Source organism: Pinus tabuliformis, chromosome 9 (genome assembly GCF_031772625.1).
Source record: "Pinus tabuliformis cultivar Carrire ecotype Pingquan chromosome 9, CPIR1, whole genome shotgun sequence".
NCBI lineage: Eukaryota > Viridiplantae > Streptophyta > Pinopsida > Pinales > Pinaceae > Pinus > Pinus tabuliformis.
The window spans coordinates 469,088,564-469,160,652 of NC_142307.1; the positions used below are offsets into that span (position 1 = coordinate 469,088,564).

The following is a 72,089-nucleotide window of genomic DNA, read 5'->3' on the forward strand; positions in this document are numbered from 1 at the left end:
GAAAGCCAAACTCTGACAGGATCTGACGAAGCCACAAGGCTTTCTAACTGGCTTCTACAGCACCACAATACTCTGCTTCTACTAAAGAAAGAGAAATGGCACCTTGTTTCTTGCAAGCCCATGTAATAGGTCCTAAACCAAGAGTGAACACATAACCTGCAGTAGACATCTGATCATCAGGGTCACCAGCCCAGTCGGAATCAGTGAAACCAACCAATAGAGGAGATGCTTCGGCACTGTAATGAATTCCAAACTGAACTGTACCTTGAACATAACGAAGTATTCTTTTAGCTGGTTTCCAATGACTTTCACCACGTGGGTTTTTCATAAACCGAGCAACAAGGCCAATAGCAAAGGAAAGGTCAGGACGAGTATGGGTTAGATACAAAAGTTTTCCTACAAGTTGACGGTATAAGGTAGCATCAACTTCAGGAGAAGTACAAGTGACTGAAATTTTGACTCCAGACTGAAAGGGAGAAGGGGCTGCCTTACAGTCTTCCATGTGAAAATGGCGTAGAATATCACAGGCATACTTGGATTGGGAAAGGGAAATACCTTCCTTTGATTGCAAGACTTGAAGACCAAGAAAATAATGTAAGTGTCCTAAGTCTGTCATTTCAAACTTCCTTTTAAGGCTAGACTTCACATGGTTTATATGGTTGGGATCACTACCAGTCAGGATAAGATCATCAACATAAAGAACAAGAATGATAAGAGACTTGCCCACTTTCTTGGTGTAGACAGTATTGTCAAAATAACACCTAGAAAAGCCATTTTCTAAAAGAAAGTTATCCATTTTGGCATACCAAGCTCGAGGAGCTTGCTTGAGACCATAAAGGGATTTCTTAAGCCGACATACAAGGCTGGAGTCTGTTTGTATAAAGCCAATAGGTTGTTCCATATAGATTTCTTCATGCAAGTCCCCATGCAAGAAGGCAGATTTAACATCCATCTGACGGACTTCCCATTTGAAAGAGGCAGCAAGGGAAAGAACAAGGCGGATAGAGTTCATTTTGGCAACAGGGGAGAAGGTTTCAGTGTAGTCAATGCCTTCAACTTGTGAAAAACCCTTAGCAACAAGATGAGCTTTATGTTTATCAACTTTCCCATCTAGTCCATACTTGGTTCTATAAACCCATTTGCATCTAACAAGTTATCGTCCCTTTGGTAGAGGAACAAGATCACATGTATCATTTGCCAATAATGAATGATATTCTTCATTCATAGCTGCTTCCCAATCTGGATGGCCTGAAGCTTCTGCAAAGGTGTCAGGATCATAATTCACTGAAGCTTGAGCTAGTAAAGAAGAGGCTCTATCAAACTGAGAACGTGTACGTCGCTGATCTGTAGCATCATCGGCAAGGTCACCTACTGCATCCTGAGTAGCACAGACCCATTTTGGAAGCTGAGGAGCTGAAGGAGGATCCTGAGAAGGTGGGGGAGGATTTTCATCGTCGCTTTCATCATTTGAAGAAGAAATATTTTCAAAAGTAGAAGAGATAGGGAGAGGTGGCACATCCGCCGAACTAGGCTCGTAGGCCGATATATTTTCAGCAAACTTTACATCTCTTCTAATGATAACATTTTTGGACTTAAGTGGAATAAGTCTATATCCTTTGACATCTTCAGAATATCCAACAAAAATACATTTTTCACTCTTAGGTTCTAAAGCTTTATGTTTCTCATCTGGAATATGGGCCCATGCTTCACTTCCAAAAACACGAAAGTGACTTACATCTGGTTTAATTGAGCTCCATGCTTCTTCTGGAGTGATATTCTTTAAAACCTTAGTAGGAGTCTTGCGATTTATTATGTAATTTGCATAGTTAATTGCTTCTGCCCAATAATTAAGACTAAGTCCTTTAGATTGAAGCATAAAATTAGCCATTTCCTTTAAGGTGCGATTCTTCCTTTCAGCTACAACATTTTGTTGTGGAGTATATGGAACAGTATGTTGCATTTGAATTCCATTCTCAGTGCAAAAGTTGATGAATTTGTTGTTAACATATTCTCTGCCATTATCAGATCTTAGCTTAAGAATTTGATGTCCAGATTGTTTTTCAACAAAGGCCTTAAAGGCCAAGAACATGTTAAATACTTCACTCTTGAGTTTTAAGAAGTATACCCAAGTGCGTCTGGAGAAATCATCAATGAAAGTTAAGAAATACTTGTAGATATAGAATGAAACAATTGGAAGTGGACCACATAAATCACTATGCACAAGATGTAAAGGGGCTGAGGCATGCCAAGAGGCACTTTTTTCAAAACTGTCCCGATGATGTTTTTCGAGTACACATCCGGAACAAACACCATCTCTGCAAGATACCATTGGAAGACCTGTCACCATATTTTCTTTACATAGATTCTGAAGAGAGCGATAGTTTAAGTGACCAAATCGCTCATGCCAAAGTTTGCTCACTTCAACATTATGAGCAACAAATACCAAGGGAATATTTGATGACCCAAATTTGTGAAACTTATACAACCTTGTAGAATCATCAGCAATGCCAGTAGCTAAAATTTGTCTAGGATCTCTTAGGTCCTTAATTACAACATCGTGAGGTGAAAATTCAACGATTTTACCTTCACCTGAATGAGTTATCTGATATACAGATAGAAGGTTGCAGGATAAGGTTGGAACACATAATACATCATTAAATTGACCATTGTCTATATGAACAGTTCCATTCCCTACAACACTAAGAGATCTATCATCACCAACATATATATTTTTGGTGTTACAATCATTTAAAGAAGAAAACATGGCTTTGTTTTTTGCCATGTGATAAGAAGCTCCAGAATCAATGAGCCACTCATGAGAATGAGAAGAAGAAGATACATTTAGTGCATAGCCAGACTGAGATGCTTGACAACCACATGCAGAAAGTGCTATCCCTGAAGATGAAGTTGAAGTTGAAGAGTGCTCCAAATGGATGTTATGCTTCTTCATTGTTGCTTCCAAGGCTTCCATCTTCTTAAAGCATTTGGATTCTAAGTGGCCATCTCGATTACAAAAGTTGCAATGTCTATCAGTATTCTTCCCTTTGTTTTTATTTGTCTTATCATTTTGTTGAAATGATTTTTTATTTTGAGGCTGAAATTGCTTAGGACCCTTGTTTGGTTTAGGACCATTCCTTTTAGGATACAACTTCTTAGGATTCTTTGAATTTGATTGCTGCTGGGCGGCTAACGCTTTCTTAGAAGAGTTTCCAAGATTAAGAAGACCAAGGTGTAAGAGTTTTTCTTGTTCTCTTATTAAAGAATCACAAAAAGAATCAAAGGAAGGGGACTTGTAGTCTTGTCCTTGAGAAATGAAGGCTTTTCTTGTAGAATGGAAGGTGGAACCAAACACAGAATAGGTTGGTCCCAACTTAGTAAGAATGGAATAGATAAGGATACTATCTTCTTTCTTAACCTTAACACCTTCCAAGAGAAGTCTAAGGGTCTTGAACTCGGACAAAATATCTTCAATGCAAGAAAAAATATTCGGGTCCAATGTAAGCAACTCATTTTCGAGTTGATGGGCTTTAAGTTCATTTTTAATTCCAAAAACTTTAGTGATCTGTTTCATTGCTTCCTCAGGTCAAGTTCTGCAATATGGAATCTAAGATCTGGAGAAATAGACATCCCTATCAACTCATGTGCTTGATCTTGCCTACTTTCCCATTTAGCTGCCTTATCTTCATATTTCGGTTTGGTTTCTTGGCCTGAGGCTATTCTGTAGAGACCTTTACTTCTAAGTAAATCCACAATGTAGGACCACCATTGGAAGTAGTTGGTGTTGTCAAGAATAACTTGGGATGGACTTTCCATTTTAACAGAAACTGAAGCTATAGATGCTGAAACTAACTGTTGCAATGGAAAGATATCGAAAAATTAGGCTGGTTCAAAAAACGGCTTACGAATGAAGAAGTTATGGCATTTTGAAGAAAAGTTGATGAAGATGCCGACGAAGTGCGGGAATGTGCGGAAATGAAAAATCCCCCCCCCACAAAAAGGAGACTTGAACTCAAGACCTCTACTCTCATAAATTAGCTTTGGACCAAGTGAGCTAAACTAAAAGTTTGAGAGAGAGAGAGGGGGGGGGGGGTGTTTTTTTTAGTCACTGAAGCTTTGGGTTGCGTGCTTGCTTGAGAAAGCTCTTTTTCCCTACAAAACAAAAAAAACACAAAACCCAAACACGGACATACAAACACAAACAAGCCTTATGGCTTGAGGTTAGCTTTACCCGGAAACTAAATATTTTCCTCAATGTTTCTGATTTTCCGAGATCACACTAAGGCGCAGCGGAAAAGAGCATACGCATGAGAAAAATCCTTCCTCTTTGTTTCTGATTTGCCCAGATCACACAGAGTCGCAGGGCAAAGAGCATACGCAGAAATGAAAGGTATAGATCCGGTAATTAAAAAAAAGCTAAATAAACCGAAATAATAAACAGAGAGAAAAAACTAGAAACTGCAAATAAACACTGTATACCTCCAGATCTTAAAAATGACGTAGCTAGGGCTACCAGAAACCTTTTCGCATGAAACGAAAGGGGTTCCTCACTGAAACAGATGCTCCTAACACAACAGAGCAGTCCTCTCGGCCCGAAAGCAGTCAGAAACAATAGATCTAGGAAACAATAGTCGGATGCAGTTCTACCGGCTTCAGATTTGGATCACCAATGGACGCGGCCCTCAAATAGCTCTGATACCATGTAGGAATTTACAGGGTAAGTTCCTCAGACAGAACGCCAAAGGACACCACTCACACACAGATCACAGATCAATACACCAGTATTTTGACGTGGTTAAAACCCTCAAAGAGGGAAACAGTCCACGGCCTGAGCCAACGCGGCCACTTCAGGCAATTTATTAATAAATGAATGAAATTTTACATAAGCTTCTCTCATGAACAATTAACCTACAAATGACGCTCCATGCTCTTTAAATACAGATCATGGACCAATCGGGTGTTAAGCCACGGATCAAGTGTCGGTAATACCGAGGAGAGAATGAACCGTCATATCACTACATATCGTGACCGTCGGATTGTAAGTTACAAAATGTACATAGTAAAGAAACACACTTTACCTAACTCTATACTAGACCAAGTTATACTTAACTATTTCCTATGTGTCAGAATATCCTAACATGATGGGGAACTGTTTGTCTCTTAAGGAAAGTAAGCAAATGAGACACTACAAATATTCTTCATGGGGAGTTGAAACCCATGGAGATACCTCTAGTGACCAACTGGTGGAAGGAGGACACCACTTCAAGTGAAAAAGTGGATGCTACTATTTATCAGCATTTAGTGGGTTCACTAATGTATCTTTTGAACACATGACTAGATATGTGCTATGCAGTCAACCAATTGAGCCAAGTTATAGTTAGGCCAACCAAATTATTTTGGAAGGAAGCTAAGTATGTTTTAAGGTACCTCAGAGGCACTACGCAGTTTGGAATATGGTACAAAAGGATAGAGGGAGTGAAGTTGTGTGGCTTCACAGATACATATTTGGCGAGGAGTCCATTAGACCGAAACAGTACATTAGATGGAATTTTCAGTGTTAGGTCCATAACTATTTCTTGGTACAACAAGAAGCAAAGATATGTGGCACTCATCTCGGTAGAAGCATAATACACAGTTTCAAGTAAAGCAACATGTGAGGTAATTTGGATGAGAAAGATACTTGTTGGACTATTTAGTCAGATGATGGATCCAACTGTGATCTATTGTGATAATTAGAGTTGCATCAAGCTCTATGAGAATCTTATATTTCATGATCGATCCAAGCATGTAGATATCAGGTATCACCATTTACGAGATTGTGCACAGAGGTGGATAATGTTGATATACTACATTCTGAAAAATGAACAAGATGATGACATTTTGACAAAGGCCTTGTTGAGAGGAAAGTTTGAGTTCCACAGGTGCAAGATAGGGATGGTTGATAATCCATTTCTTGCTAAGAGGAAGTGTTGAAAAATGCAGCAAGAAATTCTCAATTTGATTTTGCCTTGATTAAATTGTGAAAATCAAATTTCCACGTCAAAAGACAACTTGGATGTAGTTAACTTGTGTGGCATGGCTTGTGTCACCCAATTTACTTAGTAAATTCGAGTTGGAGGAGTTACAATTCTGTTGATCATGCATGATTGCTAATTTGTAGCAATCAAAGTCATTTATCTCATGTTTTTTTAGTTAAACTAGTTCCAACTGTTGGAAGAACTAGTGGAAGGTCAATTGTGTAGTGGGACTTCAGTTAAACTTTGTGATCATCCAGTTAACTGATCAATCAACCCAAAATAGCTAGTGCATGCAGAGAATTCAATTTCCCCAACTGTGGTGGAGATTCCAGGGTAGTGTAACATCAATTGTAGACTAGTCTTGAGTGCATAGGTGTTGCATGTAGTTAGATGATCAACCTTAGGTATTACACAATCCATTTTGGAGAAATTCCTAAATAATAGGGGCCTAATTTCTCAGGAATTACGCAAAGAAATAGGGGCTCAAGTAGAGGCATAAATTGACTAAGTTTGGGTCAGAGCTTCTCAGTGAGCAGAGAGAGAGAGTTTATTCATTTGCAGGTTGTGCTGAGTTGAGAAAAGCAATTCTAATACATCTCTATTCATCAGATTAATGAAAGAAGGCATTGGGGTTTTTAGCAAATTACTTTCCCCAAGAAAACTATTGTGTGCATGTGTGTTATTTCTTATTGCATATCTGAAATTGTTGTTCTAAATTGTGAATTAACTTCCGCAGAGTAGTAGAGTAGTTTTTGTCTTGTGATTTTTATTAAAACTTCATGAGGAGTTGCAAATATATACCATAATTTCTACATTTACCTTAAATTTTTACAATTTTATATAGATCTTACATATAAAATTATTAAAAATTTGAATTTTTTTTATAAAATCACCAAATATTTTATAGTTTACATATTAGGGACTAGTAAGATTGGCAAAGATTTCTAAAACTTAAGATAAATTTCCATCGATAAAATTTTCTATGGTTTGAAACTACCATTTCAATTTTTATTTTGACTTCACATTTTTCATAAATGCTTGTCTTTTAATATACTTGCATACTTTTATATGTGTGTTTGTGAAAGAGAGAGAGAGAGATTCATTAAGGGAATTTTGAGGTCTAAAATGGGCCTCCTAAGAAAAATGTACAACCAAAATAAATTTTATAAGAACCAATAGGATTCAAGATGATGATGTCAACCATAGGGGATGATTCACTATTTTTGAAGTAAAAAGTAATAAAATAATAAAACTATTTTTTCAACTTGTATTTACAACTTATCTCCCTAATGTTTTACTCAAATTTCAAGCGATAGTACTCGTTGGATGCAAAATTTAATTCCTCATCCAAAGAGTACCCATGTTGCATACTTTCAATGGACCCTATTACACGAAAAATGAGAAATACATGAAAAAACGAGAGTGCAATCATGTTTTTCATGTATTTCTCATTTTTCGTGTAGCGGGGTCCATTGAAAGTATACAACATGGGTACTCCTTAGATGATGAATCAAATTTTATATCCAATGCGTGTTCCTGCTCGAATTTTGAGTAAATCTATAGGGAGATAAATTAAAAATGCAGTTTTTTCTTTTTTTCCCTCTAAAATTTGATGATATAATCTAATCTTATTTTATTACTTTCACTATTATTTAATAATTTCCTTAAAAAACGTATTTTAAACCTTAAAATTCCCTAATAAATCCTTTAACATCAATAAAAAAAAATTATACAACTTCTTGAAAAATACAAACTTGATACAATACATGAAAAGTGCATGCAAATATATATCTCCTCATTCCTCATTTGACTATTTCAAAAGTCAAACCATGAAGTGACTCATACCATTCCATTAGCAATATCCTTAATTTCCATCTGTATATCGTGTTTTTAAAAAACCTCTATTTATTTTCCTAAACTTCACGTTGGAACTACTTTTTTAAATATCGCAAATGTATACCTCCTCATTTGACTATTTCAAAAGTCAAACCATGAAGTGACTCATACCATTCTATTAGCAATATCCTTAATTTCCATCTTTATATCGTATTTTTAAAAAACCTCTATTTATTTTCCTAAACTTCATGTTGGAACTACTTTTTTAAATATCTTTCTCATAATACCCATATACACATGCAATAATTTCTTCATGGTTTATTTCTTTAGCCAATATATCGACGAAACTAGTTTTTTCCAAAACCCACGTGGGTAGGCTAATTGGTCATCACCTTGATAAGGATTTTGGTCCCAATCATATATATATAAATGATATGAAAGTATTAATTAACTGTTATTGTTTCTTTCTTTTATATATATTCATGCAATGTTGCAGATTAGAAATGAATGCCGTGCTTCATTATTCCAAACATTACAAGGTCTTTCCTGAAAAAAGGTTATTTTTCAAAAACACTTATTTTTTTATTCAGTAATCTAATATGCCACATCACTGAATATTTATTCATTCATCCAATGTGCTTCATCATATAGATTAGAAGTGTAGTCTTTCCCAAAAAGTTATCTCATTTTTTCATAGGATTTTTTATTTTTTAATCATTCATCCAATATGCCCCATCAAAGAATATATCTTTCATCAATGAATATTTTTTTTCCGTTATACCAAATATTAGGGTTTTCTTTTGGGATTTTGAGAATTTCATTTCTCTTTTTATTCATTAATCTAATATGCTACATCACTCAATACTTATTTATTCATTCAATGTGCTTCATCATATAGATTAGAAGTGTGGTCTTTCCCAAAAAGTTATATTCATTAATCTAATATGCTACATCACTAAATATTTATTTTTTCATCCAATGTGCTTCATCATATAGATTAGAAGTGTGGTCTTTCCCACAAAGTTATCTTACTTTTTCATAGATTTTTTATTTTTTAGTTATTCATCCAATGTTCCCCATCAAAGGACATCCTTTTTCATCAATGAATATTTTTTTTGGTTATACCAAATATTACAAGGTGGGTTTTCTTTTGGATTTTGATTTATTTTTATTGTTTTTATTAAAACAATTGTAAAATTTTATAAAAAAATCTAAAAGATATAATTTCACATTTATAAATATTATTTTAAATAAATTTATAAATAATACAAAAATTATAATTATCACTCAGATATATATTTATTTATTAAAATATAGATTTGTTGTTACTGTAACAAATATTTTTAAAATTTGGTTTATACTTGAATTTCTAAGCTTATTATGGATCTTGCAATCGTTTGTTCCATAGTCATTTTATGGTTGATCGATGCTTTGTTAAGTATTCCAATCTTTTTCTTAGTTTTTAAGTGTCAAATTCACCTACTCACACATGCTCTGTTCGTACTAAGTTCATGAGCACACTCTTTTATGCAAGATTAAATAGGCATAACACAAGTCCATCAAGGCAGTTCTTGTGCCATATTCAACCTATATTGATAGTTAGTGCGCACTTCCATCAACATTCTCTCACTCTTGGTTGTGATTGTTTTTCTATTATTGGTGAGTTTTTTCAATTGTTGCTTTTGTGCACCTTCACTTTCACAAGTGTTGCTTTCATGTTTACGACTGCTGCTTTTACTTATTTTCATTATAATAAGTGTTGTTTCATGTTATCTTCGTTCTAGCATGTGTCATTTTCAATGTCGTTTTCATTTTGCAAGTGTCGTTTGCACTCTCCTCTTACTGTCACAAATGTGTTGGAAATAATACTGAGAGGTGGGGTGAATCAGTATTATTAAGTCAAATATTTTTTATTTCACGCCCAGATCATATACGGTACTTCAGTTAGAGAAAACCGCGTATATACGCAACTTCAGATAAGCAAACCAGCGTATACCATGCAGACTTATAATTTAATGTATTCTACAGATGTTGATCATTAATCTGTGCATCAGAGTCATATAAACAGTAACTAGGAACAGTAAAAACAGAGCAGAAGACAATCACAGACAAGAACACAAGATATAAGGCGGAAACCCAATGTGGGTGAAAACCACCTGCTGCAAGTTGTCTCAATCTTCCTTTTAATAAGAAAATTCTTTTACAATGGTTCTGTACTGGTGCAGTCTTATACTAGTACGTAGGCTTCTACCTGTAGAAGGCTACAACTTTCTCTCGTTCTCCAGCTTTTCTTGGAAGGGAGCTACAACCCCCTTAGCTGTTGTACTAGCTGAGATACTAGTACGTAGGTGTTGACCTATAGAAGGCTACAACCTTCTCTTTTCTTCCAGGTACCACATTTCATCAATTTTCAGACTGGATCCATGAATATCAAACAAACATCAAGTATATGTGCATCAACCTATCTCCTTTCCACAATCAACTACTGAATCAACCAATAAATTCTCAGAATGCTGTAACCAGAAAACAATACTAGTAACCAGACACCAATGCTGAACCCAGAACACTGCAGTAATCCACAGAAGCAGCTCAAACATATTTCAAGAGACGTACACTACTTCACTATGTATAGACCTGCGTACATACGCAGCTGAATCAAGGTCAACCCGTGTATACGCTTTCTTCTCTTGCTAAACCTGTGTGTATATGCGCCTTTGCAGAGCCGAACCTGCGTATAGATCTATAAAAGACAATTCACCCTTTATACTTAAACAGACTTCAGTTATACTCAGATTATCAGATTTATAGATCTAATTATGCGTCGATTATAACATATCAAATCACAAAAGATATTACTATTCAAGCCTTGAGATCCCGACCCATCAATAGAACTTATCTATCTTGTAATGCTCAGGTTCCTCCTTGATTCAGATCCAACCAAAGAAACCAATCACTTGCATGTCTTTAGATATTCAATACCTCAGATGATCCTCGCCTAATGATCTCCTTCCTCTTTTATAGTCTTAGGCCTTTCACAATACCACGGTCCAAAACCATAACAAAACAATATCATGGACCCAATACTTGGAGTCAACACATCTGACAAGATACTATGGTCCAAAACCATAAGTTCAAATACCGAGGACTAAATACCACGGACCAAAAGTAAGTGCTCCCATATGTACACGCTTTTCCTTGCATGAAAGTGCATGTATACGCATACATGTCTTTGGAACGTCTAACCTGCATGTATACGCAACTTAGTCACGATGAACCTGCGTATATATATTTTTCCTTCATTCTGAGAGCTTGAACTGAGATTTGTCACCAAAGTGAGTTTCCATCAAGGACAACACCTATGCCATAGCACCAAACCTGTGTCATAATGCCAACAATCTCCCCCTTTGGACTTGATGGCAACCCCAAGATCCTCAAAGTCATTCTCCCCCTTTGTCATCAAGGGAAAAGGGTTATGCTTCCCCTAAGTACATGCTGAAATCTTTGCTCTGCTGTGCTAACCATGCTCCCCCTGATTGAAAAAGGATGCTCTTCAAGAATAACCATGACTTATACATCATAAAAGACCTTCCTATCACCAAAAGACTCTATACAAACATCCTTCGCCCAACCAAGTGGGGATCATCCACCCAACCAAGTGGGGATACATCAGAAGTTTACATATGACAACCAAGTACATTACATCATTCATCCCAGGCATAGTGGGGAAACCAAAAAATAGGCCGTTACATGACCTTGATAATAAAAGATATACATGACATAGAGACGAAAAATTTAGAGCAAGACTATGAAGGTCACTAATATCAGCAGCACTATTCAGATCAGCAACCATGTTCTCCTTCTGTTCTCCTTCTGCAGCTGATCCACCTGAACCCAAAACAGCTTGTGTACTCGAACCAAGAGCTTCTAATGTAATGCCAACAATGCATTATTAGAAGATTATCTGCTCCCCTTAAACCTGTGCCAGATGGTCTCTCATCAGACCCATATCAGACTATCTTCAACCAGAGTCTGTCCCCACTGATTACCTTCAAACCACCATATACGCGACTGTATCTGCATAAATCGACATATGTACGCAGATCCTCCTCATGCAACTCACGTACAACCACATTTCTCTGCAATAGACAGGTTTCAACAGCAAGATGATGCATCAACTACCCCCAGATTTTGTCTGAGGTATTCAAATGTCTCCTTGGGCAGTGGTTTGATGAAAATATCAGCAACTTGTTCCTTAGAGGGAACATACTCCAACTTGACCTTTTGTTCAAGCACTTGTTCCCGAAGAAAATGGTATTTGATAGGTATGTGCTTGGTCTTTGAATGCATGACAGGATTCTTTGAAATGTTGATTGCACTTGTATTATCAAAAAAAATGGAAATAGGTGGAGTACAAGTGATTTGAAGATCTTCCAATGTTTGCATCATCCAAAGGAGTTGTGTGCAGCAAGATGCAGCAGCTACATACTCTGCTTCAGTTGTAGATAATGCAATGGAACTTTGTTTCTTGCTGAACCATGATACTAATCTAGGACCCATGAAGAATGCACCACCACTAGTGCTTTTCCTATCATCCACGCTACCTGCCCAATCTGCATCTATATATGCATGAAGTGTGATATCTGTATCTCTAGGATACCATAAACCATAGTTTTGAGTCCCTTGAAGGTATTTGAAAATTCTCTTGACTGCCTGAAGATGAGTTTCCTTTGGATTTGCCTGAAACCTTCCAACTATCCCTACTGCATGCATAATGTCTGGTTGGGTACCTGTTAGATAGAGTAGACTACCAACCATGGATCTATAGGTAGGTTGATGTACAACTGCTGATTCATCATTTGTGCTGAGACTGCATCCTGTAACCATAGGAGTACATACTGGTTTCGAATCCTCCATCCCATATTTCTTCAAGATCTGCTTGAGATACTTGGTTTGTGATAGAAAAATGCCGTCTTTGTTTTGTTGGACTTGTAAACCAAGAAAATATGTGAGCTCACCAAGCATGGACATTTCAAACTCCTTTTGCATTACCAAGGCAAAATTTTGACTCATGTCTTCTTCATTGCTACCAAAGATGATATCATCAACATACACAACAAGTATTAGCAACTTTTCATTGTCAACCTTTATATATAGATTGTTGTCTATTGATCCTTTTACAAAACCTTGTTAATGAAGGTACTCATCCAACTGAAAATACCAAGCCCTTGGAGCTTGTTTAAGACCATAGAGAGCCTTTTTGAGTCTGCATACAAGATTTGGATCATTTCCAAGGATGAACCCATCTGGTTGTTCAATGTACACTTCTTCATTCAAGTCTCCATTCAAAAAGGTAGATTTTATGTCCATCTGAAATACTTTGAACTTTTGAAAGCTAGACAGAGCAAGGAACATTCTTATAGCCTCAGGTCTAGCCACTGGTGCAAAGGTTTCTTCAAAGTCTATGCCTTCTTGTTGAGCATATCCTTTACAAACAAATCTTGCCTTGTTTCTAACCACATCTCCATTTTCATTCAGCTTATTTTTGAAAATCCACTTTGTCCCTATGACATTCTTATCTTCTGGTCTAGGAACCAACTCCCAAGTGTTATTCCTTTCAATCTGCTCAAGTTCTTCATTCATTGCCTTGACCCAACATTCATATTTGCATGCTTCTCATACATTTTGTGGTTCGGTGGAGGAGAGCAATGCTAGATAGCTTGAAGCTTCTGAAATGGTTCTCCTTGTTTGTACACCTGCCTCTTTCTGCCCCAAAATTTGAGATTCTGGATGATTCTTCTGAACGTATCTGGATGGAGTCTTTTCTTCTATTCTTATTTGTTCTTTTGGTGTCTCATGGGTTTCTTCATCATGAATCTGATTTGACGTTGAGGGATAGTCCTCATCATCTTCGAAAACTTCAGATCTTTCCTACCTAGAGGTATTTCCTTCTTCATCAATCACTACATCAATACTTTCAATAATTTTTCCAAGTCTTTTATTGTAACACTTATATGCTTTTCCATGGGGAGAGTAACCAAGGAGAATGCCTTCATCTGCTCTAGGTTCAAACTTGCCAAGATTTTCATCAGTCCTTTTAATGTAGCACTTGCTTCCAAAAATTTTGAAATATTTCACCATGGGAGTCTTACCATACCAAAGTTCATGAGGAGTTTGAGTGCCGTTTACCTGGACATTTGTCTTGTTAATAATAGTTACTGCAGCAAGTGCGGCTTCACCCCAGAAGGTTGCAGGAGTTCCAGATTCATCGAGCATAGCAAGAGCCATTTGTTGAACCATTCTGTTCATCCTTTCCACTACTCCATTTTGTTGAGGTGTCCTTGCAGCAGAAAATTCCCTTCTTATGCCATGTTCTTCACAAAAATCAAAAAATTCATCTGAGTTAAATTCTCCTCCTCAATCAGATCTGAGACATTTGATTCGTCGATCTGATTCGTTTTCAACCAAGGCTTTGAATGATTTGAACTTTTTGAAAGCTTCATCTTTATACTTCATGAGTCCTAACCAACACATCCTTGAAAATTTGTCAATAAACAATATGAAATACTCTTCACCTCGAGGTGAATTCTTCCTAGTTGGACCACATATATCAGTATGGACAAGTTCAAGTGGCCTGCTAGCTGATCCTTCCTTCTCAGGGAAATTAGTTCTGGTTTGCTTACCAAACTGACATGATTTGCATATTGTATTGTCTAGAATTCTGATGTCAGGAAGATCACGAACCGCCTGATATTTGCATGCTTTCCTTATCTGACAGAAGCTAAGATGCCCCAATCTTTTGTGCCATAGCCAGTGTTCCTCATTCTTGCTTAGATAGCATTAATGTTGTCCTTCTTTGAATATGTATAAATTATTTGCAGTTGTTATGCCTTTGATCACTGTTTTTCCTGTATCAAGATCACGAACACTACATCCATTTGATCGAAATATTACCTCAGTTCCTTGATCGCACATCTGACTGACACTCAATAGATTATGCTTTAAGCCATCAACATACATAACATTTCCATCTTTGACCTTTTCTTTCAACTGAACAAAACCTTTACCTTTTATGAACGCAGGGGTGTCATTTCCAAATGAGACCTTCTTTGCCTTTTCTAAGGCACTATATGATTGAAGTTTTTCTTTATCACCTGTCATATGTTTCGAACATCCACTGTCGATATACCATTGATTTTCCTGTCCTTCTGCATATAAGGCTATCCCACATCTTTCCGATTGCGGTTCTTTCATTCTCCATGTTTTGGCACTTGAGACTTGTTCCTTCTGAGTTGTCTGCCGAAACCTACTCCTGCATTCAAAATCTTCATGACTGAAGTTGCTACAAATAGAACATTCTATTTCATTTTCAAGAGCAAAAAAGTTATTGTAGGTCCTTTTCATGATCCCAGTCATACTTCTTTGTTTTTGAGCTTCTCTAGTCATGATTGTCTTATAGGCAACACATTGAGCTGCTTTGTGACCAAAGTTATGACAAGAGAAACACTGGCCATTGAAGAAACTCCTGCGATTATCAAATCTACCAATCGAATGATTGTAGTTTCTATTGACATCCATTCTTGAGGCAAATTGAGAATGTTTTACATGTGGCTGGTTGTAGCTTCTGTTCATCCTTAAAGTAGATTGCCCCCGATTTACCTGGTAGTCTCTGTTCATTCTTGAGGTAAATTGTCCCTGATTTACCTGGTGATCTCCATTGTGCCCTTGCTGTCGATTGTCAATTTTTTCACTCCTCCTTGCTGCATCAAGATAACTTTTGGAGGTGGATGGCTCCTGTGATTGAGACGCTTCTTCATTATATCCCAGACCTGTCTTGATTAGTGGAGAATGCTACACTTTGATAATCTCATCCAAAGTTTCAGATCCTCTAGCAAATCTGAGACTAAGGCCTTTTGTTTTCTCAATATCTTTTCTAAGTCCCACAATTTCACATTCTAACTTTTCATTGTATTTATCTTTTTAGAAAGTTGGCATGTTAGAGTATCTATAATCATAGTCTTTTCCTCTAAACAAATTTTAAGTCTAGAAATTTCTTCATAAATACCTTCTTCATTTATAGCATCCAAGAAATCATCATCTTCAAAAGCCATCAAAACTATATCATCATTACCTCGTTCATCTTCATCACTATTTGACAATCCATCACTGTCTTCATGCGTGTAATAGCTCTTCTTATTCTGCTTTCTGTTCCATCTGACAGGTTCCTTACCTTTGTCTAGTTTATCTTTATGAGGACATTTTGCAGCATAATGACCGACTCTTCCACAAGCAAAGCATTTGAAAGGTAGCTTACCTCTGAATCTTCCAGTTCCCTATTGAAGGTTCTTGACAAAATTTGATTCTTCCTCTTCTTCTGACACATGTCCTGACTCATAGTAATCTCCTTTGCATGAAGCCTTGAATGCAGCTTCTCTTCTATTTGATGGTCCTCCTTTTTTCATTTCATAAGAAATTAGAATTCCGTGCAGCTGTGACATGGTAAGGCTCTGTAGATTCTGCTTTTCTTCTATGGCAGAAACTTTTGATTCAAACTTAGAAGACAAAGATCTTAGAACCTTTTCAACCAAAACAACCTCTTTTATTTCTTCACCCAAGTTTTTCATACAATTAACAATCTCATCTATACGAAGGAAATAGTTAGCCACACTTTCATCATTGTGCATTCTGAGATTTTCATACTGAATTCTGAGGGTTTGAAGTTTTGCTCGTTTTACCTGTTCATCTCCTTCATAGCTCAGAACGATCTTGTCCCATATTTCTTTTGCGGTTTTGAGCTGCATAACCTTGACGAATTATGTTTGAGATAGACTCCCTAATAGAGTATTGACAGCTTTTGCATTTGTTTCATGCTGCTTCTTCCCAGCCGGATCTGTGGGAGTTGCGGATGTAAATGTGTACCCTATAGCTATGATATCCCAGACTTCTGTACCAAGAGATTGAAGATAGGCTGTAATTCTTACCTTCCAATAGACGAAGTTGGTCCCATCAAAAATTGCTGGCCTGATCGAGGCTTCTCTCTCGTAGTTGCTCATGATGATAGATCTTCCTTCAAGCGATCAAGCTTCTTCTTAAGGACTTGCTCTGATACTAATTGTTGGAAATAATACTGAGAGGGGGGTTGAATCAGTATTATTAAGTCAAATATTTTTTATTTCACACCCAAATCATATACGCTACTTCAGTTAGAGAAAACCGCATATATACGCAACTTCAGATAAGCAAACCAGCGTATACCATGTAGACTTATTTTTTAATGTATTCTACAGATGTTGATCATTAATCTGTGCATCAGAGTCATATAAAAGGTAACCAGGAACAGTAAAAACAGAGCAAAAGACAATCACACACAAGAACACAAGATATAAGGTGGAAACCCAATGTGAGTGAAAACCACCTGCTGCAAGTCGTCTCAATATTCCTTTTAATAAGAAAATTCTTTTACAATGGTTCTGTACTGGTGCAGTCTTATACCAGTACGCAAGATTCTACCTACAGAACGCTACAACCTTCTCTTATTCTCCAGCTTCTCCTGGAAGGGAGCTACAACCCCCTTAGCTCTTGTACTAGTTGAGATACTAGTACGTAGGTGCTGACCTACAGAAGGCTACAACCTTCTCTTTTCTTCCAGTGACCACGTTTCATCAATTTTCATACTGGATCCATGAATATCAAACAAACATCAAGTATATGTGCATCAACCTATCTCCTTTCCACAATCAACTACTGAATCAACCAATAACTTCTCAGAATGCTGTAACCAGAAAACAATACTAGTAACCAGACACCAATGCTGAACCCAAAACACTGCAGTAATCCACAGAAGCAGCTAAAACATATTTCAAGAGACGTAAGCTAACTTCACTATGTATAGACCTATGTACATACGTAGCTGAATCAAGGTCAACCAGCATATACACTTTCTTCTCTTGCTGAACCTAAATGTATACGCTCCTTTGCAGAGCTGAACCTGCGTATAGATCTATAAAAGACAATTCACCCTTTATACTTAAACAGACTTCAGTTATACTCAGATTATCAGATTTATAGATCTAATTATGCGCTGATTATAACAGATCAAATCACAAAAGATATTACTATTCAAGCCTTGAGATCTCGACCCATCAATAGAACTTATCTATCTTGTAATGCTCAGGTTCCTCCTTGATTTAGATCCAGCCACACAAACCAATCACTTACACGTCTTCAGATATTCAATACCTTAGATGATCCTCGCCTAATGATCTCCTTCCTCTTTTATAGTCTTAGGCCTTTCACAATACCACGGTCCAAAACCATAACAAAACAATATCATGGACCCAATACTTGGAATCAACACATCTGACGAGATACTATGGTCCAAAACCATAGGTTCAAATACCAAGGACTAAATACCACGGACCAAAAGTAAGTGCTCCCATATGTACGTGCTTTTCCTTGCGTGAAAGTGTGTGTATATGCATACGCGTCTTTGGAACGTCTAACCCGTGTGTATATGCGGCTTGGTCACGATGAACCCGCGTATATATATTTTTCCTTCATTCTGAGAGCATAAACTGAGATCTGTCACCAGAGTGAGTTGCCATCAAGGACAACACCTATGCCATAGCACCAAACCTATGTCATAATGCCAACAAAATGTCCTCTTTTGGTATGGCAAGTGTCGCACATCACACAAATTTAGTTTTGGTTTTCTTCAATGGGTAATATTGGTGCTAATAAGTCATGCTTATCATGTAGACATATATCGCACTCATTCCAAAAGTTTTAAGCATTGTTTCACAAGTGTCATCACTGTCCTCGCAAAGTGTACCTTTAGTGTCACACTTGGGTACGTCATCGCAATGTCGTTGCATTGAGGGAAGTATGTTGTTCATGTGTTCTGAGTGATCAGTGTTGCGTTTTCAACTGTTCTAAGTGTGTGATCATTATTAAGTTTTATCATTGTTCACTTTGGTCCCATTGATCCCACACTTAGTCAAGTCCAAAAAATTCCTGCCCGAGCAACTTGGTCTCACTTAGCCTTCCTAAAATGCGCACTGTGCATTCTTAGTCCTCAAGCTTCAACCTTTCCTCTTAGCACTGTGCAATAATCTTTGCCTTCCAGAACTGCACACTACACAGTATGAATGCTCAGTCCCAACCCTTTAGCTCCATAACTACACAATCTCTACCTTCAACTGACCTCTTTTGTGCATTTCCCAATCTCAAGCATCAAGCCTCTGACTTGAGATCTTAAAATGCAAAATTGCACAAAACCTAGGCTTCTGTCCCTTCATAACTACATAGTGGGAAACCTCAAGGCTCAAGCCTCAATCCTGCCTCCTTTAGCCCCTCAATTGCACGGTTTCCTTGCCCTCGCTTGTATGAACTATGCACTTCAGTGTCTCAAGGCTCAAGTCTCAACCTTGACCTCTTAAACTGTGGAACTATGCAATATCTTGGCCTTTGTCCTTCAAAAAGTGTGTAGTGGGAAACCTCAAGCCTTAAGCATTCATCCTAACCCCTTGACACCCTTAACTGCACAGTTGTCTAGCCTTAGCCTACCTGAACTATGCACTGCGCAATCTAAGGGCTCAGTCCTGGCTCCTAACTTCCTAAGTTGTGCAACTGTGAAATCCTTGAGGTAGTCTTCTAGTATGACACCCGATTCTAGCTTAGTGAAAGCTTTTCATGAAGCATGCTAGACTAGGACTTTATCATATTGATGTCTTCTTGTCATGAGTGGATTTTAATTGCAGGTATCATTTAATGCCATGTGAGGATGATGAAGAAGGAGATGAAGAAGGAGACCCTGCTAGAAGACACCTTTGTAGCTACAAATGCAATTTGACCAATTAAGGAAGACAATCGGACACCATATTGTGACAATAGCTAGAAATCAATATCACATTGAAGACCACATGTCTTCAATCCTATGGAGGAGGAAGAAGAAGAACATGCACCGTCTCTCAATAAGACTCAAAGATAGCAACAATAAGAATGGTTTGAAATTTCCATGTCATCATGCAATCCATGTCATCAGTGTCTTGTCATATCTTGTCAAAGTGTCATGTTGTCATCGGCCACATCAATTGTGGATTATGTAAATTCAACATGTATGAAATTTAATGTAAATTGGAAGTCCAAGAGCCATGTATAGGATGTGAAAAGTCATGAGGGAGTTGAAAGGTCATAGAGAACTCAAACGGTCATGAGGGTAGTCCAAGAGTCATAAGGGAGGTCATTGATCACCCCATTTGTTATATATACACCCTCGTTTCTCATGTAAATGACTTTTCACCTTGGCTCCTCCTACCTGGCATTAGAGAGGAATATAGTTCGTTTGGAGGAGAAAGTGGTTGCTCTAATGCTTCACGATTGGGGCTAGTGGTGTTCACTATACTGATGTATCTTGGAACTTTTTCTTAATTCAGAAGCTCATCGAGCCAACACACTTTGACGTGTATGTCGTAAATATTGTAAGACTATTCTTTCAATGTTCGCGATATATGTTATTTCATTTGTAGTAAGGAAATTGAACTATTTCGGTGGCTTTGGTACTTATTTGTTGAAGGTGTGTTGTATGTGAAAAAAAATCATTACTTCTATGTGAACTATTTCGCAAGCTGTCCAACAATTCATTCATATGTATATGCTCATGTGTCTTTACTAGATTATTACTATTACATGTCTTTTAAAGGCTCACGTTTCTCTCCCTTTTGGTAGAAGAACCTTGATACATTCTGCAACTGAACAATCCACAAGGCATACTCACTTGCTAATCCGAAAGAACCTGTACATTCCTTTGTTGTACTAAACTTTATAGTGAAGGTAAATCTATCAGAATATATGGCAGTTGTACCTTATTTCCGGAAGGGATCCCACACCAAATGGTGCAAAGTATGAATGGGACTTTTCATCGAGGAGACCCTCTTAGTTGACAAATTTCCAACACCATCAATAAATTGCATTAGAAGGAGGGCCAGATGACAAGTTGTGCCCGTTGAGTCTGTTTTTAACTTCTTATATTAAATGGCTCTTCCCCAAATCATAATCTTGGAAATTTTTTCTAAAATATCCCCTAGTAAACTTTTCATCTCCATGGAAAATTTTTATGACTTGTCACAATTTAAGTTTGATAGTGAGGGTGCTACATCCATTATTGAGCATGCATCTATTTTTCTTAAGTTCCATGAATACTATGAAATTGACTATGAATATGTGGCTTGTATTCTTTTCTGCCTCACACTTGAAGGTCAATTTAACCAATGGTGTCATACCCTACCACCCGCTTCCATTCATTCTTTTAAACACCTCATCAAGGAGCTTAATTTGGCATTTGATAGGTATGATTATTAGGATGTTCTTAAAAGAATTAATATACTAAAAATGAAGCCTCATGAATCAATTGAGGATTTCCATGATTGATTTCTTCACCTTTGTTATGAATTTCCTGAAGAAGACACAGATTGGTATTTTTTTAAATAAAAGTTTGAGCGTTGGTTCATATCCCTTTGCACAATGAATCTAAATCTCATGATGTTTTTGCTTCCCCAACTCTTGTAAATCATGAGACACCTCTAGCTTCATAGGAGGAATCTATTACTCGTTTTGTTCCTTGTCCTCCTCATTTTCTAGTACTGATTGGGGTTCCTCTATGCATTAATGCTGAAGTTGTGAAATCCACAAATCTGATTACCAATCCATCTCTTCAACCTTCATCCACATCTAACAATTCATATCCAATGGAGGAAACCTTGGAATGGTTCATGGAGCCTAGGGTGAAGACTAATCCTTTCATTCCTCAAGATGACATTAGTGCTCTTAACCTCAATCTTGAATCTGGTTCCACTGAAATTGTTACTTCTTCAAGGGACATATATTATCCTCTATCATCTACATGGCATGACTCTTTGTACCATGACCTGCTTGATCAATTTTCTCCACCAACTAGTTCTTCACACTCTCTTTATTTTCAAGTTGTTGGTTCAAATTGCAATCGAGTACAAGGTAGTCACATTACACAAGTAGAGGAACAGGAAAATGAAGAGACTCTTGATATTTCTTTCATCTTTCAAAGTCCCTCATATCAAGGTGTTGCTCTTCCATTCTTGGTTGATTTTGAATCTACTAATATCGGTAGTGAATCAAATGCATTAGAGGAAATTTCAACCTAAAATTTCCCATGAAATTTCCATGTACATAATATGTAAACCAATCAAAATTCTTTAAATTTAAAAAGAGGGACATGTAAATATTTCGGAGGGAAAATGATTTTTATTTTTATTTTTTTTATTTTATATATATATTTTTTTAAATTATATTTTTGGCTTATATCCTTATAGTTTTACTAAAATTTCAAGTGTAGACACTCATTAGACGTGAATTAAATTCCACATCCAACGAATATCCATTATGCATGCTTCTGAGAAGAACCACATTGATAAAAATTGAAGATACATTAAAAAATGTGTTCAACGTGTTTTTTTAATGTATCTTCAATTTTTATCAATGTGGTTCTTCTCAGAAGCATGCATAATGGGTATTCGTTGGATGTGGAATTTAATTTTGCATCCAATGAGTGTCTACACTTGCAAATTGAGTAAACCTATAAGGAGATAAGCCAAAAATACCGTTAAAAAGGTTGTTTTCATCTTTTCCATCCAAAATTCATAACTCTTATTTTATTATTTTCCTATTATTTTATTATTTTTCCTTAGGACACCGCTTTTAGGATGGAATTTCCTCTAATGAAATTTGTTTGCATAATCAATCTGAAATCTTCAAAAACAATCATCCTAACAATGATAACTCTATTGACATATGTGATGATGAATGCCCAAGTGCACCAGTTGATCTTTTGATGTCTCATCCAAAATCCAATTTGGTCAAAGAATATGTTCTTACGGAAACTTCATCTCCATCTGTTGGGTCCCTATAATACTAGTGATTACCCCATTACTATTGTAGTTATACCCTTATTTATATTGTTGTGCCCCTATTACCCCCATATTGTTATTTTTGTGCCCCATAGAATCCCTCTATTGTTATTTTTGTGGCTTTATATTATTATTGTTAGGTCGGCTGGATTATATTGTGACTCCTTAGACTCCTATATATAGAAAGGAGGTTTTGTCATTTGTATCATCCAAGAATTGTTCATTTATGTAATGTAAAGGAGGTTGCCCCCTCGAAGAGGCTGAATTCTAAGGCGTGGATCTCTCTTTTCTATCTTTTTGTGAGCTGGTTTCATAACATTTGGTATCAGAGCTTTGGATTCTAGGGTTTCGCTGCTCCAAACAGGTCATCGTGGCATTTTCGCTATAACTTTTTTCTGTGACGTTTCAGAAGTCGCAAAAAAACCCATTTGAGAAGAATTGGCGCTGAACCTTGGGTCCAAATTTCAGAGCTTTTCGCGCGATATTTTCGGAGATATGATCTGAGGAAGTTGGTCTTTTTGCAGACTCCTGAATTACATTCAAAACAGGTGACCTGGGGAAAATCGTCATAACTTTCTCTCTGAGGATCGGATTGAAATTTCGTAAAAAGGTACAGAAAGAGGACGGACTGTAGTTTCTTGTATGTGTGTTTCAGATTCAAAGGTTGAAACAGTGACTCGTGGCACGTCGTACAAGTTCGCTCTACTGAACCAGTCTAAAAGCAAGTCACTGTGGGAGATTTCACATAACTCTTCCTTGGAGAATCCAATTTGGCTCAGACTTGTGGCATTGGAAAGAGGACACAGAAGGCTACTACAGGTAGCAATTTCAGAACTAGATGATCCGAAATTACAGAGATACATCAGATTCAATATCAGGCTTCTATAAAGTGAAAAAAGGTGTGTAGTTTTTTTTAAATTTTTGTGTAAGCTTGGTTTAACGGAATTCAAAGGGCATAGTAAAGCATTATTATCGGTAACTGATGCCCCGAGGAAAGAAAATGCAAACACCTAGTAAGGAACCTGAAAGCTCTAGCATGACTCATGAAGAAGAGGAAGAAATGCTACATGATATATCAAAATTACAAGAACAAGTGCAACAAATGTCACGCTCACAAAAGCTAACAGAAGCTAAGATAAGTGGCGTGGAATCTAAGATAAAGGGCATGGAAGCTAAGATGGATGATTCGAAGACATATTTGAAGAGAGACATGGCAGATTTGAAGATAGATTTGAAGACAGATATGGAAGAATTGAAGAAGTTGCTACAAGAAAGGGTCACTAATGGTGAAAAGGTAGTAAAGGAAACTCATGATGAGAACAAAAGAAATGTTAATCATGATTCCATAGATCTAATGTTGGATCGAAGACTCACCATATTCCAAAAATCGATATGAGGAAGTTTGATGGCAAGGATCCCGCCACATGGATATTACAGATGGAGCAATTCTTCGATCTCAATAATGTGCAAAACACACAAAAGGTACGTATGGCAACTTTATATTTGGAACCAAATCAGTTTGTATGGTATCAATGGCTTTGTTCTCGTAAACAATTTATCACTTGGGCAATTTTTACGGAAGAATTGATAGCACATTATGAGGATACAAAAAGCAACACTTTTTTTAGCCAATTGATAAGTCTCAAACAAAAGGGTTCAATAATGGAGCACATTGAGGAGTTCCAAAAATTGAACATAAGGGTAAAAGATATTCCAGAGGAGCATAGGATTGATGTGTTCATAGGGTCTTTAAAGGATAATATCCAACATGATGTGCGCCTTTGGGAACCTGATTCATTAGAGAAGGCATTCAGGTTAGCAAGAAAAATGGAAAGCAAAATTATGGCAACTAGGAAGCATACCATTCACAACTATAAAGACGGAAGTGTTGTTGCCCATAGTCTTCCACAACCTACAAGGTTGACACCACAACAATTGGAAGAAAAAAGAGCAAAAGGGCTTTGTTACAATTGTGATAGCAAATACACAAAAGGTCATAAGTGTGCTGAGAAGAAATTATTCTACATAGATTGTGAAGAGGAAGAAGAAAAGGAGCAAGAAAGGTCAAAAGAAGAGGATATATTCCAGGAACAAAGCCTAGATGAAGAACAAATAAATCCGACCATATCTTGTAATGCATTGGCGGGAATTACCACTCCTCAAACCATCAAGATAGAAGGACAAATCAAGAAGAAAAAGGTAATAGTGTTGATTGATTCAGGAAGCACCCACAATTTTATTCATTGTAGGGTAGCAAAAGAATTGAATTGCTTCCTATATCCAGCACCAGAGTGTCAAGTGATGATTGCAAATGGAGGAACAATAAATTGCTCTGGAAAGTGCCATAATATCAAGCTATCCATGGGAGAATATGTATTGACTAGCCCAATGCTTTCCATTCCAATGGGAGGTGCTGATGTTGTACTAGGAGTCCAATGGCTACAATCCTTGGGTACAATAGCTTTTAATTTTCAAGAACTTTTCATGAAATTTTCTGTGGAAGGAAAGGAAGTTGAATTAAGGGGTATTGCAGGGAAACCAGGAAAGATAATCAGCTCTAATGGCATGACAAAGCTTCTAAAAAAGGAGCAAAGAGGTGTAATTGCACAATTATGTTCGCTAGATGTTTCCACATTGGAATCATCTATTTCTCCAGATCTCCAAAAAGTCCTGGACAATCATTCCAAGGTATTTGAGACTCCCAAAGGTCTCCCACCTATGCGTGATCATGATCATGCTATTCATCTGATTCCAGGAAGTGTTCCTCCAAACATCAGGCCGTACAGATATCCCTATGTCCAAAAAAGTGAAATTGAACGTATGGTTGCAGAAATGCTAGAGGCTGGTATAATTCAACCGAGTCAAAGTTCTTTCTCAGCTCCAGTAGTATTGGTGCACAAGAAGGATGGATCATGGCGCATGTGTCCAGATTATAGGGAGCTCAACAAGCTCACTATTAAAGATAAGTTCCCCATTCCTGTCATTGATGAATTGCATGGATCAATTTACTTCACCAAGTTGGATCTTCGTTCGGGATATCATCAAATCAGAATGAAGATTGAAGACATTCCGAAAACGGCATTTAGAACTCATGAGGGTCATTATGAATTTTTGGTCATGCCTTTTGGCCTTACCAATGCACCTTCAACATTTCAAGGTTTGATGAATTCAATTTTCAAACCATTCCTTAGAAAATTTGTGTTAGTATTTTTTGATGATATACTAATCTACAGCAAGTCTTGGAAGGATCATGTTGAACATGTTGACAGGGTGCTACAACTATTGGAGGAGAAACAATTATATGCAAAAAGATCCAAATGTTTCTTTGGAGTCCAGGAGGTGGAATATTTGGGTCATATTGTATCTCATGAAGGAGTTAAGGTAGACCCTAGCAAAATTAAAGCCATTAAGGAATGGAAAATCCCCACATCCATAAAGCATCTGCGAGGATTTCTTGGGTTGACAGGGTATTATCGCAAGTTTGTTAAGAATTATGGGAGAATAGCAGCACCTCTAACAACATTATTGAAGAAAGATTCATTTTCATGGACTCCGGAAGCAACAAAGGCCTTTGAACATCTTAAAGAGGCAATGTGCCAAGCACCGGTCTTAGCTACACCGGACTTCACAAAAACCTTTATTGTGGAATGTGATGCTTCAGGAAATGGAATTGGTGCTGTTCTAATGCAAGATGAAAGACCCATTGCTTTTGAAAGTCGTCCAATCAAGGGAAAGTTTTTAAGCAAAGCTATTTATGAGAAGGAAATGTTGGCAATACTCCATGCACTTAAGAAATGGCGACCCTACCTAATGGGAAGACACTTCAAGGTAAAAACGGATCATGATAGCCTTAAATACTTTTTAGAACAAAGATTATCCTCTGAAGAGCAACAAAAGTGGGTCACAAAGATGTTGGGTTATGACTTTGAAATCATCTACAAAAAAGGGAAGCAAAATGTGGTGGCAGATGCACTCTCAAGAAAGGATGAGGATGTGGAAGCATTGTTGTGTGCCATTTCTATTATCCAACCAGATTGGATAAACGAAGCAAGGGAGGAATGGAAGAATGACGAAGAAGTGTGGGCACTTATTCGAAAGCTACAACAAGATTCCAGTACTTCTGATACATTTAGCTGGCAAAATGATTCGTTATGGTACAAAGATCGCTTATACCTCTGTAAGAATTCCCAGCTAAAACAAAAGATTCTTATGGAATTGCACACTTCTCCCTTAGGAGGGCACTCAGGATTTTTAAAAACTTACCACAGGGTTAAGAAGGAATTTTTTTGGGATGGCCTTAAATCAGATATTCAAAAGTTTGTGGCGGAATGTTTGGTTTGCCAACAAAATAAAGTTGAAACAATTAAGACACCGGGTCTATTACAACCTTTATCCATTCCAAGCCAACGTTGGGAGGAGGTTTCAATGGATTTTATCACAGGTTTACCCAAGTCTGAGGGAAAGAGTGTCATCATGGTGGTAGTTGACAGACTTACCAAGTATGCACACTTTTGTGCATTATCACATCCATTTAAAGCCAGTACAGTTTCTACTGCATTTATGGAAACAGTTCAAAAGCTACATGGAAACCCAAAGATTATTGTAAGTGACAGAGATCCCATTTTCACTGGAAATTTTTGGACAGAATTATTTTCTTGTCTTGGTACTCAGTTAGCTCATAGCTCATCTTATCATCCTCAATCTGATGGGCAAACTGAGATAGTAAACAAATGTTTGGAAGGATATCTTCGTTGCTTTGTATCTGATAAACAGACACAATGGGTCAAATGGTTGCCTCTGGCTGAATGGTGGTATAACACTTCCTTCCATACAGCAACAAAAATGACCCCATTTATGGCACTTTATGGGTATCAACCACCATCCATCACATCATATTTAAGAGAAAATTCTAAGGTTCAGGCAGTGGAACATCACATCGAACATCAACAACAAGTCCTCCAACTCTTAAAGGATAACCTCGTGTTGGCACAAAATAGAATGAAACAACAGGCAGATCAACATCGCAGTGAAAGAAGTTTTGATGTAGGTGATTGGGTATTCCTACGGCTACAACCATATAAGCAAATGTCCCTAAAGCAAGCTAAGAAGGATAATAAATTATCACCAAAGTATTATGGTCCGTACAAGGTGTTGCAAAAGATTGGTACTATGGCATACAAATTGGAGCTTCCTGCAGCTTCTCGATTGCACCCAGTTTTCCATGTTTCATGTTTAAAGAAGGTTATAGGCGACAAGCTCCCAGTTCAAACAATATTGCCAGAACTTGACGAGGAAGGAAAAATTATATTGGAACCGGAAGCAGTGACAGAAACAAGAACTCGACAGCTACGAAATCGATCAATTTCAGAGTATCTTATCAAGTGGAAGAACTTATCCGCTGAAGATTCCACATGGGAGGATGAGAATTTTATGCAGAAGTATCCAGAACTGCTCAAGCGTTGAGGACAACACTTTTTTGAAGGAGAGGGGCATGTTGGGTCCCTATAATACTAGTGATTACCCCATTACTATTGTAGTTATACCCTTATTTATATTGTTGTGCCCCTATTACCCCCATATTGTTATTTTTGTGCCCCATAGAATCCCTCTATTGTTATTTTTGTGGCTTTATATTATTATTGTTAGGTCGGCTGGATTATATTGTGACTCCTTAGACTCCTATATATAGAAAGGAGGTTTTATCATTTGTATCATCCAAGAATTGTTCATTTATGTAATGTAAAGGAGGTTGCCCCCTCGAAGAGGCTGAATTCTAAGGCGTGGATCTCTCTTTTCTATCTTTTTGTGAGCTGGTTTCATAACACCATCTCACTATCCCTTGTGTTTTATCGTTTGGATGCATCTACCTACAATGAAGATACTCCATTCTCTTAAATTTCTTCATTGGATGAGTTAATTTCTCAATTGACACAAGGTAGTGAGGCTATCTATGATGAAAAAAAAAACAATAAAAAAATTGAGTGTTCTTTCCATCCCCCATCATCTCCTCTTTTGCATGAGGACAACTTTTCAAACCAACTTGCTCATGAAATTTCTTTGATTCATACAACTCTAGATTTGTGATAAGAAGAATATTTCGACTTGAGTAATCTGGTTGTTGAAATTGTAACATATGATCAAATCAGTCACAAAGATGGTTGTCATCTAGTTAATAGTGGTCTCATTGAAATCAGTGGTAACAAATATCCTTACACCATGCATGATCTGGTTAAATCTTCAAAATGCAATTTTAGAATCCATGAAAGTTTTTGGACTTCTCACGAAGATGAGGCACTTCAACTTTTGTTGATGGTTATGGCAGGATCTCGTGACACTGGTAAGATCCCTGAACTAAGCTAGATTTACTTTTTCTCGCAAATTTCTTTTATTTGCATGGTTTCACTAGATGTAAATTCCTTTTTAAAATATGTCTGGTATTTTTGATGTAGTCTTTCAAACTTTCAAGATTCAAGTTATGATCGGATTCAAGATTCTATTTCAATTGATTCATCTCCATGCAAGGCTTTTTTATTTAACTCAAGTTTGGAGTGTGTACCTATCATAGAAGCATGGAACTTCGAAGTTAATCATTTCAAAGACTACCTTTGGCTGAAGGAATCATGTCTATCAGATGCATCTTAGAATATGAAACTCTTGTTTTTTCTTGTGAATTTATACGGCTAATATTTTTCTTCGCCACTCCTCAAAACCTATTGAGTGCTAGTGAATGCATGAGTTATTGGGTGAATCAAATTTTTCTTCACTCATTATACCTTGACTAGTTTCATGTATTGATACCCCTATTCACTTCTTTCAATGATTATGATGGTAGTGCATTATGTAACCAGTTAGAAGAAAATGGTTTGTTACATTCATTACAAGAGGAAGATGATTCTATTATTTAGAGTATTTGCGAAACTGTTCAGACTAATCTATCTTTTCTATCTACTAACTGAGAATATCATGTTGTAATGAATCCATCTAATCATCATCCTTACTTTAGTAAGTATCATTAAACTTAGAATTTTCTCCCCATCATATCTGATGACAGTTGTTCTACATTCTTTAATCTTTATGGTCAATCAGACTATTCAGATGGTTGTCAAGTAGTTGAGGCACTTCAGCCTTTGCTAATGGTTATGTCAGGTCCTCACTATCTTGACAAGCCTTCTGAACATGATCAATTTAATTTTCCCTCACAATTTTCTCATCCTAATCTCGCGTTTTTAATTAAAAATTCATCTTTTGAAAGATTTCATGGTTCTCAAAAGGATTATTTGGAATTTCATGGTCTAGTCGCTAAATGGTTGGAGAAATCTTACTCGACAAGCTCTGTTGAATTTAAAATTCCTTTATCTTTTCTTATGCTTGCTAAGGAGGACAATACATTTAGAGATGCATTCGCTAGAAGCTTCTGAGGTTTGTTTAACTATGGTTTTCATCAAAAAGGTAAGAATATGAGATGGTTAGAAGTAGTGGCTATGACATATATTTCTAGTGATAGGAAAGACCTTCAATTTGTTGTGCAAGTTATTCAAGCTCGTATTTGTTCCATTGGACACTATTTTATATTTGTATCTTTGTGTATGTAGGTCGGGAGTAGATACGGTGGCTACATTGGAAATTTCATTATACATGACCCTAGCCTTCTAGCTAGTTAGGTTAGGAGTAGGTGTAGCTGCATATTGGTTTCCATTGCACATTCATACTACACTTGTTTTTTGTAGTCTTTCTTATGTTTTCTAAAAATTTTCTCACATTCTGCTTTCCTTTTAGCCTCCATTTGTTTTTTCTTTATGGTGTTGTTTCCTTATTGTATCTTTTATTTTTGTGTTTTTTTAATAATACTTTGCATGAAGGTTGTTCCCTTCGGCTCGAAAGACAATGTGGAAAAATAGAAAATGGATTTGTGACATTGCAACATTTGGATAACCTTCAATCCTTTTTGTTCGTCTTGGCTGCCCCTTTTTCTTAATGATGTTTTGATGGAAAATATAATCCTTGTGTAAGGAAATCTTTGTGTCGAACCATAATATCTGTGTCTATTCAGGAAACCTCATGTCTACACTCAATTATTTATGTTTCAATGTTTTCCACATTGATATGATCAAGTAGAGAAGGAAAAGGGGAAAATCTAAATGAGAAAACTAATATAAGAGGTTTTATATATGCTTCTCTAAAGGAACAAGATCTTCTTCCTTCAATAAGTCGGGATCCCTCTTCCACTTCATGAAATGAATAAGTGTCGATGGCTAGTCCTATATAAAATAAGTAAATAAAGGGTGAAAGAAGATAAAGGCTTCATGCACAGGGAGGTGAATCAAGTAACTCCATTGGGGTACTGTACAAGCTTGCTGGCAGTGGTTATGTTTATGTTCCTGAAGTGACTCTATTAGTGTACTGTGCAGGCCTGCTAGTAGCGAAGAAATACCATACTCTGAAAATCTAAAGCTCATGAATAACATTACCCTTCTCTTGATTTGAAACATTGTGATATGGCTGGTTTTATGATTATGTTCAATCGAGAAAGGATGAAGGGGACTATGTTTATACTGGGGTAAGTGGCCAAACCATAGTAATTTAAATTATGAATAAATACTCCCTGAGGAACTAGACCCTGCACAAAAGATTAGACCAAGGAAGAGAAACTGGAGTTCTACCATTGTGTTGCCAAATGCTTTCACTACAACAAACACCCTCCAAAAATTTTTATACACTTAAATTTTGGAGCCTACTATGGATCTTGCAATCGTTCGTTCCATAGTCACTTTATTGTTGATCAATGCTTTGTTAAGTATTCTAGTATTTTTCTCAGTTTGTAAGTGTCAAAGTCACCTAATCATGCATGCTTAGTCTGTAATAAGTTCATGAGTGCACTCTTTTATGCATGTTTGAACAAGCATAGAGCAAGTTCATCAAGACAGTGTTTGTGCCATGTTCAACCTATGTCATTAGTCAATGCACACTTGCATCGATAGTTTCTCACTTTTGGTCAATGCAATTGTTCTTTTATTTTTTGTGAGTTTTTCCAACTGTCGCTTTTGCGCACCTTTGCTTTCGCAAGTGTTGCTTTCATGTTTACGACTGTCTCTTTTTGCTTGTTTTCACTGTCATATGTGTTGTTTCATGCTATCTTCGTTCTAACATGTGTCACTTTCAATGTCATTTTCATTTTGAAAGTGTCATTTGCACTCTCCTCTTATTGTGGCAAATGTCGTATTTTGGCATTGAAAGTGTCATGCATCACACAAATGTATATTTGGTTTACTTCAATGGGTAATATTAGTGATAATGAGACCTGCTTATCATACATATATATATCACACTCTTTCCCAAAGTTTCAAGCATTGCTGCACAAGTGTCGTCACTATTATCGCAAAGTGTACTTTTAGTGTCTCACTCGGGTAAGTCGTCGCAATGTCATCACATTAAGGGAAGTATGTTGTTCACATGTTCTGAGTGATCAATGTTGTGTTTTCAAATATTCTAAGTATGTTATAATGCTTAATGTTTATCATTTGTTCACTTTGGTCTCATTGATCCCACACTTAGCCAAATCTAGAAAATTTTCTGCTTGAGCAACTTGGTCTCACTCAACCATCCTGAACTGCGCATTGCGCAGTCTCAGTCCTCAAGCTTCAACCTTACCTCTTGGCATTGTGCAATGAGAAATCTCTGACTTCCAAAACTACTCACTTTTCATTCTCAATGCTCAATCTCGACCCTTGAGCTCTAGAACTACATAGTCTCTACCTTCAGTTAGCCTCCTCTGTGCACTGTGTTGTCTCAAGCATCAAGCATTCAACTTTAGCTCTTAAACTTCACAGTAGTGCAATCCCTAGGCCTTTGTCCTTTTAGAACTGTGTAGTGGGCAACCTTAAGACTCAAGCCTTAAGCTTGCGTCCTCCATCCACTCAATTACGCGGTTTCCTTGCCCTGGCCTATCTGAACTATGCATTGGGTAATCTCAAATCTCAAGCCTCGTCCTTGACCTCTTGAACTACATAACTGCGCAATCCCTTGTCCTCTATCCTTCCAAAACTATGTAGTGGGCAACCTCAAGAGTCAAGATTTACCTTGACCCCTTGAGCCCCTCAACTGTGTAAGTGTCTAGCGCTAGCCTTCCTATGCTACATATTGTGTAGTCTCAAGGTTCAGTCTTGACCCCTAACCTCCTGAGATGCACAACTACCCAATCCTTGAGTTAGTCTTCCAGTATGACACCTGGTTCCAACTCAGTGAATTGTTGTCATGAAGCATGCTAGACCAGGGGTTTATCAGACTGATGTCATCTTGTAATGACTAGATTTAAATTGCAGGTATCATTTCATGTCATGACAAGATGATGATGGAGGAGATGAGGAAGGAGACCCTGCTAGAAGACACCTTTGTAGCCACAAATGCAAGTTGTCCAATTAAGGAATAAAAAGGACACTAGATTGTGATAATAGATGGAAATCAAGATCACATTGAAGGCTTCCTACCTTCAAGCCTATGGAGGAGGAAGAAGAAGAACATGCACCATCTCTCAAGATGACTCAAAGATAATAGCAACAAGAATGGATTGACATTGCCATGTAATCATGTAGTCCATTTCAGCAGTGTCTTGTCATATCCTGTCAAAGTGTCATGTTGTCATCGACCAAATCATTTATGGATTATGTAAATTCAATATATATGAAATGTAATGTAAAGCTGAAGTCCAAGAGCCATGTATAAAATGTGAAAAGTCGTGAGGAAGTCGAAAGGTCATAGAGAACTCAAACAGTTATGAGGGTAGTCCAAGAGTCACAAGGGAAATGAATGATGAACCCATTTGTTATATATACACCCTCATTGCTCATGTAAAGGAATTTTCACCTTGGCTCCTCGTACCAAGCATTAGAAAGTAAAATAGTTCTTTTGGAGGAGCAAGTGGTTGCTCTAATACTCCTCTATTGGGGCTATTGGTGTTCATTTTAGTGATGTATCTTGGAACTTTTGCCTAATTCAAAATCTCGTTGAGCCAACACACTTTCATGTGAATGTCGTAATTATTGTAAGACTATTATTTGAATATTTGTGATGTATGTTGTTTCATTTGTACTAAGGAAATTGAACTATTTTGATGGCTTTGGTACTTATCTTATTGAAGGTCTGTTGTGTGTGTTTTAAAAATCATTACTTCTATGTGAACTATTTCGCTAGTTCTCTAACGATTCATTCATATGTATATGCTCATGTCACTTTACTATATTAGTATTATTACTTGTCTTTTAAAGGCTCACTTTTCTCTCCCTTTCGATAGAAGAACCTTGATACATTCCATAGTTGAACAGTCCACAAGGCATACTCACTTGCTAATCCAAAAACACTCGTACATTACTCTTTTGTGTTGAACTTTGTAACCACGAAAAATATATCAAAATATATGACAACCATGCCTTATTTCTAGAAGGAATCCCATACCAAATGGTGCAAAGTCTGATTGGGACTTTTCATAGGGGAGACTATCTTAGTTGATAGATTTCCAGCACCATCAACAAGTTATTATTATTGAGTCGAGAAGCTTATTCTACAACCCAATATGAGGGGATGTGTAAGTTTGTCTATCCGTCCATCGAAAAATAATGTGGGCTATAATGAAAAAAAAATAAATATACTATAAAGTAATTAGAAGTAAAAAAAATGTGAGTAAGATGTTTAAACCTTATACTTTTCAAAAATATTTCAATAAGATATTTAAATACAATATTTAAGATCTATGTCAACTAATTTTCATTTAAATAGAAGATTTAAATAAACTATTTAATATCTATATTAAATAATTTAGGTTGATAAAATATTTCTTTGTAAATATTATATAAAATATTTTAATATCAAAATATATATATATATATGGTATATTATTATTTATATATATATATAACGAAATTTTTTTTATTATTTATACAAATATGATTAAACTATAGTTTAAATAATTCAATAATTTTTAATAATATAAATTTAAAATTAAGATAATTGATGCATGCAAAAGCACAATCTTCAATCGCTGTAATGTTCAAAGCTCAAAGGCACAATCTATATTAAATGTTTGGCACCATCCAATTGCCTTGGTAAGTTAAGGTGCTGAAAAAAAATGCAAAAGAAGTCTCCGAAACGAGAAGTAAGAAGTTGACCGAGCAACGTTAGATAAAATGAAATTGGGTTTTTGAAAACCGAAAACCCTAAACGATAGGTGTTAGGGACTAAAGTTAGCTATTGATACCATATGACACAGGAATTTCTTTGTAAAATAATTTCCAACACCAGGTCAAATTGGCTCTAGGGGTGTAGACCAGTTACCCTAGATTGTACTGTGATATAGTATATTGTTAGACTTTTTTAACGTTAAGACTTTTTTAACAATTTTGTTGATTCAAATTTTTAATTGGCTGTTTTAGTGGTTGCATTGATACTGTGATAGAGTATATTGTTTTCACAATTGTTTTGATGATGGATTTTAGTTGGGATTTGAAATGTTGATAAATATGGTTATTAATGTGGATACTTTGAGACTTAACTTAAAAGAAATGAACCACAGATGTGTAAAATCTAGAGTTTTCACAATTTTGTAGATTCAGAATTTTTAATATGCAGTGTAGGTGGATGGATTGATATATTTGGAAGTTAGGTGAGTAGAAGTCTAACTTAATTATTAATAAGACGAGTCTAACTTAATTGTTAATTCCACTTATTTAAACAAAAAAGTTGGACATTATCCACTTAACTTACCAATTTCATAAAGATTGGTCTGATCTAATTGTCAATTAAACTCATTTAAATATAAAGTTGGATATGTCCATAAAATTTTGAATAGATAATGATAAAATATTCTGTCAAAACACTCCTTAATATAAAGTCACTAATTCAATTATAATCCTGTCAAACTTATAAAAAAAAATATAAAAATAAACATCATTAAATTAAATAACCTTCACTGCACAACACATGAGATAGCTTTCCGACAATATAAAGTCGGAGCATATGGCCAAAATGAAGATTTATTAATTTGCGAAACTATTACTTAGTCGTTGAAACGTTCTCCTAAATTTGGTCATTTGCTTTAAAAATCCGAAACATGAACATCATCCAATTTTATAATTGAAGTCACAGGAATCTAGGAAATTTAAAAGAGTATTCGACCCTCCATGATTGAATTCATTGCCATCACAATTGTATGAATGGAATCTACATCTTATAATAATAATAATAATCTTAGTGTATTCCTCGTCACTTATCCCTTCTATATCGTGGCCGCGGACCTCTTCAAACATTGCTTGCTTCGCCATTCAATTCCGATATATTTCAAAAGGAAAATGGTTTTTTATTTTTATTTTAATTTTTCTACATAGTGAGAAAATTCAATGCAACACAATAATAAGACCAAAACACTGTTATCTATACATGATTTTATAAAACATTCAAAATCAAAACTGATGGAGGAAAAATAAAATAAACACAATAAAATGATTAATTAAAAGAATGTTATTTTAAAATTATCTTTAAATGTTTATTGATACATATTATTAAAAAAAGGAAAATCATTTTCTTTAGAATTATGCATAATTATGTTTATAGATATGTTTATTTTGGAATAGGGCTTTCACAATTTTAATTTAATTTTCTAGTTAAATAGTAGGGATTTAACTTTTATAGAATATTTTTTGTAGTTAAAGGCTTAATTTATTTTGAAAGTAATTATGATTTTTTTTCTCTTTAATTAAAAAATAACACATGAACAAATGTTATATGAAATAAGTTATGGTTTTGGGTATTTGGTATTTGATAAACCATGATATTTGCCCATAGTGTTGTAATAAAGCCTATTTACAAATCAAAAATCGCCATAAGAAAGTAAAAATGAATCTCAATCGTTAAGATTCTTGTTACTATTGGAAGTAATGCTTCCATGTATTGTCAAGAGTTGTCATTGAGACTTCCCAAGGTCAATCTAGAAGTTGTTGTTTCCTATGTATGAGTTGTAGTTATGATCTATATGTATGGAAGTACTAGATTTATGTCCTATATATGTGTAACTATTGTGATCAATAAAGATATCACAGTTTATGTTTTCCTATGTATGAGTTGTAGTTATGATCTATATGTTTGGAAGTCAGAGATTTATGTCCTATATATGTGTAACTCTTGTGATCAATAAACATATCACAGTGTATGTTTTGTGTTGTGTGTAATTGCTTAAATCTCTTATATATGTGTGACTGTTGTGATCAATAAACATATTATAGTGTATGTTTTGTGGTGTGTGTAATTGCTCTTTGATCTCTCTCTATTTTCCTTTACTCTTTTTAATAATAATAATAATAATAATAATAATTTTATATAAGTTATAATTCTTATGATTTTTTTAAATTTTTGAAATTTGAAATGTAAGAAGTATTTTGATTTTTATCGTGAATTGATGTTTATAGCTATTTATTTATATATGGTTAGGCTATTATTAAAAAAAAAAAGGAAAACCATATCATTTGGAATTACCAATTAGTAACCTGTAAAAAAATATATTTTCATTGTTACTATATGCCTCTGGATCTTGAATCATTAACCTGTTAACCTATATTATTAAAAAAACCATACCACTAAAATTATTAATTATTAACCAATATTACCTGACCGGCTTTCATTTCTACCCCTATTTAAAAACTAACAATTTCAAGACACTCTCCAAATCCAATAGAAAAGAGCATCTTCCACCGCTCATAACATCGAAAATTCGAGTTTATTTTGCTTAATTATTGATTGCTTCAAATCGATTTACCCCTATCTCAAAAGTCAGAGTCCCATGACAGTTCAAGACCCATTCAGCGATTCGACTCACGCAAAAGATTTCCCTTCATCCAGCCACGACACAAATCATAATCCCCAACCCCAACAATTTGGCATAGCTTAACACACTTTTAAAAATACCTCCTGGGTTTTAAAAATTCCGGATGATTTGATATGCTCAAGACCTAGAGTTACGTTTAAGTGGATATTGATCCCTATAAATTATCATGACTACTCTGAAATCTCTCGTCACTATCTACAAACCCTAGCCCAAAGCAAGAAGGCTGCAGAAGAAAAATTCTAGTTAGATCTATTCAATGGCTGGAGCATTGGGCGACTCAGGTCGACTGGACACTTTGCCACTAATAGTCAAGACCACCAGCGTTAAATCCACGTTAGAGACTCTACTCGACAAGGTATTTTCAAGCTCCGCTAATCTCATCAAGCTGCTTCCCACCACCACGGTGCTTATTTTCCAAGTTCTGTCCCCAACTTTCACCAATGGAGGCACCTGCTACACCGCCAATAAATATTTGACTGCGTGTCTTCTGGGCCTCTGCGGGATTTTGTGCTCCGCTGCTCCATTCACGGATAGCTACAAGGCATCGGACGGGACGTTATACTACGGGATCGTCACAATAAACGGGCTGTGGACTCTGAATTCAGAGATCAACAAGACGGTGGATCTGTCGTCTTACAAACTCAAGTTTCTTGATTTCGTGCATTCAGTGTTGTCGGTTCTGGTGTTTGGCTCTGTCGCCTTCATGGATTCCGATGTTGTGAACTGTTATTATGCGGATGTTCGGGCAAATGCGAAGCAGTTGGTGATAAACCTTCCACTTGGAGTTGGTTTTGTTTGCAGTCTGCTCTTTCTTGTGTTTCCAACCACGCGCCATGGAATGGGATACCCCTCTAAATAATTGTAATTAATTGCAGATTGTTACAATGTTGTTTTAAAGTTGTTAGAGTATAGGTAGACATGTAAGAACATTTTAGTAAATAGCTATGTGTATGATTTAGATCAGATTTTTCAAGGAATTTATTAATCTCTAGAAAACCAACGTATGTGCATAGAGAACCAACTATGCTTACAGACAATCCTGAGCTTAATCTCTGTTTTTCTATCCGAGCTTGGCATGAGAAGCAATGAGGTAGAGGTGCTTGCTGACAAAGCTACACAGCAATCCTCTGAGTGATTAAAACCATTGGTTAAAGTGAGGAGCAGTATGCCCTCTGGAGGATTTCAAGCACAAGAGGAATAATTGCCTAACAGTATAGTTCCATGATTTGCGAAAAAGTAATCCACCATCGTTGTGGGAGTAGAGGTTAGACATTTGGCAGCATTTAGAAAATGGAATGGTGAGTTTGTAACAACATTGTGAAAATTGTTGTGTGCTAGTAACATTGTTGAAAATTGTTGTTTGCTGGTAAAACTCTTATGGCATTGTTGTTTGCTGGTAAAACTCTTATGGCAGATAAAAATTTAACGGAATGCATGGGAAATTAGGAGTGGAGTCGAAGCTAAACCAGCGAAGTTATTATTGGTCAATTCAAGATAGGGAAAAAAGAGAAAAGAAGGAAATGAAAAGGCACTATTTAGAATGTCTATGAAATAGAATATAATTCTTCATATAAAGCAATGCAATACATCAAATGAGATATGCGATGCATTAAAACAATCAAATGAGATGTGAGATGCATTAAAACAATTTTTTTGAAACAATAGATAGAAATAGAGTGATGTTTAAATAGAAATAGAGTGATGTTTTTGAAGGAAAATCGTCTTTCAATAAAATAGAAACATTACCATTTAGAATTAAAGATTCCAAAGATAAAGATAAGTTGGGTGATATTAGTGAGAATCTATTGAGTAGTGATTTAGTTATATAATGTTAAATGATATGTTGGGTGAATATTAAGTATTTCATCAGTCTTGAAGCAAGATATAAAGCATTTTTAGAGACTTCAAAGAGATCTTTATGAAAGAAGAAGAAAGGAGGACAAGAGTCCACAATAAATTTTATCAGATTTGGCTTTGATGCTTAAACACAAGTAATCATACAAAGGAAAGGAATGGATAAAGAGCAAAGGAGGCAAACTTTATGTGAAATTAAGTCAAGGTGGGTGGTCTTCGTAAACATGTACCAATGTGAAAAAGAATGATAGATTTAAGTGTTGTGGTAAAAGTAGGAAAAAGAAGAATAATGAGTCCAAATATAGAAGACATGAAGACAACTTTGTTAATAGTGAATGTAAGTGATGATTTAAAAAATAGATGATTCTAACTATTCATAGATTCAGGGGTATCTATTCATACAATTTATAATAGAGTAAAACCTATGATGAGAAAACTAATGGTGCTAAAATCTAGGTGATGATAAATTTCATGAAATAAAAGGATATGGTGGTGGATCTATAAATTTTCCAAATGGTAATATGAAACAAGTAAAAAATGTAATGAATGTAGAAATTAAAAAATTTATAATCTCAATTTCAAAAATGATAGATCAAGGTTTAAAGTTGAATTTGTGAAGTCAAGTTGTTAAGTGAATAGATGCAATATTAGTACAAAGTAACACTAGAAGGAGAGTGGCTTTCCTATACAAATCCACAAACTTGTTGTTCTTACTAAGAATCATCATCATTTGTTATCTACAAGTGTATCTATAGAAGAACTATGAAACCTAAGGTATGGACATTTTATATCTCAAAGATGTAGTTTTTAATTGAAATAAAAGATATGGTGAAATGTTTCCTTTGTTTTTATTCAAGAACGAACATGTTGAATGTGATGGTTGTGCACTAGGAAAACAACATAGTAACAAGTTTGCAATGAGGATAGATAAAGAGAAAAGAGGTTCTCTTGAGTTAGTACATATCGGTACATGGTCCAATGCAAATTAAATCACTAATCACTTGGGGTAATGGTCATAGGGGTCTATTTCATAAGAAAGAAAAGTGTTTTTTTTAATACTTCAAAGAGTCTATAAATATGGTTGAAAAGAAGACAAAAAAACATATCAATCCAAAGAATAAATTTCCATAGAATTCTTAAAGTATTACAAAGAAAATGAAATTTAGAAATAGTATATAGTTCTATATACCCCTTAAAAAAACATAACCATAGTAGATTGTTCTAGAAACATACTCAAAGGTAAGAATTTCCCCAATAGTTTAAGGGATGTAACTAGACGTATAGTTGAGTATTTACAAATTTGAAGTGTAGCCAAGTTGTTTGAACTTAAAACTCATTATCAAGCATTCAAGGGATATAAAATAGTTGTTAATAATTTGAGAGTTTTTGCGAGTAAATAATTTCCCCACATCCCATAGGATAATAGTAGGAAACTTCATGGAAAGTGAATCATTTTCCTATGCTATTATGTCGAAGAAAAATCTTACACAATTTGTGATATTGTTACTCATAAATTATTTGCAAATAAGGAGAATATGATAGTCAAAATGTACATGGAAACTTCCTAAAGAAGGCTAAAAGTGCAAATGTAGAAGAAAGTGAATATCAACAAGATAATGTTAAATATAAAAGTGTTATTGAATTTACAAGTAGTAGGAGTACACCAAGAAAGAGTAGAGCTAGTCCACCAAGTAGTGAGGTACTATGAAAATTGACAATAGAAATCATGACATCAATCAAGTATAAAAAGTTATGTTTTGATGTATAAGTCATAAGTGTTAAATAACCTTTAAATTTGGAGAAATAAAAGGATTATAGAGAATGGATGATTTCTTTATAAGAGGAATATGATTCAATTTAGAAAGTAAGCACTTGAGAACTACTTGAATTTCTTAAAAGAAAGCCCTTATAAGATCAAATGGGTGTACAAATATAAGTTCAATTATGAGGGTAGTATCGATTAGTTTAAAGTTAGATTGGTTGAAAAAGGTTGCTCACAAATTGAAGGAATAGATCATTATGATACATTTTCACTTGTAGCTAAAATGGACACCATTAGGCTTATGATTGCATTAGCTATTAAGCACAATTATGACTTATGTCAAATGGATGTCAAGTCAACACTTTTGAGTGGTGAATTAAAACAAGTTTATCTTGTTCAACTAGAAGTTTTGTAAAGTAGGGAAAAGAAAATATTGTAGTTAAATAAATCACTATATGGTATGAACCAATCTTCAAGATCATAGTATATAAAAATTGCTAACATGTAATGCCAACAAGGATTCATAAGAAGTGAGAGCAATCCAAAATATTTACTTAAAAAAGATAAACATGGAATTTTTTCTTTGATTTCAATGTAAGTTGGAAATGTAGTGAAGTTCTACAATTTTGATTAATGAAACCAAAATATTACTATCGAAAGAATTTGAAGTGAAGGATATTGGATTGACACATCACTATTTAGGCATTGTGGAGGGAATATTGTAAAACTTTGATCACTCAAAGTAAGTACGAAAATGAACCTATCAAAATATTCTATATGAATCGTTTCAAACTAATGTATACTCCATTAAAATAGAATGTTGAGTTTTACATCAATGATTAAACAAAAGAACTAAATGGTACTTTTTATAGATAGTTCATGGCAAGCTTAAATTACTTAATGAGAACAAGACTTACTTTTGTATACTCAGTTAGCATACTTAGCGAGAGTCATTAACATGAGAACCATTCGAATACTACCAAGAGATCCATTCAATATGTAAAATGAACTATTGATTTTAGTATTGAATACAATAATGATTTGAATGTTGAGTGACAAATTATATACAATTTTATTGATCTGAAAATACACCACTAGATATGCATTTTGTACATGATTGAGGATTGTGTCTTGGAGCAGTAACAAGTAGCCAATTGTTCCATTGTTTTTCATTGAAGCCAAGTGCAAACCATTTTTCATTGTGCAGTGCTACCCAGGAAAATTTTAAGGATGGAAATTTATCTTAAAGTGTAGAAACATTGGTGAATCTTACTAGTTCTTAATATCAAAACTATAAAATATTTGGTGATATTTTTGTAAAAAAATCAATTCTCATACATATCATCAGGATTCAGTAATTTATAGATTTGTTCTTGTCTCTAGGAACACGTTTCCGTCTTATTTTACCTTGTGATTGTTGATCTAATATGAATATCTTCTCGTTCGTAATTGGGTTTTGTTATTTCTATTTCACTAATCTCAACATTACTTTGGTACTTTCACACATTTAAATTAGGATTAATATTCATTTTCGGTTGATGTGTTCATTAGATTTCTTATCTAGCCCCATATGAATTATCTTCATTTCAAACTAAGTTTTATTTGTTAATGGGCTATTATGTTGATTTTTAATGTGCATCTCAGTGCTCCCTATATACGAAATAAACTATTTAACACATAACAAATATGTTGGATAAAGTTTGTCCAGAGTTGAAAGTTTTTAAAAAGAGTGAGGAACTTATTTTGCTTGACATTGATGCATCTGTGATGCTGAAACGAGATCAGACTAAAGAAGCATCATCCAAAGCCTTGCCAATGAATGATGTTGGGCTTGCCAATGTATGTATCTCCTAGTTTCTATTTAATTTCCCTCAACATATGATTGTCAAATTGCAAGAACTGTTTGTTATTTTCTTGTATGTAATATATATATTTTTTATAGTCATAAATTTACTTAAAACATAAATTGACGGGCATGAAAAACAAACATCTATCGTCAAATTTTCATTTGACAGGGAAAAAAATTTGAAATTCCAGTCCTATTAGTAGTGGTAAGGATTTTAAGACAGTAAGTAATCTTAGTGAGTTATAAACCCTCCATATTCTTATAAGCCCTTAGGTAACAAAGAGAATTCAATCCTTCATTTCCTTATCAACATTTCTTAAAATGTTGATTCTAGTTTTCAATTTTTTGGGACTGATTTTTTGTTTTGTTGTGTGTAAGCCATGTAACATTTATCTACGGCAAGGCTGGTATCTATTCTTGTGGTTTTGTTGTTGCCAAATACAAGGGTGATAATCAACGAAAGGACTTCTTTTTTAATATTTTCTCGGACATACAAGAAAAAAATAATATAGCACTATTTGTGTTAATCCTCTTTATTGTTAAAGACTTGATAATCTAAAAAGAATTTCATTTTCTATGTTGTTACCATCATTTCTTAAAATGTGAAAGCTATGAAGAGTGCAAAAAGGAAAGGTAATTGATAAACATTCTGTAACATTTTTTATTTTCAAATTTCAACAGATAGCACAGGAGAGGGCACTTTCAATGGGGCCAGAGGATGGGGGTTTTGGCATGCCATATGAATTGATGTATGGGTGTGTGGAATTTCTATGGGATACATTGTTCATTAAAAAATATCTTGGCAATGAAATAATACCTTGGAGTGTGTTGGTCAGTATTTTATTCATTCAGTTTTCAATTGTGAAATAGTAGAGCTCAATCTCGTGGTGAATTATTTTGAAATGGGTTAGCGAGTTGAAAATGCTTACTAGGTCACATTCTCCTGAGCCACTAAGGAATTTCACTTAAGCACATTGTATAAACATGGAGGCTTATATCAAAATGTTGCAGCAGCTACAACCACCCTCAAAAATTTTGCCTTAGCTTCATTTTGGAGCCTCTCTACCAACCATACTTAGCAGTATGTCTTGCACTGTCAAGTACAGAGGCTTCAATTGAGTTTCAAAGGCTTGCCAACATGTGCATGTCAAGTTCTTGCTTGTCTCCCATCATAGGCTACCATTCCGGACTTAAGCTACTTTCTGGCTAAGATGTTCACTCAGTAAATTGCGCAATTCTGGAGGGGAACCAACCTTCCTTCTAGAAATTGCGGAATCATGCTAGGCTGCCTGCTGGGCTCCAGAATTGCGCAATCCATCCAGACAACCCTCCCTCAAAAAACTGCACAATCTAGCAAGTCACTGGGCTTCAACCCATAAATTGCGCAATTCTGGGAGGCAGTGACCTGCTGACCCCAAAAATCGTGCAATTCTTAAGGGATGACCATCCCTTCTCAGCCCAGAAACTGCGTAAATCCATTTCCAAGGCTTGCAAACTACTGCATATGCCTTCAGGTTGATCGGTTCCCTCCAGGACCGAACAATCTTGATCTGCATGCATGGGTTTATTTTTCTTGAAATAGCAAGAAAGAAACATGCAAAAATCATCCCTAAATTTTATGGATCTATTTTTAGCGGCTGGAGGTTACATGCAAAGTTTGTTTTAGAAACTTCGCTCCAAGTGTCGCTTTTTCCCATATTTGTCGCATGCACATCATAAGCCTCAAACTTATTTATTCGACATTGTAAAGCACATTCCTCATATCAATCTTGGAGCTCTGACATCCCGTAGCACATCTAGGAGTTTTTGGCACAGTCAGCTCAACTGTTTCCGGGTAAGTCTACTTTTCATGTCATTTGCTTCATTTTTGTTGCTTTTTGTATATCACTTTGTACGAATGTCTTTTGCTTGGTTTTGTTGAACGTATGCTGTCGTTTTAATGTATATTATCTTGTAGAAGCATTGTTTTAGTTTTGGTTTGCATATCACTATTGTCGCATGCATGACATTATTTTACACTAACGGTCACCGTTGTGGCGAATCATTTCACACACATGCATGCGTTCCCATTTTCTAAATATTGCATTCATTATTTGCATGCACGATCATTTACTCTTTCTTACACTCAGTCTCACTATGCATTCAAACCTCTTCATGTTTTCAGTTGCCCGTTGGTGGGTCTGCGCTGCCTTAGCTCGGATCTTGCCTTGCCCGGATAGAAATGCACATTTATGGAAGTGAAGGCTCTTCCTTCCCTCCATAAGCTATGAAAACCTAGACAAAACTGACCTCTAGACTTGCATTGTGCAATTCTGGGAGGCCATGCCCTGCTGACCCAGAAAATTGCGCAATGCAGTCTCTGGGCTTGCATACCCTTGCTGACTAAAATTATGCATCATTGTACAAATTTCAGTCCTCAGCAAGCAAGCTGGACTATGTATTACGCAGTTCCAGTAGCCGATCAACACCTGATAGCCCAGACTATGCCTTGTGTAGCTTTGGCAGTCAGTCTCCCAGCCTCCTGGTGAAAGTTGCGCAATCTTTACTACCAGTCACCCAGGTATGTTGCATGTCAGTCCTAAGATTTGTTTTGGCTTTCAACTGACATATTGCTTGCCATGAGTGTTTCTATTTCTATAGTATAGCAGGTGTTCATCTGTCTCTCAGTAGTACAGGTATAATGGCCTCCAAGAGAGCAGGGTTAAAGGACATCGTTGGAAGTGCAACTCAAGATGTGGTTGAACAAGTGTCTATGGGTTTGCCCATTTACAAAGACACCAAGCTTCTCATAGACAAAGACATCAAGATGGAATGGAAGGACATCAACAATTCATTCTTAGGCATGTTTGGGGAAGATCTGGAAGACCGTAGGGTCTATGTCAACATCCACAAGTCTGGTCTATATCGGGTTGCATGCAGGTATCTCGCGTTTCCATGCGTAGACATGATACATTGGATTGTCTCGCACACTTGTCCTAAGACGATGATGTTGAGCAGTGTCAACGAGATAGAGCTTGCAACTGTCAAGGTGAAGGACTATTAGGAGATGTATCACTTGCCACAACTGATGATCACAAAGGAGAAACCCTTCAACACACAAAACAACACAAACTCCATAGATATCTTGAAGAGTTGGGTGAAAGAGCTAGCCAAGTTCTGGACAACACCGAACCTCGTTTATAAGAAGAAGATACTATAGAAGGCATATCAGTACTTAGCCATCTTTGCATGGTGCTTATACGGCCAAGAGAACAAAGAGACCTTCCCTTAGAGTTGGGTGATTGCATGGGACCAACTAGCCAGCAAAGGAAGGTCACACAACTAGTCCGATATGTTGGCTCTCAGGTTGAAGGAATAGGTGACAGAAGATTGACATTCACCCAAAGGTCAAAAAGCACAGATATACATGTCTTCATACATACTATATGAAATATGTGCTCATCATTAGTTACCTGGCTTGAAGTGGGCATGGACACCTTTGGAAACCTCTATGCACACTTATTGTAGATTGTTCTCCAAATGCAGTTTCTGCGAAGCCATCACACAGTTGTCAGGTGACTTTCTCACCCCGATGTACAAAATGATATTTGAGCAGGATCCACCTTGCATGTCGCAGGCAGCAATGGAGGCATTGATTGACATAGCAGATTGGTATGCCTCACCCCTTGGCACCTTCATACGGATGTACAACACGAAGAAGCCTCTGCATGTTTTACTGAAGTTTGCCATAGACAAGCTCGTCATGTAAGAAATGTCATATCATATCTCAACAGGGTTGTCAGTTAGACTGCACAAGAAGAAGAAGGCATCTTGGCATGCTCTTCCTTTTCAGATCAAGTTATACAAGATACAAAATCTCAAGCATGTTGATGCTGAGATGGAAGAGTTCAAAAGATTTACTTTCGGCACCAGAAGTTTCGATCCATATGACTTGCATTTCTTTGTAAAGGACCACTGTGTGAGAGTGAAATTTCCTTGGATCCATGGGGCATGTCATTGGGTTGAGGATGACCCATGGAGATATTTTCATAGCGTCTCGAGGCTCAATGAACCAGTCAGCATAGTTGTGGAATGGTTAGCAAAGTAGCGAGAAGAAGCATCTAGGAGAGCACCATCATCAGCAACATTAGAGGGTAATAGACCTGTGCATGACAGAGGCAAGAGAAAGGTTGAAGATAGTGCAGAGGCATAACAAAGCTGCAAATTCAAAGTAGATCCAATCGTGATGAAAGCTGCTTTGGAGATTGAGGCTAAGAGGCGACAGCGTGACAAGAGGAACGTGCAAATGCAAAGAGTTAAACAGAGGATGGAGGAAATAGAATAGGAGTTGCAAGAGTTGAAGCAACAACTCCGGGAAGAACAGGGGATGCGAAGAAGAGAGAAGGAAGTGCAGCAGGGACAGACACAGCAGGAGTCACAACATGCACAGATTGATGAAACTGCGCCCATACAGGTTCTAGAATCATCTGAGCAACTGGCACAGAGCAAACAAGGTGAACAGTTGCAGGAGTAGGACGTAACTCAAGAGATTGAACAGATTCTAGAGCATATGGATATGGATGTGGTGTATCCAGAGTTCGAACAAGATATTGACCTCATGCCTCATAACTAAGAGGTAACCCCACCGACTTCGCCAGATCCGGAAGCAGAGCAAGTCCCAAGTGATCAAGGAGAGACAAAGATCCTTGAAGACAATCTAGAAGTGGAGATGCACAACATATCTTTCGACGAGTCGCAACATAGAGTTGTGCAGTCGCGCAAAGTGCTTACTTTGGATGTCCATACATCTCCTATGCAATTTGAAGTATGAGTGATCATATCTTATGTGTGCATGCATCCAACATCATTTGCCGATGATACCAGGGCATATGCCGAAGCCACCAACTTGAGTGTTCGATTCTTCATAGCGGAAAATGAGCGAATGGCTAAGAAATTACAAACGTCCAAGTAGGGAGGAGAACAAGTCACATATCTGCTAGAGTAGAGTTTAAGAGAGAGATACTGGATGAATCATCGTCCCTCGAGACAGTCATGCGGATGTTGTATTCCAGATTTGGCACCATGCATAAGGTAGTTGTCCATCTCAATGGTTGGCAACAATGTTGTGCTAGGAGATCACACATCTTGTCAAATTTGCACACTGTTGTCAATCGCATGAAGACATGGACAATGAGATACAAAGGAGCCCCATTGCATTTGCCAAATATGATGAAGCCCAAGGTTATAGAGTTGAAGGAAGGCATCTAGAGTCAGATCTGAAACTATGAGGAACTCCCGCAGCTCATCACCAGTTTGCAGGCTTCGCATGAACGGGTGTTTAGAAGCTTGGATGTCATTGTGCGCATGCACATGATCCCATCTATTGGCACACTCACCAAAGTGAAGTCAAAGAACTGAGTTTGAATGGAGCTGGACATGTACTTCGACAAGTTGATGTGTGTAGCCACTAGGGCAGACTTGGAGTTCAACGTAGACATTATGCATCAATACGTTGCTGGCTTAGTCACACTTAAGACTATGATGCGCATGTTAACAGACGAGTTGGATAGAGGTGCCAGATCAGTGTACCCAGATGCAACGGAGGCGAGAGTTCGCTTTCAACAAGATGTCACCATTGAGCACGCACATACCATCATGGACTACCAAGCTTGGCATCAGTTTGCCATCATCGATCATCGCAAGGATGTCCAATAGTTGGTCTTCCCACAATTTTCTAAGTCTTAGTAGTGTCTTGCATGGTTTTCTCAAGCCTATTTTGTCTCACATGGGTACATGTGAATATTGTAATGTAACATCTTGTAAAGTGAAAGACCAAGTGTCGATGATCAATTGTAACAATCATGTAGTAGCTGAAGAGTCATGAGGGTAGGTGAAGAGTCACAAAGGGGAATGTTAAAGGTCACCCCACCCTTTGCTATTTATTGAACCTCATAACTCATTGTACAGGATTTTGGTGGCCAAGGTTCCTATAGGTGTATCTTAGAGAAAGCTTGCAGTGTATTGTAACGAGCCTTGGCTTCTCCACAGTGAAGAGCTAGTACATCTCTTTGGAGGAGCAGGTGGTAGTAACTGTGATGTTCCACTGTTGGAACTAGTGGTTGGTCATGGTTGTATTGTATGATTGGATCTTTCACTCTTAATATAACAGAGCCAACATGTTTCATGCATATGTTGTTATTGTATTTCATATTTCTTGGTTTCTCTAATCATATATGTAGTTGTTTTCTTACGCATGTATGTATGGACTCTTTCTATATATGTATGTATGAATCTTATCGAGATGTGCTATTGATTTCATAATCACTTTTGATTGTTGGTTCACCTGACTTCCAGCTTGTGATGTATCTTTGCTCGCGTGTTCCCTTCCAAGCTATGTGTTTCCACAGGTTTCCAAGGGGCACACTCATTCCACCTTCCATGTGTTAGAACCCTTGATGCACCTTTCTTGGCTTGTTGTACTGGTCGCACCCTTACTACCAACAAGGACATCCTTCTTGCCTCGCAACCGCGGTTAAGGCGATACTATACGACCCACTGCTAGGACTCCTACACCAATAGTCTGAGGTCTAGTTGGGACTTCTTACTGGCTAGATCCCCTAACATGTTGGTGGATCTAGCGCCGTCAACATTTCTGGCACTAGAAGGAGGGCTAGATGACAAACTGAGCCCTTACATCCTATTTTGAATCTTCACATATCCGTCATGGATACTGTTAGACTCATCCCTCTGCGATGTTTGTCTTATGCTGAACCTGTTGACATCAAGAGGGAGTATTTTGATCTCTTGTCAGAATTCACGTATGTTGGTCAAGGCAAAGTGGTATGTCCTACATTCTTAAAAGAATTCTATGCATTTATTAATGATGCAGATGATTTCTTTGATGAAGAGGCTAGTTTTCTGCTTTCACACACACTTTGTGAATCTCCACAATGATGGTGCCACAACCTACCTCGTGGAAGCATGCGCTCACTTGACCAGTTCTATGATCTCATTGAATCTACTTTCCATAATTTTGATCTGGAACCTCTTGGCAAAAATTTGTTAAAACAACGAAAGACTCCGCAAGAATCGCCTATGGATATTTGGCAGCACTTCCGTGTATTTCAGTTTGACGCTTGGAAAATCCAGATGAATTTTCAATATCTTTGGGACATATTCGAATATTATCTTAACAAATCACTCAATCCCAAGATGAAATTGAAGTTAAAAACCACCTTAGCATACTTCGGTGATGGAGTTGTGTAATCACAGATGGACATAGTCACTGTCACAAGTGATTTTCCATCGTCCCCTCATCAAATAGCTTCACCACCGTAGAGTGATGTGGGAGAACATGAACACACAACTATTCAACTGTCACATCCTCCCGGAATAACTTCTCTCAATTTTCGAGCATATTTGGTTGCGAAGCCCATGGGTTGTCACATGCCTCTTTACCACAGCCTCTGTCTTCGTGTTTTGTTGATCTTCCGAATTGCACTATCTTGTGTTCTTCCATTCCGGACTCTACACTTGTTGTGAATGAGGATAAAGCCATCGGCGGAGTTGGTGTTGTACAACAAACCTACATTGTCATTCATGATGAGTATGAATGGGAAACTAAACATCAACTCACAGCAAAAGATGATCTCCTTCCACTCATTCATCCTCCACTTTTTCCTAACATCTTTGGTGATTCCACCGTCATTGATTTTCCTTGTGTAAATCCACTAGCAGATGCACCTATTGTTGATCATTCGCAAAACACACCGGATTTTAGTCCATCATTCGACAATGGAGAGGAAAAATGCTTCATTGAAAATCCACTTGATTTCTCATCTGCTTTTTTTAGAAACGCAAAGGGTGAACATTTTTGCTTCTCATCTATCCCTCTATTTGATTTATCTAATCATGAGGATGTAGAAGAAATCATTAATTTTTACGATTGTAACTATTGTGATCCATTTACTTTCGTATTCGATCACGATGTTGATTCTATCACCGTTGATTTTTTAAAGCCACCTGTTTACGATGATCTATTTTTCGACGAAGTTGAAACCCTATAGACTGTTGAGGCACTAACCCGAGCTAATGGCTATGTCAGGTCCTCGCTCTCCTATGGTTGGTTTCACTTCTGGTCAAGAAATTGTTGAAACACCCAAGGCTCCTCATCACTCATCTATATGAATTGAATATCAATCCCACATACTGATTCCACTTCCTCCACTCAAACTACATGATCCCATCTCTGATGCATTGGAGGAATCTTACACAGCAAGCACACGTGCGCGATGCAAGTTGTCTTTGTTTCTCTCGTTTTCTTGCATGTCACAGTCAAGAGAATGCGTATGCTTAACATCTACATGCAGTGTCACATAGCACCATGGCAACTCCACGAATTGCATGTCACATGCATACACTCATCTATGTTTTGTGGACGCATTTAGACTTGAAGTGTGTTTGTCTTCATTGTTATATCTTTCATGTTTGTTGGTTCGCGCGACTGTGTTGTTCACAAACCATGCCTTCATCAACATGGGTCGAGCAATGCATCGGTGGCTACATTGGAAATATCACTGCACATGATCAAGCCCATGCACCGTTATCTTAGAAGTAGGAGTGGTGTTTTCTTCTTGTATTATTTGCTTGCATACATGTTTGCTTCTTGCCTTGTGTATTTGTTGGCTTGCTTACTTGTTTTCTTACTCACTTTTCTTTCGCATTTTTCTTTTGTTCTTCGCTCTTTTAGTTGTTTGTTTTCTTGTTTACATTTGTAGGTTAGTTTCACATGAAACCGTGTATGACTCTTGAAACAAGCGAGGGTAAAGTACAAGAGGACTTGTGCAGTTATCAATACTTGGTTATCTGTCATCATATCTCTGTATGTAGAACTTGTTATATTTATTCGATGATACACCAATGGAAAATACGTGTTGTTCCAAGTGAACCTTGATGAAAACATAATGCTTGTGCGCTAACTAGTATCACCTACTCTAGTCAGTTGTTTTGGGTTAATCCTTGTCAGCTCATTCATGTAGAGTAAGGTGAGGGGGAAAACCTTAACAAGTATGTGAGAGGTATATACAAAATACTTCTCTAAAGGAAAAACCTCTTATGCTCTCAATAAGTCGAGATCCCTCTTTTGCCTTTGAAATAAATAAGTGATTATGCATAGTAATGAAAAAGGAAAAAATGAAATGTGAAAAAATTTTAAAAATGAAAAAAAGAATAAGGCGAAAGAAGAGAAAGGCTTCCTATGTAGAGAGGTAACGCAAGTAACTCTGCTCGGGTACTGATCAGGCTCGCTAGTAGCGAAGCGATGCTTGTGTTCCTGCGTGACTCCATCAGGGTACTGTCCAGGCCTGCTGGCATCAAAGCAACACTAGAGATGAAACTTAAACTCTGACTATCATATTGCTTGTGTACCAATATACCCATAATCCCAATCGAAACAACTATGTTGACTTCGATTGGAATGTGTGCTAACCGACCAAGAGCATGACAGATGTTGAATCTTTAAATCAAGCTAGTGTGGGGTTCAAGATGATCAGGGAACTAAACAATACTCCCGGAGGTGTTAGACTTACTTTTCATGAAATAGGGTCCATTCAGAGAGCTGGAGTTCTACTAATGTGTCGCCAGGTGTTGTATCAGGTACAACCACCCTCCAAAATTTTGTCTTAGTTTCATGTTGGAGCCTCCCTACCAACCATCCTTAGCAGCATGTCTTGCAATGTCAAGTACATAGGCTTCAGTTGAGTTTCAAAAGCTTGCTAGCATGTGCATGTCAACTTGATTGTCTCCCATCACAGGCTTCCATTCCAGGCTTGGGTTATTTTCTGGCTGAGATGTTCACTCTGAAAATTGTGCAATTTTGGAGGGGAACCATCCTTCCCTCTAGAAATTGCGCAATCATGCAGGGCTCTAGAATTGCGCAATCCAGCCAGGCAACCCTCCCTTAGAAAATTGCACAATCCAACAAATCAATGGGCTTCAACCTAGAAATTGTGCAATTCTGGGAGGCAGTGACATGCTGACCCCAGAAATTGCGTAATGCTAAGGGATAACCATCCTTACTCAGCCCAGAAACTACGCAAATCCCTTTCCCATGCTTGCAGATTGCTGCATGTGCCTTCAGGTTGACTGGTTCCCTTTAGGACCAAACAATCTTGATTTGCATGCACATATTGCTTTTTCCCGAAATAGCAAGAAAGCAACATGAAAAAAGCATCCCTAAATTTTAGGGATCTATTTTTAGCAGTTGGAGGTTACATGCAAAGATTGTTTTAGAAACTTCCCTCCAAGTGTCGCTTTTTCCCAAATTTGTTGCATGCGCATCATAAGCATCAAACTTATTTATTCGATGTTGTAAAGCTCATTCCTCACATCAATCTTGGAGTTCTGACATCCCATAACACATCTAGGAGTCTTCGACACATTCATCTCAGTTGTTTCCGAGTAAGTCTGCTTTTCATGTCATTTGCTGCTTTTCTGTCTCTTTTTGTATTTTGCTTTGTGCGAATGTTTTTTACTTGCTTTTTTTGAATGCCTACTATCATTTTAATGTATATTATCTAGTAGAAGCATTGTTTTAGTTTTGGTTTGCATCTCACTGTTGTCGCATGCATGACACTGTTTTTCACTAACGGTCGTCATTGCGACGACTCATTTCACACACATGCATGCGTTCCCATTTTTTGAATCTTGCATTCACTATTTGCATGCATAACCATTCACTCTTGCTTACACTCAGTCTCACCATGCATTCAAACGTCTTCATGTTTTTAGTCACCCGTTGGCAGGTCTACACTGCCTTAGCCTAGACCTTGCCTTGCCTGGACAAAAATGTGCATTTCTGGAAGTGAAGGCTCTGCCTTCCCTCCAAAAATTGTGCAAACCTAGCTAGCACTAACCTCCAGGCTTGCATTGTGTAATTATGGGAGGCAGTGCCCTGCTAACCCAAAAAATTTCGCAATGCAGTCTCTGGGCTTGCATACCCTTGCTGACTGAATTATGCATTGCGCAGTTTTAGCCCTCAGCAGGCAGGATATACTAGGCATTGTGCAGTTCCAATAGTCAGTCAGCCTCCCGATAGCCCAGACTGTGCCTTGCATAGCTTTGGCAGTTAGTCTCCCAGCCTCCTAGTGAAAATTGTGCAATCTTTACTACCAGTGACCCAGGTATGTTGCATGTCAATCCTTAGATTTGTTTTGGCTTTCAAATGACATATTTCTTTCCATGAGTGTTGCTATGTCTGTAGGTATAGCAGGTGTTCATCTGTATCTCAACAGTACAGGTACAATGACCTCCAAGAGAGTGGGGTTAAAGGACTCCATTGGAAGTGCAACTGGAGATGCAGTTGAACAAGTGTCTATGGGTTTGCCCATTTACGAAGACACTGAGCTACTCATAAACATAGACATCAAGATGAAATAGCATGACATCAACAATACATTCTCAAACACATTTAAGGAAGATCTGGAAGACCGTAGGGTCTATGTCAACATCCACAAGTGTGGCTTGTACCGGGTTGCATGCAGGTATCCCACGTTTCCATGCGAGGACATGATACATTGGATTGTCTCGCAAACTGATCCTAAGATGATGATGTTGAGCAATGTCAACAAGATAGAGCCTACTACCTTCAGGGTGAAGGACTATAAGGATATGTATCACTTGCCACAGCCGATGATCACAATGGAGAAACCCTTCAGCACACGCAACAATGCAAACTCCAGAGACATATTAAAGAGTTGGGTGAAAGATCCAGCCAAGTTTAGGATAACACCCAACCTTGTTTACAAGACAAACATACTGTGGTAGGCATATTAGTACTTATTCATATTTGCATGTCACTTATACGGCCAAGAGAACATAGAGACCTTCCCGCAAAACATGGTGATTGTGTTGGACCAACTGGCTAGCGAAGGAAGGCCATGCAACTGCTCTGACATGTTTTCTCTCAGGTTGAATGAATAGGTGACAAAAGCCTGGCATCCGCTCGAAGGTTAGTAAGCATTGATATACATTTTTGCATAGATATTGGATGCAATATGTGCTCATAAGTATTTCCCAGGCTTGAAGTGGGCATGGACACCTTCAAAAACCTCTGTGCACACTTATTGCAGATTGTTCTCTGAATGCAGTTTTTGCGGAGTCATCACACAGTTATCAGGCCACTTTGTCACCCTAGTGTACAAAATGATATTTGAGCAGGATCCACCTTGCATGTCGCAGGCATCAATGGAGGCATTGATCGACATAGCAGATTGGTATGCTTCACCCCTTGGCACCTTCATACGAATGTACAGCATGGAGAAGCCTTTGCATGTTTTACCACAATTTTCCATGGACAAGCTCGTCATGCAAGAAGTGTCATATCACATGTCGACAAGGTTTTCAGCTAGACTACATAGGAAGAAGAAGGCACCTTGGCTCGCTCTTCCATTACGGATAGGGTTATATGAGATACGAAATGTCAAGCATGCTGATGCCAAGACAGAAGAGTTCAAAAGATTTAATTTTGGCACCAGAAGTTTCAATCCATATGACCCACATTTCTTTGAAAAGTACCACTGTGCGAGAGTGCAATTTCCTAGATGAGGTATCATCCCTCGAGGGAGTCATGCGGATGTTGTATTCTAAATTCTGCACCATGCATAAGATAGTTGTCCATCTCAACAGTTGGCAGCAGCGCTGTGCTAGGAGAGCACGCATCTTCTCAAATCTGCACACTAATATCGACCGCATGCAGACATGGACGATGAGATACAAAGGAGCCCCATTTCATTTGCTAAAGATGGTGAAGGCCAATGCAATAAAGTTGAAGGCACGCTTCTAGAGTCAGATTTGGAACTATGACGAACTCCCGCAGCTCATCACCAGTTTGTAGTCTTTGCATGCACGGGTATTCAAAATCTTGGATGTCATTGTGTGCATGCACATGCTCCCATCTATTGGCACACTCACTAAAGTGAAGTCAAAGAACCAATTCCAAATGGATTTGGACATGTACTTTGACGAGTTGATGTGTGTAGCCACCAGCGCAAACATGGAGATCAGTGTAGACACTATGCATCAGTATGTTGTTGGTATGGCCGCACTCAAGACTATGATGTGCATGTTAACAGACGAGTTGGACAGAGGTGTCAGATTAGTGTACCTGAATGCAACGGAGGTGAGAGTTCACTTTCAATAGGATGTCACCATTGAGCACGCAGACACCATCACATACTACCAAGCTTAGCATCAGTTTGCCACCGTCAATCATCTTGAGGATGTCGAAGAGTTGGTCTTCCCACAATTGTCCGAGTCTTAGTAGTGTCTTGCATGGCTTGCTCAAGCCTACTTTGTCTCACATGGGTACATGTGCAGATTGTAATGTAACATCTTGTAAAGTGAAATACCAAGTGTCAAATGGTCGAATGTAATAGTCATGTAGTAGTTGAAGAGTCATGAGGGTAGGTGAAGAGTCACAAAGGGGAATGTTAAGGGTCACCCCACCCTTTGCTATTTTTAGAACCTCATAACTCATTGTACAAGCTTTTAGTGACCAAGCTTCCTATAGGTGTATCTTAGAGAAAGCTTGGAATGTATTGTAATGAGCCTTGGCTTCTCTACAATGCAGAGCTAGTACATCTCTTTGGAGGAGCAGACGGCAATGACTGTAACATTCTGCTGTTGGAACTAGTGGTTGGTCATGGTTGTATTGTATGATTGGATCTTTCACTCGTAATATAACAAAGCCAACACATTTCATGCATATGTTGTATTGTATTTCAGCTTTCTTGGTTGCTCTAATGATATATGTAGTTGTTTGCTTACCCATGTATGCATGGACTCTTTCTATATATGTATGTATGAATCTTATTGAGATGTGATGTTGATTTAACCATCACTTTGGATTGTTGGTTCGCCTACCTTCCAACTTGTGATGTATTTTTGCTAGTGTGTTCCCTTCCAAGCTACATGTTTCCACAGGTTCCCAAAGGGTGCACTCATTCCACCTTTTGTATGTTTGAACCCTTCATGCACCTTCCTTGGCTTGCTGCATTGGTCACACCTTTGCTACCAACAAGGACATCCTGCTTGCCTCTGCGCACAACCGTGGTCAAGGCGATATTGTACGACCCATTGCTGGGACTCCTACACCAAACGGTCTGAGGCCTAGTTGGGACTTCTTACCGAGGAGATCCCCTGACATGTTGGTGGGTCCAACACCATCAACACAAAAGTAAATAGATATGACAAGGACACATATACCTTGTATAACCTGTGGGAGTTTCTCATTGTCTCTGCCTAGTTTTATTTACCAATATTCAACTATTTGGATTTAGAGCCCAATTGTGGATGTTGTTTTAGCTGGTAGAAGAACGAGTGCATCCCATACACCTTTCCCCTTGATGTATCAATCGCATGGGATGAGGTACTGGGGGGTTGCACCTAGGTTGGCTGGAATGATGCACGTCCTTCTTCATTTTCCACTATATCAAGAAGATGTAGATGATTTCAAGGTAAAATTTCTTTACATGATTAGAAAATGTTTCCGAGAGTCAGGAAAATTCCCATAAAGTGAAGGTAATATGAGGGACAAGCTTATGCAATGGTGCCATGGTGCACCTGGCATTGCAATGTCTCTTTGCAAGATAGCACATGTAGGACTTTAAATTTCATGGTTAAGACTACACGATTAGAGAAGGATGTGTATGTTACTCATAAAATATGTAGTCTACCTTTTATCTACCTCTGGTATTTTGACAGGAGTTTACATTGAGAAAGAATTAAAGGTTCAGTTTTATTTTTTTCTCTTTCTATATTCAATATTAAAAGGCCTTTTATTTTTATCACGTACTTCCAAGGGAACCTGTCTTTCATCAAGCCACAATTGAGGTTAGTGAATCAGTATGGAAGAAGGTTATTCTCAAAAAAGTTGGACTATGCCATGGTGTTAGTGGAAATGCTTACACATTTCTTGCCCTTGTCTTATAACAACTTCCTTTTCTATAATTTTTGTGAATTACTATTATTCTATGACTATGCATATGCAGTCTACAACACTTAATTTATCTCTCTTACCCAGGAAGTCTGTGCTCTAGTTCTTTTTTGGGTGAGAAAACATATTTCACTCACTAATTACAAAATTTCATGCAGAAAGTAGCAAGTATTACAACCATTGAGATGAACTGAACAACTAGAATGCCACACATAATCAAAGCAATAACAAGTAACACATAAACACAACACAATGATTTATCATGGTGAACCCTTGGCAAGATAACTCAAGCATTAAAGGAGAGAGACACTCTATTTTACTAGCATAGCTAATATAATGCAAAATATAGAGAATTCACTCACTGTGGAACATTATGTTTATTAAGGTTAGCAATATAAACAATGTCATTATTCCAGAAGTCCTACAACAATTCCTTCTCCTCTTCTCTGCTCTGTACCCAGCTCAGTCACCATAATTTCTTCCGACTATGTTATGGAACAGTGGCTCCTCAAAGAAACTAGTCTCTTATTTTAATCCCATTGTGAGTTACCCAACTTATGTCGCTGTAAAAAGGATAGGAGGAATTATTACAATTGGTTAGATGCATGGTGGAGATCATCCATACTCTCTATTTGAAGGCTTGGAAGGGACTGCATGCTTATACTTTTATATGGTAAATCCTAAGCAGTTAACTGGTTTTGAGTTGTAAAAATGGGCTTGTTTATTTATCATTTGAGGAGTTTAAACCGATTGTAAATTTCCATGATACAATTGCACCAGCCATATGAGATTTATATGCCCAGTACCTTAGTAACCTTTCCTTGGAGAGGTATACCATGTACAAGATGCATAGAGATATGTTCTTCCTTTGTAACATTTTCCCCTGTAGTGCCTTTGTTGAGTGATGATTTGAAAAATTATTGATGTATATTAACTGATAGTGTTTTTGTGACCAATGTAGTCGCCTTTCAAAGTTCATCATCAATCCCTGTTAAATTTTGTAGCTTGAAATGTTTAATTAAATCTCTATTTTCTTACAGTTACAACAGTCATGAGATCTTTCAAATGTATTTTTACTCACTAGTATTTTGTTTGAGTTGTTCACAAGGCATGAATTTAGTTATGTTATGTTATTAGATAGCCTTTTTTAAGTGGCCTCCTTTCTAGAGTTTTGGACAAGTGGTAATGTATATTGATCTCATTAGAGATTCTTCCAACTATTGTGTTTATCCATTTTCCATCTCACCAATGTTGATATATTTTATAGCTTGAAATATAAAATGAAGCCTAGGGAATACCTGATGAAATTTTATTTAGTGTGGATTGGCATCAATATCAAGTCATAAATTTCTGCAGTGATACATGTTTGGCTTACCATGGCCTATGCCTTTAATATAAGGCATCAAGATCATGGGCTTGGTTTGAGCATGGACTCTATTGTCTTGTAAGTCCATCTTATTTTTGTCTATTTACTTCTTTCAAGTTATGGATTTACTTATTTGTAAGTTTGGGCTTGTTTTTGTTTACTTCAACGATTTTAGATTTATGTTTCAAATTTCATCTTTGTTGAAGGTCTAAGGATAAGTAAAGTTGGACGTTGAAAATCATGTATTGTGTTACAAGGGACAATTTATCTCTATCTGTAATGGTTTTCCCACTATATGGCGCATGATTATCGTACCTTCTTTCTAACTCTATACATTTAGTCATGCCAAGGCTATAAAAAGATTCTATCATTCTAGTTATGACGAGATTATTGTAAATATTATCATTTTAAATATCTCTCCATTAATAAAAATACTTGAAGCTTGCTAACGTAGCTGAATAGAATGTTTCAATTAAACGTATGTAAGGTGGAATGATGGTAGCTTCTGCCATTTCTTACTGGGCCGGAGCTTCTTCCTTCTTTAGGTGTTTTTTTCTTGGAAAGTAATCGAAGGAATTTATCCATGGGAAAGGGTCCTAAACTATACTCTGACATTGGAAAGATAACCAAAGATCTTCTTAACAAGGATTATAATTTCAATCAGAAGTTTAGTTTCACTTCCTACATATCCACTCGGCTGGAATTTACATCTATTAGCATTAAAAAAGGAGATATTTTTCTGGGAGATTTGAACACTTAGTTGAAGAATAATAACATCACAATTGATATTAAAGTGGATACAAGTTCCAATTTATTTGAAACTATGAAAATTGATGAACCGACATGAGGTTTGAATGTAATTTTTAGATTTACTTTACCAGATCAAAGATCTGGAAAGGTTGAGCTTCAATATTTGTATGATTATGCTGGGGTCAGTAAATTTCAACTCTATTGTCCAAAAAACATGGGTGCCAATGGAGTAGTTGGGAGGTCGGGGTCAAGCCTTGGTCCTCCTCTTGAATGATTTCTTAATGAAATCTTGACTCCAACACTTCTGACTATTCTAACTCCACCTCAACACCTTCCATGCCAATTGGACCTAGCCCTGACCAAGAAATAGTTTGAATTGGAGTTACGATATAATTTATGTATAGTTTCAATTGCTGGATGCTAGTCAATGGCCTCTTCTGAAATCTGTTAGGCATTTTTTTTTGCATTTCAGGATTCTCATCAAGTTTTACACTTGGGTTCTCATCTTGAAAAGGGCAGTTGACCAATAATGACAACCCTTCCAGGCCTCAAGTTGCAAATCAAAAAGCGCTAGAAATTACTAAAACTTGAGGATTTTAATGACAGGGAGAATGAAATTTTAAAGCACACCTATATAGTTCAACAAAGGAAAGGAAGGATCCATTTAGGGGACACTGTAAACGAACTCAACCACCAGGCTTTATATTTCCTGTAAATAAATTCCCTATTGATCATTGTATATAAGGTGGAATGGTGGTAGCTTCTGTCATTTCTTACCGAGTCAGAGCTTCTTCCTTCCTTGAGTGTTTTTTTCTTGGAAAGAAATCGAAGGAATTCAACCATGGGAAAGGGTCCTAGACTATAATAAAAAATTGGAAAGAAGACCAAAGATATTCTTAACAAGGATTACAATTTCAACCAAAAGTTTAGTTTCACTTCCTACACATCCAATGGACTAGAATTTACATCTACCAGCATTAAGAAAGGAGATATTTTTTCTGGGAGATCTGAGCACTTTGCTGAAGAATAATAACATCACAAGTGATTTTAAAGTGGATACAAATTCCAATTTATTTGCAACTATGACAATTAATGAACCAACATTGGGTTTGAATGCAATTTTTAGCTTTACTGTACCAAATCAAAGATATAGAAAGGTTGATCTTCAATATCTGCATGATTATGCAAGGGTCAATATAAGAATTAGCTTGACACCATCTCCATAAACACATTTCTCGGGAGTAATTGGAAACGAGACTTCCTCTTTACAATTCAATGTTGGCATGATTCCAAAATTGATCTAGCCCTCTTTGTTTCCTTTAAGTTTCATTTAACAAATTAAAAAAACCACTGGATATTATATTATCGTGGCCCTTTGTAAATTTACATGTTGCTGTCCCAACAGAGTGGATGCCAATAGAGCAATCGAGAGGTCAGGCCTAACTTAAGGTCGGGGTTGGGCCTTGGACGTCCTCTTGAACAATTTCTTAATGAAACCTCGACTCCAACACTTCCGACTACGCTAGCTCCACCTGGATACTTTCCATGCTAGTTGGACCTAGCCCTGACCAAGAAGTAATTTGAATTGGAGTTATGATATAATTTATGTATAGGTTCAACTGCTAGAGGCTAGTCAAGAGGCTAGCCAATGGCCTCTTCTTAAATTTGTTAGGTGTTTTTTTTTGCATTGCAGGATTCTCATCAAGTTTTACACTTGGGTTCTCATCTTGAAAAGGTCGGTTGACCAATAATGACAACCCTTCCAAGCCTCGAACTGCAAATCAAAAAGCATTAGAAATTACTAAAACTTGAATATTTTAATGACAAGGAGAATGAAATTTTAAAGCGTACCTATATAGTTCAACAAAGGAGAGAAAGGATCCATTTAGGGGACACTGTAAATGAACTCAAACCCTAGGCTTTGTCTTGCCTATATATCGATTCCCTATTGATCGTTGTATATAAGTTGGAATGGTGGTAGATTTTGTCATTTCTTACCGTGTCAGAGTTTCTTCTCTCTTTAGGTGTTTTTTTCTTGGTATTAAATCGAAGGAATTTAGCCATGGAAAGGCTCCTCAACTGTACTCCAACATTGGAAAGAAGACTAGAGATCTTCTTAACAAGGATTACAATTTCAATCAGAACTTTAGTTTCACTTCCTACACATCCACTGGACTGGAATTTACATCTACCGACGTTAAGAAAGGAGAGTTATTCTAGGATATATGAACAGTCAGCTGAAGAATGATAAAATCACAACTGCTATTAAAGTGGATACAAGTTCCAATTTGTTTGCTATTGTGACAATTATTGAACCAACAACAAGGTTTGAATGCAATTTTTAGCTTTATTGTACTAGATCAAAGATTTGGAAAGGTTGAGTTTCAATATCTGCATGATTATGCAGGGGTCAATACAAGCCTTGGCTTGACACCATCTTCAATAACACATTTCTCAGGAGTAATTGGAAACAAGACTTTCTCTGTACAGTTCAGTGTTGTTTAACTTTAATTTTTTAATTTTTAAATATTTCTAATTGAATTATGTTTTAAAAGTTTTATTTTTACAATTTAAATTTCCTATTATTGTGTATTTTGCTTTTAATTTCATAAAATTTTATGGAAATCTATATTTTAATAATAATTTTTAATTAAAAATAACTTTTAATCAAAAATATATTTTTACATGTATAAAAAGTGAGATTCATGGGTGAAGAGCTAAAAGATTTTCACAATGTATAAGGTTTTATATCCATGAAGATGGAAATGTTTTCTATAATGAAAAGGTAGATTAAGGTAGTAATGTGTCACAAATAAAATTATTGATGATGATTACTCTTTATTAAAATAAAATTAATTTATTTAATTTTAAGAAAAGTGAGAGATGATTTTTTTTTTTAAGATTTTACTTTTGTATTAAAAATATTAAGAGGAGTATTTCAAAATCATTATCAATTTAGTGATTTGATAGGCTAACAAGGTTGGTATTGTGACAAATATTTTGAAATGGTGGTTGTGTTGACCTAGGTTGTCATTGATGTCAATATGGAAATATTCTAGATACTAGATGATGACATGAAACCAAGGGGAATGTTGGGTCCCTATAATACTAATGATTACCCCATTACTATTGTAGTTATACCCCTTATTAATATTGTTGTGCCCCTATTGCCCCCATATTGTTATTACTGTGCCCCATAGAATCCCTCTATTGTTATTTTTGTGGCTTTATATTATTATTGTTAGGTCGGTTGGGTTATATTGTGACTCCTTAGACTCCTATATATAGAAAGGAGGTTTTGTCATTTGTATCATCCAAGAATTGTTCATTTATGTAATGTAAAGGAGGTTGCCCCCTGAAAGAGGCTGAATTCTAAGGCGTTGATCTATCTTTTCTATCTTTTCTTGAGCTGGTTTCATAACATTTGGTATCAAAGCTTTGGATTCTAGGGTTTCGCTGCTCCAAATAGGTCATCGTGGAATTTTCGCTATAACTTTTTTTCTGTCACGTTTCAAAATCTAAAAAAAACACCCATTTGAGAAGACACCGCGCTAAATATCAGGTCCGAATTTCAGAGCTTTTTATGCTATATTTGCGAAGATATGATCTGAGGAAGTCGGTCTTCTTGCAGACTCCTGAATTACATTCCAAACAGGTGACCTGGGAAAATCATCATAACTTTTTCCCTGAGCATTGGATTGAAATTTCATAAGAAGGTGCAGAAAGAGGATGGACTTTAGTTTCTTGTATATATTTTTCAGAGCCAAAGGACGAAACAGTGACTCGTGGCACGTCGTACAAGTTCGCTCTACTGAACTAGTCTATAATCAGGTCATTGTGGGAGATTTCACATAACTCTTCCTTGGAGAATCCAAATTGGATCAGACTGGTGGCATTGGAAAGAGGACACATAGGGCTACCACAGGGTGCAATTTTAGAACTCGATGATCTAAAAGTACAGAGATACATCAGAGGCAATATCGAGCTCCTACAAAGTGAAAAAAAGGTGTGTAGATTCTTTTAAATTTTTGCTTAAGAGTGGTTTGAAAATTTATTTTGAAGGAATTCAAAGGGCTAGTAAAGCATTATTATCGATAACTGATGCCCCGAGGAAAGAAAATGCAAACACCTAGTAAGGAACCTGAAAGCTCTAGCATGACTCATGAAGAAGAAGAAGAAATGCTATATGATATATCAAAATTACAAGAACAAGTGCAACAAGTGTCACTTGCACAAAAAGCAACAGAATCTAAGATGGATGGTTTAAGGAAAGATGTAGAAGCTAAGATGGATGGTTTAAAGAAAGGTGTAGAAGCTAAGATGGATTGTTTAAAGAAAGGCGTAGAAGCTAAGATGGATGGCATGGAAGCTAAGGTGAATGGCATGGATGCTAAAATTGATGGCATGGATGATAAGATGGAAGAATTGAAGATAAATAAGAATACGTTGCTACAAGAAATGGTCACTATGTGTGAAAGGGTACTAAAGGAAACTCATGATGAGAACAAAAGAAATGTTAATCATGATTCCATAGACTCTAATGTTGGATCGAAGACTCACCATATTCCAAAAATCGATATGAGGAAGTTTGATGGCAAGGATCCCGCCACATGGATATTACAGATGGAGCAATTCTTCGATCTCAATAATGTGCAAAACACACAAAAGGTACGTATGGCAACTTTATATTTGGAACCAAATCAGTTTGTATGGTATCAATGGCTTTGCTCTCGTAAACAATTTATCACTTGGGCAATTTTTACGGAAGAATTGATAGCACATTATGAGGATACAAAAAGCAACACTTTTTTTAGCCAATTGATAAGTCTCAAACAAAAGGGTTCAATAATGGAGCACATTGAGGAGTTCCAAAAATTGAACATAAGGGTAAAAGATATTCCAGAGGAGCATAGGATTGATGTGTTCATAGGGTCTTTAAAGGATAATATCCAACATGATGTTCGCCTTTGGGAACCTGATTCATTAGAGAAGGCATTCGGTTAGCAAGAAAAATGGAAAGCAAAATTATGGCAACCAGGAAGCATACCACTCACAACTATAAAGACGGAAGTGTTGTTGCCCCTAGTCTTCCACAACCTATAAGGTTGACACCTCAACAATTGGAAGAAAAAAGAGCAAAAGGGCTTTGTTACAGTTGTGATAGCAAATACACTAAAGGTCATAAGTGTGCTGAGAAGAAATTATTCTACATAGATTGTGAAGAGGAAGAAGAAAAGGAGCAAGAAAGGTCAAAAGAAGAGGATATACTCCAGGAACAAAGCCTAGATGAAGAACAAATAAATCCGACCATATCTTGTAATGCATTGGCGGGAATTACCACTCCTCAAACCATCAAGATAGAAGGACAAATCAAGAAGAAAAAGGTAATAGTGTTGATTGATTCAGGAAGCACCCACAATTTTATTCATTGTAAGGTAGCAAAAGAATTGAATTGCTTCCTATATCCAGCACCAGAGTGTCAAGTGATGATTGCAAATGGAGGAACAATAAATTGCTCTGGAAAGTGCCATAATATCAAGCTATCCATGGGAGAATATGTATTGACTAACCCAATGCTTTCCATTCCAATGGGAGGTGCTGATGTTGTACTAGGAGTCCAATGGCTACAATCCTTGGGTACAATAGCTTTTAATTTTCAAGAACTTTTCATCAAATTTTCTACGAAGGAAAGGAAGTTGAATTAAGGGGTATTGCAGGGAAATCAGGAAAGATAATCAGCTCTAATGGTATGAAAAGCTTCTAAAAAAGGAACAAAGAGGTGTAATTGCACAATTATGTTCGCTAGATGTTTCCACATCGGAATCATCTATTTCTCCAGATCTCCAAAAAGTCCTGGACAATCATTCCAAGGTATTTGAGACTCCCAAAGGTCTCCCACCTATGCGTGATCATGATCATGCTATTCATCTGATTCCAGGAAGTGTTCCTCCAAACATCAGCCGTACAGATATCCCTATGTCCAAAAAGAGTGAAATTGAACATATGGTTGCAGAAATGCTAGAGGCTGGTATAATTCAACCAAGTCAAAGTTCTTTCTCTGCTCCAGTAGTATTGGTGCACAAGAAGGATGGATCATGGCGCATGTGTTCGGATTATAGGGAGCTCAACAAGCTCACTATTAAAGATAAGTTCCCCATTCCTGTCATTGATGAATTACTGGATGAATTGCATGGATCAATTTACTTCACCAAGTTGGATCTTCGTTCAGGATATCATCAAATCAGAATGAAGACTGAAGACATTCCGAAAACAGCATTTAGAACTCATGAGGGTCATTATGAATTTTTGGTCATGCCTTTTGGCCTTACCAATGCACCTTCAACATTTCAAGGTTTGATGAATTCAATTTTCAAACCATTCCTTAGAAAATTTGTGTTAGTATTTTTTGATGATATACTAATCTACAGCAAGTCTTGGAAGGATCATGTTGAACATGTTGACAGGGTGCTACAACTATTGGAGGAGAAACAATTATATGCAAAAAGATCCAAATGTTTCTTTGGAGTCCAGGAGGTGGAATATTTGGGTCATATTGTATCTCATGAAGGAGTTAAGGTAGACCCTAGCAAAATTAAAGCCATTAAGGAATGGAAAATCCCCACATCCATAAAGCATCTGCGAGGATTTCTCGGGGTTGACAGGGTATTATCGCAAGTTTGTTAAGAATTATGGGAGAATAGCAGCACCTCTAACAACATTATTGAAGAAAGATGCATTTTCATGGACTCCGGAAGCAACAAAGGCCTTTGAACATCTTAAAGAGGCAATGTGCCAAGCACCGGTCTTAGCTACACCGGACTTCACAAAAACCTTTATTGTGGAATGTGATGCTTCAGGAAATGGAATTGGTGCTGTTCTAATGCAAGATGAAAGACCCATTGCTTTTGAAAGTCGTCCAATCAAGGGAAAGTTTTTAAGCAAAGCTATTTATGAGAAGGAAATGTTGGCAATACTCCATGCACTTAAGAAATGGCGACCCTACCTAATGGGAAGACACTTCAAGGTAAAAACGGATCATGATAGCCTTAAATACTTTTTAGAACAAAGATTATCCTCTGAAGAGCAACAAAAGTGGGTCACAAAGATGTTGGGTTATGACTTTGAAATCATCTACAAAAAAGGGAAGCAAAATGTGGTGGCAGATGCACTCTCAAGAAAGGATGAGGATGTGGAAGCATTGTTGTGCGCCATTTCTATTATCCAACCAGATTGGATAAACGAAGCAAGGGAGGAATGGAAGAATGACGAAGAAGTGTGGGCACTTATTCGAAAGTTACAACAAGATTCCAGTACGTCTGATACATTTAGCTGGCAAAATGATTCGTTATGGTACAAAGATCGCTTATACCTCTGTAAGAATTCCCAGCTAAAACAAAAGATTCTTATGGAATTGCACACTTCTCCCTTAGGAGGGCACTCAGGATTTTTAAAAACTTACCACAGGGTTAAGAAGGAATTTTTTTGGGATGGCCTTAAATCAGATATTCAAAAGTTTGTGGCGGAATGTTTGGTTTGCCAACAAAATAAAGTTGAAACAATTAAGACATCGGGTCTATTACAACCTTTATCCATTCCAAGCCAACGTTGGGAGGAGGTTTCAATGGATTTTATCACAGGTTTACCCAAGTCTGAGGGAAAGAGTGTCATCATGGTGGTAGTTGACAAACTTACCAAGTATGCACACTTTTGTGCATTATCACATCCATTTAAAGCCAGTACAGTTTCTACTGCATTTATGGAAACAATTCAAAAGCTACATGGAAACCCAAAGATTATTGTAAGTGACAGAGATCCCATTTTCACTGGAAATTTTTGGACAGAATTATTTTCTTGTCTTGGTACTCAGTTAGCTCATAGCTCATCTTATCATCCTCAATCTGATGGGAAAACTGAGATAGTAAACAAATGTTTGGAAGGATATCTTCGTTGCTTTGTATCTGATAAACAGACACAATGGGTCAAATGGTTGCCTCTGGCTGAATGGTGGTATAACACTTCCTTCCATACAACAACAAAAATGACCCCATTTATGGCACTTTATGGGTATCAACCACCATCCATCACATCATATTTAAGAGAAAATTCTAAGGTTCAGGCAGTGGAACATCACATCGAACATCAACAACAAGTCCTCCAACTCTTAAAGGATAACCTCGTGTTGGCACAGAATAGAATGAAACAACAGGCAAATCAACATCGCAGTGAAAGAAGTTTTGATGTAGGTGATTGGGTATTCCTACGGCTACAACCATATAAGCAAATGTCCCTCAAGCAAGCTAAGAAAGATAATAAATTATCCAAAGTATTATGGTCCGTACAAGGTGTTGCAAAAGATTGGTACTATGGCATACAAATTGGAGCTTCCTGCAGCTTCTCGATTGCACCCAGTTTTCCATGTTTCATGTTTAAAGAAGGTTATAGGCGACAAGCTCCCAGTTCAAACAATATTGCCAGAACTTGACGAGGAAGGAAAAATTATATTGGAACCGGAAGCAGTCACAGAAACAAGAACTCGACAGCTACGAAATCGATCAATTTCGGAGTATCTTATCAAGTGGAAGAACTTATCTGCTGAAGATTCCACATGGGAGGATGAGAATTTTATACAGAAGTATCCAGAACTACTCAAGTGTTGAGGACAACACTTTTTTGAAGGAGAGGGGCATGTTGGGTCCCTATAATACTAGTGATTACCCCATTACTATTGTAGTTATACCCCTTATTAATATTGTTGTGCCCCTATTGCCCCCATATTGTTATTACTGTGCCCCATAGAATCCCTCTATTGTTATTTTTGTGGCTTTATATTATTATTGTTAGGTCGGCTGGGTTATATTGTGACTCCTTAGACTCCTATATATAGAAAGGAGGTTTTGTCATTTGTATCATCCAAGAATTGTTCATTTATGTCATGTAAAGGAGGTTTCCCCCTTGAAGAGGCTGAATTCTAAGGCGTTGATCTATCTTTTCTATCTTTTCTTGAGTTGATTTCATAACAGGGAAGCAGAGCAGATCCATGAAGAGAAAGGAGCAAGGCATCAGGAAATAAGCCATGAGCATGAGTCTGTTACAGAGGAGTTAACAAAGGAGGCATATCAAAGCATATTGCAGAATATTAGAGCAAGAGAGGCATATTGGAAAAGGTAGAAGCCATCAAGGTATGAAGGTATCAGAGGAAGTCTTTGAAAGATATTGCCAAGCCAAAGGAGCCACATTAGAGCAAGAGGAGCCACAATCAGAGCTATAAAAGGAGCCATATATATATGTCATATATATATTCCAAAGAAGAACATATCGGAGTAGAAAACAGAGCAAACCGAGGAGCAAATGGAGAAAAAAGAGCTATTAGAGAGCATATCAAAGGAGCAAAGAGAAGACAGAGCCATCGGAGGGAGAAAACAGAGCTATCGAATTTCAGGAGGAGTCTTATCGGGAATAATTTATGTCAGCCAAAGAAGAGCAGAATACATATATGTAGAAGAGTAAAAGGAGCGGACCTGTATGTAATCTATGTATATGTGAAATACACTATCGAGATCTATCGGAGCAAAGTATGGCAAAGAATGCCAAAGAATACACTATCGGGAGCAAATAAACTATCGGAGGCACAAACACACATATATAGGCATTTACACTATCGGAAGCGGAAATCATAGTTGTATCCGAATACACTATCGGATCGATGATATTGAGATCGACGGGTTCGGTTATATGCCATCACCCCAAAACCCCCGATTGCGATATATATATATATATATATATACATATACATACACACACACACACACACACACACACACACATATATATATATGGACCCATGGACCATTACAATGTGATTGGCGGAAATCAAGTTATGGGTTAAGTCAAAGAGCGGAGGAGTATATACACGAACCTGAATGGGTTATAGCAACAACCATATATAACATTGCGTCTGCCTACCGGGACTCTCATATCCCAATGTATAAAGGGTTGTCACCCCCGAATCACCGATTGTGATATATATGTATGGACCCGACAAAGGCATCAAAATAGCCTATAATATTATCACGTCCGTCATATCGGGAGTCATGTATCGCATATATTGTAAATCCTTGTCCCCCCCCCCCAAGTGTCAATTGCAATGTATGTTGCGGACCTAATGCAACATTGCGTTTTGTTTTAATATCATATCACATCTGCAGGTGAGTCGACCATTAGCCATCGGGAAGCTGCGATTGCCAATTGTGACATTTGTAGCAGACCCAATATAGGAATAGATGCGGATGTAATGTTATATAAAGTCCGCCCTTTAACGTTGCGGCTGGTTTTTTCTCATATATTCCTGTGTATTTGAATATTTGCATTGCGCAGGGTTTGAAGGCAAAAATGCATTAAGAAACTCTCCTTATAGTTCAGGAGGCCTAAATGATGCCAATTGCTATTGCGATGGTGACATGGTAGGCATGTGGGTCCGTCGTGATGGGTACAATCTCTTCGTTAAATTGTAAAGTCCTGTGTATGCCTATGGTTATTTGAAAAAAGGAGCCCAGTTACAGTTTTAACTTGGAACATGCTTTCTCTGTGTATTTCGGTCCTCTCTTATGAATGAATGTGTGATGTGAGCATTGGTAAACCCAAATATACCGAGGAAGCCAAAGGATCGAGAAGTCAAAGAAGCAATCCAGCGCAAAGGAAGCCACATCAACCAAAGGATCAAGCGAGGCAGAGGAAACTATAGAGACCTAGGAGGAAGCCAAAGAGCCAACGAAAAAGAGGAAACCGACAGTTAGAGGCATCAGGAATGTATACAATAGGAAAAATAGAGAACAAGGGGTGTTCAACGTTGTTGTAAGAGTTGGAGGAAACAGAGGCAGCTAGTAGGGTCTAGCAAAACAAAACAAAAAGGGCCAAAGGACCAACAGGTAAGGAGGCATTCGAAGGGTGAGATTCTCAGTTAATAGTGTTACCCTGTGAAAGAATTAATTAGGTATACAATGCAGTCTGAAGTATAATTTTGTGATGTAATGAATAGAGTTTTATCTAACATTGTTTGAAGGGAGAAGTAGCCAGCAAATAAGTAGTCATGCTAAAGCATTTATTGTGACAGCTAGAATAGATGCTTGAACAGAAAGTTAGTTCTTATGCAGAGCTTAGTGAACCTAATAGTAGACTCACTAATGTTGTGCAGAGACATTATCAAAGGTCATGAGGGCTATTAAAGACTTTGTGTGGATAGTATGAAGAGTTGTAAAGACTCCTTCATAAGAAGACTGGTTGTCATTGATGCTGTAGCATGGAGACTACAGTGAAGGTGTAAACAGACAGAACTCAGTAAAGAAGAGTTCTGAGAGAAGAACATTACTATCAAACATGCCTTCACAAGATTGGGTTGGAACCCTTGGGGTTGGTGCCTCAGAAGTAAGAAGGATTAGAGTCCTTGGGGTTCGTGCCTTAGAAGTAAGAAGGATTGGAGTCTTTGGGATTGGTGCCTCAGAAGTAGGAAGGATTAGTGTCTGTGGGACTGGTGTCTCAGGAACTGGAAGGATTGAAGTCCTTGGGAGTTGGTGCTCCTAAGTCCAAGATTATTTCCTTGGCGAAACAGAGTTGGAGCTCTGGAGGTTGTAGCCTCACAAAAGTGCAATTTTGTGCTTGGCAACTAATTTCAACCATTTATATATTGTATCTATTTTATTGCAAAGATTATATTAATAAAAGCATTGATACTTGTTGCTCATCTTGTGTTCTAAATGTAAATGTTTTAACTAGTAAAACAATAGTTGAAAAGGAAATATTGATTGACGCCCCCCTCTTAGTATTTCCAACAATTGGTATTAGAGCAAGTACCTTCATTCAAAGCCTAATAGCTTGAAGATTGATCTTTAGAA

General features: G+C 37.0%; 2 pseudogenes; both read left to right on the forward strand.

Moving 5' to 3' along the window:
• Positions 1 to 37,866: 37,866 nt before the first annotated feature.
• LOC149149221 (protein DMP6 pseudogene) lies at positions 37,867 to 38,940 on the forward strand (annotated as a pseudogene).
• Positions 38,941 to 42,954: 4,014 nt separating this feature from the next.
• Positions 42,955 to 58,081, forward strand: LOC149149222 (lanC-like protein GCL1; annotated as a pseudogene).
• The last annotated feature ends 14,008 nt before the right edge of the window (positions 58,082 to 72,089 follow it).